Raw genomic sequence first — 60,948 nt, 5'->3', positions numbered from 1 at the left:
GGACCTATCGATAAAATTTGTTCTTTTTTTCGCTTAACTGAATATAGATGTAAATGAAACAAGTGATATTGATCCTTGGAACTCCTCCCCGAATCAGTTGCTGCCCTAAAAGACTTGAAGTAATTTTGGTTTTCTAACTTGTGTGTTCTTTTCTTTGTTAGCAGTTTCTTTCTCAAAATATTTAAGCATGCATTTTACGCAAATTAGGCGTTTATCGAGCTTTGCAAGCAATTTGATTAGTTTTTAAAGGTAGATCCAAGTCACCCTATGGTGTACGAGTCCTATTCCAACATAATCATACGATGGACTGTTGTGATTGTGTGTTAACCAGACACGGGCCCGAAAGCGGTTCAACTGGTTCAACCAGTAAACTAGCCGGTTCAACCAGTCGCATCAGTAAACTGGCCGGTTCAACCGTTCTTACCGAGCAAGTACCGAGTGGTAAAAAAAGTGTTAAAAAAAATATAAAAAAACTAATAAAGTATAGAAAAATATATTTAAAGAATGATTAAACAAAGCACATCCAAGTGAAGGTAAAAATTAATTAAAAAAAATTAGATTTTAAAGAATCGATTTTTACCCAAGGACATTTTTGAAAATTTCAAAAAGATGAAAATGTAAAAAAATGAATATTAACGGCCAAAACAATTTCCAATTTTTGCTATAATGATTGAAAACATTAAAAAGTGCATTACAAACACAATCTCTAATTTTTAAGGACTAAGGGTCATGGAAACTGCTAAGTCAGTTTGAGAAAACTAGTGTGGATCGTGGTCCATAGTTGGCGTTAGAGTGCTCCAGTGTGTTCATAATTTCTAAACCTATACGAATCTGATTCCCATCAAAATTAATTGGTTTTAATTAATTTTATGTTATATGATTTTAGAATGTTTATTTAATTTTTTGTTATTCTCTTAATATTTTAATTTTATCATTTGGATTTATAAAATAAGATAATATCAATTTTCAATTTTTAAATGATCTAAGAGAAATTAATTCTAAAATTAAATTATTATATTTTTTAAAATATGTGGGACCCTCCAATTGATATGGGCCCATTAACTACATAATGGATTTGGGTGGGCCTATAAGGGGTCACCTAAGGTGGCATGCCCCACCCATAGGAGTACTTCTTACTAAAGTTTGTAAGGAAGCTTCATGCTAGATGACTTTCCATTTTGGTTCGAAGCCTCCTTGCATAAGGAATCAATTAATGAAAATTGGGATGTGTTATATATCAACATATTTTGATTGATCTAAGAGTATGAGATTACAGAATGAATATTCATAAAAGGGAAAGCATGAGTACTATTTTCAGTATTTAAATATTTGATGGGAATAAGTTAAAGTAAATGATAATAAAATTCTAGCACTTTCTTTTAAATCTTGATGGTGGATTTAAAGAATGAATGACTCATATTTTTCACCCCACAAATCTCTTTAGATCAATAGTCTAGATTTGATATCACTAAGATAGCAAACCTTAATGCATAGAAAATCTATAAATAGCATAATTCTCTACACCTCTTCTCTTTTCTCTCTCTAAGCTATCTCTTTCTCTTTAAGGGCCATGCCCCCACATAGGGTTCTCTCTCTATTGGTTAATATCTCTCATAAGAAGGTTAGAAAGGGGCACTTAGGAGATTCTCTCTCTCATCTCTCTAAGATCAAGCCAAGGGGGGCTTGAGGAAGACTAAGGCATTGAAGCCTTAATAAGTTGGTTCTAGATCGAGATCCATATGCCTATATTTTGGGTGTATGTGGCCATTAAAGGCCTTATGAGTACTTGTAATTAAACTTTTGATATAATAGACTATGAATTCAGTAGAAGTGTGGTCCTCTATGGATCATACTAAGCAAACGATGTTTGCTTGAGCTTTACAAGCTAAGCCAGTCAATTGGGGAAAATTCAAGTTACCTGGTCATACAAATTAAACTGATAAGGGTTATAAAGATTAAATTGATAAGGGTTATAATGGATCATCTCTTGATGAGGTCGGAGTATGCCCAGATGAGTAAGCGGATGGATTGTGTGGTCCTTGTGTGCGATTGAGGCTTTCAGAGACGAGAGCTAAAGCCTCATTCGCATACCATCACACGACATACACCTATGATAGCTATTTCGGGAAAGTGAACCACATTTCATGGTAAACTTGTGTGTGTGCGAGAGATTACCTATATGCATCATAGAGTTATGGTTGCATCAAGTCTATGTGACTTTGGTATGTCTCTAGAGGAGAACCTGAAATCTACAAGCTAAGATTACGACCCCTTGCCCATTGGCTAAACTTTGGTAACCCACTAATGAGCCCCTGCATAGACTGTGGTTGATAAGCAACACTAGGTTGGTTTGAGAAAGCAAGTATGGACCGTAGTCCACAGTAGAAGGTGGAGTGCCCCAGTGTTTATTTATAGATCATATGGATATTTTTCTTATCAAATATATTTAGTTATATTTTTTTTAATGTTATATAAATTTTAGAATTGTTATTTGAATTTTTCTGAATCTTTGGGTATTTTATTTATGAAATTTTGATTTATAAAACATAGTTATTTATTTAATTATTCAAATTGGATTTTTTTTAATTTCTAAAAATCATAAATTATTTTAGTATTGCATGGGAGGGCCCAAATATATATATGGCCCCACCATGGAAATTTAGTGGGGCCCATGAAGTGCCACCCAAGGTGGCGCACCCCACCTTATGGAACCTTTCCTTTGTTGTATCAAGCTCATGGCTTGAGAGTGAAGACTCTTATGTTTTAGAAACTCTGTATTTGAAGGAAGCTTTGAAATTGAATAAAGAAAGTGCGAGAAGGCTTGTACATAAAAATAAGAAAGCACAATATTATTTTAGATATTTTTTTATTTAAATTAATTAATGAGAAAATAGTTTAAAAAATGGGAATAAAAGTTCTAGCACCTTCCATATGATCATGATGATCTATTGAATGGAGGGCTTATATATCTCACCCCACAAGTCACCCAAGATCAATAGTACATATTCAATCTTACTAGAAGAGGCAAACTATGGAAAACCCTAAGAAACCCTAATTCCCTTCAAGCACTATATAAAGGGGTGCCCTCTCCCATATCTCATACACCAAAATCTCTTTTCTCTCTCCCATAAACAAATAGAAGGGGCACGCCCTAGCCATAACTCTCTCTCTCTCTCTCTCTCTCGCTCTCTCTTGTATTGAAAAAGAGGCACACCCCACCATCTTTGATTATCTCTATCATCTACCATCTTTCACATATCCTAAAGGGTTAAGGGTTTAGTAAATAGATGCTATCTTTCTCAACTAGGTTCTTAAGGGGTTAAACCTTAGTTTGAGATCTAAGCTTTTGAAAGAGTTCTTGTTCCATGAGAGGGATTGGCCTAATTGCTTTTTCAAGATTAAGATTGAAGGTTGACTATTGATCTCGTGCTATTTGAAGGTGGTGACTCGGTGTAGAGCGTAATAGCTTTTAAATAGGTCCGGTTGAGGCAATATCTGAGATTCTCTTTCTTGTTTCTTGCCATACTTACTTTCTATATCTTTTGTTATTCCCAAGCATTGCATTGTGATTTTTTTTGGTTAATAAAAGAATGGTTTTAGTAGCATCAAGTTTTAGATCGTAGATTTGTTTTCTTCATTTCTTTCAAGTTCATTATATTGTAATGGATTACTTGTGATCTAAACCGAAAAAGAAAATGAAAATAAAGAAGAAAGAAAAAAGGAAAAAGAAAAAGTATATATATATATATATATATATATATATATATATATATATATATATATATATATATATATATATATATATATATATATATATATATATATATATATATATAGATATATATGTATATATATATATGAAAATACTATAAAATGCCTATAGACGAAAATGAACAGTAATTTCGCATACCCTCATCACTATCCAAATTTCATCGCACAGTCACAGATCCTGAGTACTATTGGAAAGAGGAGACTCAATGTGGGGTATAATATTCTCCCTTTTTTCTCTCTCTAAATTTCTGAACTATCTCTTCTTCTTCTCCCTCAACCCAACTATCCCCTATTTCTCTCTCTAAATTCCTCTTCCTCCTATCCAATCTCCAAGTGGCAGAGGGAAGCAAAATTGGCTATTGGCCATCACCAGTTTTGCCCTTTTTTTTTATTATGCCTCTTCTCTCTCAGCCCAACTATCCCCTCTTTCTCTCTCTAAATTCCTCTTCCTGCCGTTCAGTCTCCAACTTGGTGTGGCAGAGGGAAGCAAAATTGGCTCCTGGCGATCACTAGCTTTGCCCTATTTTTTACTATGCAATTGTGGCCGTCGAAATGCATGGACTCGGTACATTAGTTAAATTGTCTCTATAGCTACATAGGCATCCGTATGAAAACCGTACCCATAATATATATAACATATAATAGGGGAATGATCCTATGTATTATAAAAACACCATGAAGGGGTGTATGGCAATTTTAAACTGCTCTTTTTGCTAAATAATAAAGATATGAGCCTATTAAGTTGGGAGTTGATCTTAGGTTTTAAAGAAAACCATTTGGATTGTTTTTCCGTTTCTCTCCTCTCCCGTGAATCCTACCCTTTTCTCTCTCTTCCTTATTTCTAGCTATGACCTGTCTCTCCTCCCTCGCAAAACCTCCTCTTTTCTCTCTCTTACCCCACAACAATGAAAACCCCACAAATCCCCTTTTCTCTCTTCCCCCTTTCTAGTCACAAACAGAGCTTACAAAAAAACGACAATAAAACCCTTATTATGGTCTCTTCAACTCACTTTGGGAGAGAGAATATAGAGGAGAGAAAGGGGTGGCAAATCTCCGAATCTCAATCTTCTGAGAAGACCTTTCTCACCAATCACAAAGCTCAGAGGGAACAAAACTTTGTAGGGAGAGTGAAATTTGTCAAAACTTTTTAGCTTGTACCTTCTTTCTACTCTCTGTCATCATTGTTCTCGTCCCCACTAGTCTCTCTCTCTTACCCATATATTTTAGCTTGCTATTTTCTCTGAACCTCTCTCTCTTTACAAATCTATCAATAGATTGGACATGAGAGCTGGGCAAATCTTTCTTGATCTCTCTCTACAGATCAGCCCACCATCTCAGATGAATCAAGAGATGGCTATTGAAGAAGCATGGAACCCATTCCACTAACCGTGCTCTTCTGAGACAGGGCTTTCCAATGTTATTTCTGGAATCTCTTTAGATGCTTATTCATCTTCCCCATATTACATTCACTATTCAGATAGTCCTGTGACTATTCTTGTCTCCAAAGTTCTTACTGGCGGCAACTATTACAACTGGTGTCGTGCTATGCTTATGGCTTTGAATTTCAAAAACAAATTGGGTTTCATAGATGGTTCTCTCCATTGACTTGTTGCGGATTCGTCTACGTTCAACCAATGGGATAGGGCCAATGATATGGTCACGTCTTGGTTAGTTAATGCTGTCTCTAGAGACATTTCTGACAACATCAACAATGGTGGTTCAGCACATGATGTTTACGTTGAACTGCGAGAACGATTCTCCCAAAGCCAAGCACCAAGAATTTTTGAATTGACTCATTGCATTGCCACTCTGCAGCAAGACAAATCTTCAATTCTCACATACTTTAGTAAGCTCAAATCCTATTGAGATGAGCTTTCTTCTATCTCTGCTTTTCCACCATGTTCATGTGGTGCCTCCAAATCTACTACTTCTTTTGAGCACCAACATCAGTTGATGCAATTTTTTATGGGTCTTAATAACTCATACAGCTCGATTCGTAGCAGATCTTTCTCATGGATCCTTTGCCACCAGTAAACAAAGCTTACAATCTACTGTTGCAGGAGAAAAGGCAGTGCAATCTGCATGTTCAACAAAAAACATTAGTAGAGAGCTCTGCCATGGCTGTTGCTTACAAGAGCAGTCCTGTCCCTCAACCTTCTTCATAATAACAACATCAAGGAAGAAGCTGTACTCACTGTGTGCGTGATAATCACTTCGTCTAAAACAATTGGTTACTAAATGGTTTTCCAAAACATAAAGGTAACAACAAGACAACAACGAGGTAGACATCAACTACAACAGAAACGTCCTCCCTTTTAGCCATGACGTCAGACTTTCTCACTAGTTGCAACTGCTCAAACACCTTCCAATGTGGGCCCAATAGTCAACATGCCCACTTTTGATAGTGATGCCTCCTCCACTCAATCCATGCCTTTCACGCCTGAACAATACCACAAACTTCTCTCTCTTATTCCCCCAGGTAGCTCCAATCTTGTAACCAATCTTTCTGAGAAGCATCATTTTTCCTTTAATGTCTCTTCTCCTGATTGGATTAATGATAATGGTGCTACTGATCACATGATTGACGATCCCAACCATTGATATGTGGCATTGCTGTTTAGGGCATATTTCCTCTTCTTGCCTTTATCATCTTGCTTTCAATTTTCCTTATATTTAAGTTTCCAAGAATAAATTGTGTGATGTATATCCCCTTGTAAAACAAACTAGATTACCTTTTCTTTTAAGTACCATTACTTCCAATGCTCCATTTTGTTTGCTGCATGTAGACATTTGGGGATAATATTTTGTTTCTTCTCTTTGTGGTGCTAAATTTTTTCTTATTATAGTTGATGATTACTCACGCGTTACTTGGACATATCTCATGCAACACAAATCTCAAGTTAATTTTTATTTAAAAATGCTTATTGCTCTCGTTAAAAACAATTCCACTCCCAAATTCAAATTGTTCGTTCTGATAATAGGAGTGAATTTTTCTCCAAAGATATGCAATCATTTCTTCAAAATCAAGGAATTATATACCAACACAATGGTGTTGCTACACCACAACAAAATGGTGTAGTGGAACATAAACACCGTCGCTTACTTGAAGTTGCACGGGCTTTACGGTTTCAAGCAAATCTTCCCCTCGAATTTTTGAGAGATTGTGTCTTCATAGCTGCTTATATAATTAGCAGCATTTGTTTCCCTCTATTGCATAACCAGACCCCTTATGAAATTTATTTCCATGCCAAACCCAACCATAACAATCTTTGTGTTTTCGGTTGCTTGTGTTTTGCATATAATATTCATCACCGTGACAAATTTGATTACCGTGCAAAATCAGGTATTTTTATCGATTATCCCTTTCCTCAAAAGGGCTATCGAATCTTTGATATTGCCAACCATCAAACATACACCAGTCGCGATGTCATTTTTCATGAGCATGTTTTCCAATATACAAACATCCAACACCATGAAACAAACTCCAACCATGTCTTACCTTGACCTGTCCTGGATCATGGCCCACCATCACCCATTTCGGACCCAACACAATCTTCTCATTCTCAAAATATTCCCTTGCACTTGCCACTACCATTTTCACTCGCTTCCACTTTACCCCAACGTAAACTACCCACTGCGCCCTCCAATTCTCCTTTACCCATAAATAATATCCAAGACCAACCTCGAAAGTCCATTAGAGCCCATAAACCACCTGCCCATCTTAAGAATATTATTGTTCCTTTTCCCAACCTTCCTTTCATACCCAATCCACACCATTTTTTTCGATGACAAGCAATGTAAGTACAACTTTTCCTCTCTCTAAATTCATGAATTTTCATAGTTCCTCGCCTTCAGCTTTCCTTGCAGGCTTGATGGGAAGGCTGGAATTTTCATAATTTCTCGCAAGCTTTCCTTCCGCACCCAATCCACACTGTTTCCTTGCAATCTTTTCTCCCATCATTAATTTTCATAATTTCTTGCCTTCCCATAATTACTCACTCTTCACCAAGATTTCAGAGTCTCACTCTGTGTTTATTCTTGTATATGTCGATGATATTATAATCACCGATAATAATGTTGATTCCATTGAGACTATTAAGCGATATTTACACAGTAAGTTTCATATCAAAGAACTTGGTCCCCTAAAATATTTCTTGGGGATTGAAGTGGCTTGTTTATCTAAGGGTATTTATCTCATACATATAAAGTACACTTTAGATATACTTGACAACATAGGACTTCTTGCGCCCTAGTGACTTACCAATGAAACAACATTTAAAACTTAATAATTCAGATGGTGAATTGGTTGACGATCATTAGCCATATCATCGACTTGTAGGCAATCTCATTTATCTAACGATAACAAGGCCATATATTATGTATTCAGTTCACATTCTCAGTCAAGTCATGCAACACCCTCGCAAATCTCACATGGATGCTACCCTCAAATTACATAGATATCTCAAAGGCAGTCCTGGCCAAGGTATTCTATTATCTACTTCCATCTCACTTCATGTCACAACTTGTTGTGATTATGACTGGGCCAACTGTCCAATGACTCGCAAGTCGACCATGGGATATTGCACTTTCCTCGGTGCCTCTCCAATTTCTTGGAAAACCAAAAAACAAAGCACATGTTCACGTTCATTTGCGGAGGCTGAGTATAGGTCCATGGCATCATTTTCTTGTGAGCTTCAATGGCTCAAAATTTTACTTCAAGACCTTGGCATTTCTTATAATGAGCCTATGACTCTTTATTGGGACAACCAAGCAAACCTTTATATTGCGGCTAATCCAGTCTATCATGAGCACACAAAGCACATAGAACTGGATTGCTATCTTGTATGAGAAAAGCTTCAACAAGGCTTTATTCAACTATAGTTTGTTGGTTCTTCACACCAGGTGACTGGTATCTTTACCAAGGCGTTGGGTCGAGAAAATTTCAGATTATTACTTGCCAAGTTGGGCGTCAAGAACCTCCACGCTCCAACTTGAGGGGGAGTATTAGATTTATTCAAAAGTCAATTTTATCTCTCTAGATTTAAATTCATAGAGAAAATTGTGTATTTTATCTCTCTAGATTTACCTCCTAAATTCATAGAGAAAATCATGTAACTTCTCTGTATATATTTTTGTTTTTCCCTTCAATTGATACGCATAAAATACATTCGTTCTTCTCAAAATAAATATTTCTTATCAAGGTTCAATGCAGCCTTGAAGATGGAAAGCATATAGTGCCTTGGGTGTTCATCGTAGGAAGTTGAGATAATAGGAAGGGTGGAGAGAGAGCGAGAGGCGCATGGTGGAGAGTGTGAAAGGATAAAAAGGTATTTTTTAAAAAGAAAGGGTAAAAACTCCAATGTAATATGTTATTATGTATCATTCCCCCAAATAATATATATATGTAATTTATTTTTGTATTCAACAATTTTAAACAATTTTATATCATTGTTTTGTACATGGAGCTATTTTTTAATAAGAGTATTTTTGGTCATTAGGAGGGGTGTGATGTCATCAACATGGGGCATGACATCATGACATGGAAGACACCAGCGATGTCACACCCATGTGGATGATGTCACATCCTTCCTAATGACAAAAAAATACCTTTATTAAAAAAATGCTTCATGTGCAAAAAAAAGTATATATGTGTCTAAATTTTGTTGAGTATAATAATAAATTACTCTATAGTTTGAGCAACATAACAAAACATAACATTATATATATATATATATATATATATATATATATATATATATATATATATATATATATATATATATAGGAAAAGACTTATGTGTTTTTTCGAGTTTATTACGATGTTTTTTCTTTTTATATATTTTATGTGGTTTAATTTTATCTATATGAGTTTGATCCATATGATAGCTAAATTGTTGGCAGAAATCTTCTAACTCTTTTTTAGCACTTAAATTTTGTTTATCAAGTTGCTTTTTGAGTTTCAGATCTGTACATAGGGCTAAACCTTCAGCACAAATTCTGAGGATAATTCTCCTAAAGTATATTGAGAGTAATTGATTACACCACTATTTTTATTTTTTAGCCGTTCTTTAACCTTTTCAGCTAATAAATAAGGTAATCCTGTTAGGAATTTTTCTTTCCAGTGGTTAAGATGACTATCTTCGCGTATGAGTAATCGAGAGAAAAAGACGTCTTTATACCATTTGTAGTGTGATAGTGTAGGACATCGTAGATTAGATAAAAGATCAGCAGTTCGTGCTGCAAGTATTGAAGTATTCCCTATAAAATGAAGGGCAATTGTATAGATTAAGGAATTGACAGCATCACTTTCAGAATATACCATATCCTGGTTGTGTTCATTTTTTGCTGTCCATTGTCGAGTATTAGTTAATATTTGTTGTTTTGTTTGTTCATTGAGATAGGAATCCCACCATCCTCTTAACCATCCGGTGAATCCTGAGACTATAGCTTTTGCTATTTCTTGGTCATGGCTACCAGCCATTTTACATGCCGAAGCATACATAGTCATGTGTTTCATTGTATCTAATATTCGGTGATCAGAAATTCCATCAATATTCCAATCTATAATCGTTCGACCCGTATATGTAGAAGTATGACTTGTTAAGTCTTCTTCTAATTGGATATCAACTGGGGTTGGTCTTTTATAATATGGTCGGGCATTTATTGGTTGCCAATTTTTACTGTAATTAATTCGATTTATAGTATCTGGAGTAATTTGAATTTCAGAAAATGCTGTTTGCATATTTTTTATTGTGTTGACAATTGGTGGTTCCATGGTTTCATTGGTTTGGAAAAGTATTTCTTCTTGTAGAATCATATTATCATGTTCAGGGATTTTTGCTTTTACTTTATCATTGTCTGGTAGAACAATAGTTTGTTTGGGATCTTTTATTTCTAATTTGGATAATTTGGAGATTAATTGATCCATAAGTGTTTTATTATCATCGCCTATATGAAATTTTTCTTTATTCAAGTCAGGAGGAGGTTTAAAAAATAATTGTTTTTTCTCCTTATAAATGGGAGGATGTAATAAGTTTTCTATTCTATTAGTTTGTTGTCCAAGTGTATGGAGGCAGAGATTTGTATAATTATTTTGTTCAATTATATGTGGAAGTAATTCTATACGAGCTATATTTGCATTATTGAGTTTATATGGTGTAGCTACTGTTTCATACACAACCATTTGGGTTGAGATGAAGATGAGGATCCTATATTTTGTTCTGGAGTTTTAGTAGCTGATACTATAGTAGCAACTCCTTGTATTTTCAAGCTTTGTTCTGGAGGATGTATGGCTTTAATTGTATTTCCTTCAGTCGTATTGAATACTGTATATTGAGTTTCTAGTGTATTTATTTCGAAAATAGGAATAGGAATACCTTTTTGGTTTAAAATGTCTTTTAGCCAATCGAAAAAGCATGTTCCTTTATTTCCCTTTTTTCTCCATTTATTAAATCTTTTGTGAAATAATTCCACTAATCTAGGTTCAAATTCTACTACATACCATTCTCTGATGTTTTTATTTTCTGGAGATAAAAAATCTTTTATGATGTATTCTTTATCAAATGTTTCTTCAAGTTGTAATACTTGAATGAACTCTGCTTCAGCAGGTTCTTCTTGAGCTTCTTTGTATTGGGGAATAATAATATTATCAGACGTTCGTAGGAGTCCATCAATTTATGGTTTCACTGGTGTTGATGGAATATTTATGATAGGAGGAATTCTATTATAAGTAGTAATAGATTTTCTTGGAGGTTCTGGCTCTCGGAAAGAATGAGTACTTGAAGTACCTGAGATGGATGCATTATCCATAATTCTATTATTTGTGGTGAACTGTATTTCAATATTTCCGTCTGTATATACAATAATTTTGTCTGGAATATTTTGAGTAGATATTTGTGATGGTTGGTTTTCATTATGGATAGACCATGTTTGGGATAGAACAATATCTGACCATGATATTGTTTTTGGTATAATTGTATTTGATTTTTCCATATTGGTTTGAAAAAATATTGTTTGTCCTCTCGTATCTATTTGGAGTACATTTAGACATAATGTAGTCATTACTTTGTAATAAATTCGATAAACAATGGCTATATTTTGAGAACCCGTCATCATATTAAATCCTTGAGTTTTGAGATTTAAAGATAAAACATTTTAAATATTTGGATCTGTAAGAGATACAGAATAATTGGAAAAACAGTTGAAATATATTGGTCCACTACATAAACTAGATTCAACCATTCCTAATAGTGAATCAGAAAATCTATTATGCCTAGTATCGCGTAAACGGACTAGGATAGAATTATTTAGTCCTAAACGAGTCAAGGGTTTTACAGCTATTTGAATTAATCCTATATGTAAATATTTATAGTTTTTTGCTTTATGGACTTGTAATATCTTTTGAGATAGTAATTGAAAGTCTTCTTGATTATTTGTAACAGATAAAGTTTCTTCTACTGTTTTAATAGCATATCCGATTTTTAGATCGAATGTGCCTTTTTTATAGATATCTGATATTGGCACTTTAGGTATGTTCCAATTGTGTATTTGGTTTTCAATATCATTAATAACAACTTCTTCTTTGTTTTTTATCCTTAGAGTTCTATTAGTTGTACTAGTTGTTTTATCCGTCAGATTCTTAACAAATTTTTCCATTATTAGGTTGCGGTTGAGTGTTATCTGGACAGTCCTCTTTGACTACCTCTTACGTCTTCTAGACCTCAGTGGCTTTTCTGGCCTAAACGGTCAACTGACTGCGTGTCCTGAGCGTCTCTAACCTCAATTCTCGGACCAACTTTCTTTAATGGATTAATTTATTAAGTTTCTTAAGATAGAAGAACTAGTAGTAACTGTTAGATCTCTAAAACAGGGTTGGCTTTGATACCATTTTCGGCGCAAGATCTACCCTAAGTAGTTACCACTATTTATCTTAAATATGAAAAGATTACAGAGTTATAAGCAATTAATTGTTGCAGAATAGTAACATAATACAAAAACATAAATATGATAATTAAAACAGCAAACCAGGATATATCAAATATGATCCACGAAGTATGAGTATACTCTCGAATTTTGAATATAAAAAAACAAATTTAAATTGCATAACTTACTGATTACATATACAGAGACTGGCAAACTTTTTCCACTCAGAAGGATAGTAGGAGGGTAAAGAAGATAGATTACAATCACACATTCTAAAATAAAGAAGGCATATGGAAGTTACCGACTTTGATGATATACAGATGACTGAATGTAGATGACTAACCTACTGTCTACAGAAAGAGTGAAGAAGAAGGAAGAACGAGAGAGAAAGAGAAGAGAAAATATGAGAATATGAGAGCTTGAGAATTTCTGCTGCTGCTTTGTTGCATCCTTGATGCAGTCTGCTTTCTTCAACTGATCGAGTGGGTATTTATAGAGGAATGACCCAGGAAAACTTGTGGCTGTGGATGATAACGTAACGACGAAGGAACCTGGGGATAAGGTGAATGGAAGCTTGTGGCTGAGGTTCGTTAGCGTAGCGACGAAGGAACCTGGGGATAAGGTTGTCGTATGAAGAGGGATACGTGGCAGGTGTAGGGAGTAGCCCGACGTTGAGGATGGTGATGGAAGCGATGGCGAATCTTTTGTTGTCGAAATAGTGGCAGTACATGTGAGCAACGAAGAAGGAGAAGAGGCCACGTCGTTAGAAGCGTGACTATGATTTGACCCCAAATTAGTCACATCGATCAAATGGGGTAAAAGAGTATCTTTACTATTTGGAGGTGTCTTGTCATTGGTGAAGAAGAAATCTTTACTATTGAAATGTCTTGTCACTTTATGAAGAAGGGAATCTTTACTATTGAGATGTCTTGTCACTTATGAAGAAGGGAATCTTTCTTGTCGAGGCATCTTGCTTTATGATGGTGAGGTCATATCAGCGAATAGTGGAGCTATCTATCTGGATCATCTCGGGTCGGACTATCGGGCCGTGTTAAGCATCGGGTCTTTGGCTGAAGTCGTCAAATAAGGGATTGCCTGATTGGACAGTTTCTTCTGATGTTGTTGGTGCAATAGTATCGGGAGCAAATATATGAAGAAGATTTTGCTCTATTTCTTCTAAGGTAGCATTAGGATGTGCTTGTTTCATTTTCTTCAGATAGGCCGAAAATGTGGGTAAACTGACTGTATTATATGCTGGTGGATTGAAGATACTGGTTTGAGGAGGTATTCGTTTAAAGGATAAGAAGGCAGGATTAATACTGAAAATATCTCACCATTTGATTTTAAGGGTTTTGCCAAGTTTGGGAATATACTCATAATTATTGGTATTATTTTCAAAAATAAAGTAATCCCATTTTAGGATCCAAGGTATTTGGTAGATAGCCATGAAGTAGAGATGGAAATCATCTTGGTCAGTACAAGTATTATATCGTGCAAATTTTGTCTGTAAGGCTTGGAAAGCATCGGGTAAAATTTGGGTCTGAGATCCCCATAATAAGAACCAATGGCGGAACCAACTTGGGAATCTTTCAAGAATAGGGAGTTTGAATTGCAAATACCAGGAATGAGTATTATTTGGATTTTGGTAGGAGAATACCTCTCGTGCCATGCGTCAATGTACTCAGAATATTTATAATATTTATATTGAATTTCTGGATTCAATAATTTTTTCCCTTGAAGAGGATTGCATCCCCAATCATCATAAGAAAGTAATTTTTTGATTTGAAATTTGGAATAAACATATACTTTAGTTGTATCTTGATAAAAATGAACAATTGAAACCGAACCGGTTTCCACAAGAATAGCTTCATACCATTCACGGGTTTTGACTCCATATGATGGATTCAAATGGTTTACAAGATAAAGGGGAGCTATTTTATTTGGGTCAAGTTGTGCATGAGTATCAGAAATGGGTATATCTGATAAGAAGGCTGTGTCTATATAGACTGATTTGGCAGAGGTCGAGGTTTGTTTATTTGGGTATGTTGCGGGAGAAAACGCCGGACTTGGAGTTTGTATTGAACTTTGCGGAGGAGTCTGTAGCAAGTATTCAGGTACATTTGAGGATCTGAGAGGTGACATAGGTGTCAGACTTAGAGAGGAATGGATGGGCATAAGGGGCCCATACCTGTTGCTTGGTACTAAGTCCATTGGTTGTTTTTCTTTGTCGGTATTTGAAGACTAAGGATTATTCATATTGGTATTCTTATTATTAAGAAAGAGTTGCAAACCGTAGGATGAAAATCCGTAGGATGAAACCGTATCGTCTTGAGGGTGTGATGGGTATGTGCGGTCCCCCCTGCAAAAATTCACGGGTTAAAAAGTCCGAGAATTGAGGTTAGAGACGCTCAGGACGCCCAGTCAGTTGACCGTTAGGCCAGGAGAGCCGCTGAGGTCTAAAAGACGTAAGAGGTAGTCAAAGAGGACTGTCCAGATAACACTCAACTGCAACCTAATAATGGAAAAATTTATTAAGAATCTGACGGATAAAACAACTAGTACAACTAATAAAACTCTAAGGATAAAAAACAAAGAAGAAGTTGTTATTAATGATATTGAAAACCAAATACACAATTGGAACATACCTAAAGTGCCAATATCAGATATCTATAAAAAAGGCACATTCGATCTAAAAATCGGATATGTTATTAAAACAGTAGAAGAAACTTTATCTGTTACAAATAATCAAGAAGACTTTCAATTACTATCTCAAAAGATATTACAAGTCCATAAAGCAAAAAACTATAAATATTTACATATAGGATTAATTCAAATAGCTGTAAAACCCTTGACTCGTTTAGGACTAAATAATTCTATCCTAGTCCGTTTACGCGATACTAGGCATAATAGATTTTCTGATTCACTGCTAGGAATGGTTGAATCTAGTTTATGTAGTGGACCAATATATTTCAACTGTTTTCCCAATTATTCTGTATCTCTTACAGATCCAAATATTTTAAATGTTTTATCTTTAAATCTCAAAACTCAAGGATTTAATATGATGACGGGTTCTCAAAATATAGCCATTGTTTATCGAATTTATTACAAAGTAATGACTACATTATGTCTAAATGTACTCCAAATAGATACGAGAGGACAAACAATATTTTTTCAAACCAATATGGAAAAATCAAATACAATTATACCAAAAACAATATCATGGTCAGATATTGTTCTACCCCAAACATAGTCCATCCATAATGAAAACCAACCAGCACAATTATCTACTCAAAATATTCCAGACAAAATTATTGAATATACAGACGAAAATATTGAAATACAATTCACCACAAATAATAGAATTATGGATAATGCATCCATCTCAGGTACTTCAAGTACTCATTCTTTCCGAGAGCCAGAACTTCTAAGAAAATCTATTACTACTTATAATAGAATTCCTCCTATCATAAATATTCCATCAACATCAGTAAAACCACAAATTGATGGACTTCTACGAACGTCTGATAATATTATTATTCCCCAATACAAAGAAGCTCAAGAAGAACCTGCTGAAGCAGAGTTCATTCAAGTATTACAACTTGAAGAAATATTTGATAACGAATACATCATAAAAGATTTTTTATCTCCAGAAAATAAAAACATCAGAGAATGGTATGTAGCAGAATTTGAACCTAGATTAGTGGAATTATTTTACAAAAGATTTAATAAATGGAGAAAAAAGGGAAATAAAGGAACATGTTTTTTCGATTGACTAAAAGACATTTTAACCCAAAAAGGTATTCCTATTCCTAATTTCGAAATAAATACACTAGAAACTCAATATACAGTATTCAATACGACTGAAGGAGATACAATTAAAGCCATACATCCTCCAGAACAAAGCTTGAAAATACAAGGAGTTGCTACTATGCTATCAGCTACTAAAACTCTAGAACAAAATATAGGATCCTCATCTTCATCGTCAACCCAAATGGTTGTGTATGAAACAGTAGCTACACCATATAAACTCAATAATGCAAATATAGCTCGTATAGAATTTCTTCCACATATAATTGAACAAAATAATTATACAAATCTCTGCCTCCATATACTTGGACAACAAACTAATAGAATAGAAAACTTATTACATCCTCCCATTTATAAGGAGAAAAAACAATTATTTTTTAAACCTCCTCCTGACCTGAATAAAGAAAAATTTCATATAGGCGATGATAATAAAACACTTATGGATCAATTAATCTCCAAATTATCCAAATTAGAAATAAAAGATCCTAAACAAACTATTGTTCTACCAGATAATGATAAAGGAAAAGCAAAAATCCCTGAACATGATAATATGACTCTACAAGAAGAAATACTTTTCCAAACCAATGAAACCATGGAACCACCAATTGTCAACACAATAAAAAATATGCAAACAGCGTTTTCTGAAATTTAAATTACTCCAGATACTATAAATCGAATTAATTACAGTAAAAATTGGCAACCAATAAATGCACGACCATATTATAAAAGACCAACCCCAGTTGATATCCAATTAGAAGAAGACCTAACAAGTCATACTTCTACATATACGGGTCGAACGATTATAGATTGGAATATTGATGGAATTTCTGATCACCGAATATTAGATACAATGAAACACATGACTATGTATGCTTCGACATGTAAAATGGCTGGTAGCCATGACCAAGAAATAGCAAAAGCTATAGTCTCAGGATTCACCGGATGGTTAAGAGGATGGTGGGATTCCTATCTCAATGAACAAACAAAACAACAAATATTAACTAATATTCGACAATGGACAGCAAAAAATGAACACAAACAGGATATGGTATATTCTGAAAGTGATGTTGTCAATTCCTTAATCTATACAATTGCCCTTCATTTTATAGGGAATACTTCAATACTTGCAACACGAACTGCTGATCTTTTATCTAATCTACGATGTCCTACACTATCACACTACAAATGGTATAAAGACGTCTTTTTCTCTCGATTACTCACACGCAAAGATAGTCATCTTGACCACTGGAAAGAAAAATTCGTAGCAGGATTACCTTATCTATTAGCTGAAAAGGTTAAAGAACGTCTAAAAAATAAAAATAGTGGTGTAATCAATTACTCTCAATATACTTTAGAAGAATTATCCTCAGAAATTTGTGCTGAAGGCTTAGCCCTATGTACAGATCTGAAACTCAAAAAGCAACTTGATAAACAAAATTTAAGTGGTAAAGAAGAGTTAGGAGATTTCTGCCAACAATTTGGCTATCATATGGATCAAACTCATATAGATAAAACTAAACCACATAAAATACATAAAATATATAAAAAGAAAAAACATCGTAATAAACCCGAAAAAACACATAAGTCTTTTCCAACCCAACAGAAAAAATATAGAAAATTTACAAAACGTTTTGCTTCCAAATCATCCCAACAGAATAAAAAGAAATTACCCGTTTGTGATAAATGTGGTAAAGTCGGCCATTATAAAAGCCAATGCAAAGTCAAACAAAAACTAGACTCCATTACATTAGATGAGTCTATCAAAAATAAAATCTATGATATTATTCAAATATATGATTCGTCTGATAGTTCCGATACTGACACTACTTCTTCAAGTAGTGATACTTCTTTCATAGGAACAATACATAATGATGATTTTTATTGGTCAGATATTAGTTCTAATACAGAAGACGAAATATGTCAATGTCCTATTACAACTTCTGGTATTCATACATTAACAAAAGAAGACAATCTTATTTTAGATTTAATAGAAAAAAGAGAAATAATTACTCAGTTTATCAATTTAACTAAAACAAAAACAAAACATATACCATTAGTTAAACCTCCTGATACTTATAACTTTTCTGATATCATGAAACGTATCAGTCAGCATGAAGCCACCTAAAAAGAACCTACTATTGCTGAACTCAAAGCTGAAGTTAATATAGTTAAGGTAGAATTATCCCAATTAAAAAATAGAATTCAAATCCTTGAACTCCATGACAATACCTCCGAAATAGATACTGATACAGATGTCATAGAATTTAACCATTTACTCAAATCATATCATCTTAATGATTATCTAACTAAATGCGAATCATCCACCAGACAATCAGTAAATGTTTTAAACCGAGTAATCACACAAAAATGGTTTGTGCTAATAACCATTGTCATAAATGATGAATATGAATTCCAATCTCTAGCCTTGGTAGATTCTGAATTGCCTCAATGAAGGATTAGTCTCCACAAAATATTTTGATAAAACTACCCAAATCCTTAATACAGCAGATGGAAGTAGATTATTTATTAAATACAAATTATCTAATGCAAAAATTTGTAATGAGGGACATTGTTTTTCTACTCCATTTATTATGGTCAAAGGACTCAGTCAAGCTGTAATCCTTAGCGTACCTTTCCTCACACTAGTATACCCAATTACTATTTCCCATACAGGTATTGAAACACATACTCATGGTACCCCTATAAAATTTGAATTTCTTGATAAACCCAAAATTAAAGAAATCAATACTGTCAAACAAAATATCAAACAAAAAGAAAATTTTATAGGATCATTACAACTTGAAATCAAACATAAAGTTATCAGTGAAAAACTCCAAACTAATGATATGATACAAAAGATACAACAACTCAAAAGTTTTATTGAAAGCGAAATATGTAATGATTTACCAAACGCCTTTTGGCATAGAAAACAACATATTGTTGGACTACCATATGAACCAAATTTTAGTGAAACAAAGATATCGACAAAAGCTAGACCTATCCAAATGAATACAGAATTATTACAAACATGTCATCATGAAATAAAAGATTTACTCCAAAAGAAACTTATACGTCCTAGTTCATCCCCCTGGAGCTGCTCTGCTTTCTATGTCAATAAAAATGCTGAGCAAGAACGAAGAGTTTCACGATTAGTCATTAATTATAAACCCCTCAATAAAGTCTTACAATGGATTAGATATCCCATTCCAAATAAAAAAGATTTACTCGATAGACTCTTACATGCTGTAATCTTCTCCAAATTCGATTTAAAATCTGGCTTTTGGCAAATACAGATAAAAGAAGAAGATAAATATAAAACAGTATTTAATGTCCCTTTTGGACAATATGAATGGAATGTTATGCCTTTTGGTCTTAAGAATGCTCCATCTGAATTCCAAAAAATAATGAATGATATCTTTAATCCCTTTTATAAATTCATGATTGTTTATATTGATGACGTCCTCGTATTTTCAGAATCTCTTGAACAACATTTTAAACATCTTCATACTTTCATCCATACAGTTAAAAATGCTGGATTAATAGTTTCTGCTAAAAAGTTGAATCTTTTTCAAACAAAAATTAGATTTTTAGGACATAATATAAATCAAGGGACCATTATCCCAATTGATAGATCTATATTCTCTTTGTTGATAAATTTCTTGATAAAATTTTAGACAAAACTGAATTACAACGATTTTTAGGATGTCTAAACTATATAAGTGATTTTTACCAAAATTTAGCTCTTGATGCTAACCTTTATATGACCGATTAAAAAAGAATCCTCCACCTTGGACTGATGTTCATACTTTGGCTGTACAACGACTTAAACTTAAGGCCAAAGAACTTCCATGTTTAACTTTGTCTGATCCAATAGCTTCTAAAATCATTGAATGCGATGCTTCTGAATTAGGACTTGGTGGTATATTAAAACAATCTATTAATTCTAAAGAACAATTAATACGGTTTACTTCCAAAGCCTGGAATCCAACCCAAAAAAATTATTCTACTGTCAAAAAAGAATTACTTGCCATTATTCACTGTGTTTGTAAATTCCAGACTGATATTTTGAATCAACACTTTCTCATCCGCACCGATTGTAAACCCGCTAAAGACATTTTGCAAAAAGATGTTTAAAACCTTGTATCCAAACAAATATTTGCCAGATGGCAAGCTATTTTATCTGCTTTTGATTTCTCTATTGAGCATCTTCACGGTTTTACTAATTCTATACCTGACTTTTTAACCCGTGAATTTTTGCAGGGGGGACCGCACATACCTATCACACCCTAAAGACGATACGGTTTCATCCTACGGATTGTAACTCTTTCTTAATAATAAGAATACCAATATGAATAATCCTCAGTCTTCAAATACCAACAAAGGAAAACAACCAATGGACTTAATACCAAGCAACAGATATGGGCACCTTATGCCCATCCATTCCTCTCTAAGTCTGACACCTATGTCACCTCTCAGATCCTCAAATGTACCTGAATACTTGCTACAGACTCCTCTGCAAAGTCCAATACAAACCCCAAGTCCGGCGTTTTCCCCGGCAACATACCCAAATAAACAAACCTCGAACTCTGCCAAATCAGTCTATATAGACACAGCCTTCTTATCAGATATACCCATTTCTGATACTCATGCACAACTTGACCCAAATAAAATAGCTCCCCTTTATCTTGTAAACCATTTGAATCCATCATACGGAGTCAAAACCTGTGAATGGTATGAAGCTATTCTTATGGAAACCGGTTCGCTTTCAATTGTTCATTTTTATCAAGGTACAACTAAAGTATATGCTTATTCCAAATTTCAAATAAAAAATTTACTTTCTTATGATGATTGGGGATACAATCCTCTTTAAGGGAAAAAATTATTGAATCCAAAATTCCAATATAAATATTATAAATATTCTGAGTACATTGACGCATGGCACAAGGTATTCTCCTACCAAAATCCAAATAATACTCATTCCTGGTATTTGCAATTCAAACTCCCTATTCTTGAAAGATTCCCAAGTTGGTTCCGCCATTGGTTCTTATTATGGGGATCTCAGACCCAAATTTTACCCGATGCTTTCCAAGCTTTACAGACAAAATTTGCACGATATAATACTTATACTGACCAAGATGATTTTCATCTCTACTTCATGGCTATCTACCAAATACCTTGGATCCTAAAATGGGATTACTCTATTTTTGAAAATAATACCAATAATTATGAGTATATTCCCAAACTTGGTAAAACCTTTAAAATCAAATGGTGGGATATTTTCAGTACTAATCCTGCCTCCTTATCCCTTAAACGAATACCTCTTCAAACCAGTATCTGCAATCCACCAGCATATAATACAGTCAGTTTACCCACATTTTCGGCCTATCTGAAGAAAATGAAACAAGCACATCCTAATGCTACCTTAGAAGAAATAGAGCAAAATCTTCTTCATATATTTGCTCCCGATACTATTGCACCAACAACATCAGAAGAAACTGTCCAATCAGGCAATCCCTTATTTGACGTTTTCAGCCAAAGACCCGATGCTTAACACGACCCGATAGTCCGGCCCGAGATGATCAAGATAGATAGCTCTACTATTCGCTGATATGACCTCACCATCATAAAGCAAGATGCCTCGACAAGAAAGATTCACTTCTTCATAAGTGACAAGACATCTCAATAGTAAAAATTCCCTTCTTCATAAAGTGACAAGACATTTCAATAGTAAAGATTCCTTCTTCATCAATGACAAGACACCTCTAAATAGTAAAGATGCTCTTTTACCCCATTTGATCGATGTGACTAATTTGGGGTCAAATCATAGTAACGCTTCTACCGACGTGGCCTCTTCTCCTTCTTCGTTGCTCACATGTACCGCCACTATTTCGACAACAAAAGATTCGCCATTGCATCCATCACCATCCTCAACGTCTGGCTACTCCCTGCACCTGCCACGTATCCCTCTTCATACGACAACCTTATCCCCAGGTTCCTTCGTCGCTACGTTAACGAACCTCAGCCACAAGCTTCCCTTCACCTTATCCTCAGGTTCCTTCGTCGTTACGTTATCATCCACAGCCACAAGTTTTCCTGGGTCATTTCTCTATAAATACCCACTCGATCAGTTGAAGAAAGCAGACTGCATCAAGGACGCAACAAAGCAGCAGCAGAAATTCTCAAGCTCTCATATTCTCATATTTTCTCTTCTCTTTCTCTCTCCTTCTTCCTTCTTCTTCACTCTTTCTGTAGACAGTAGGTTAATCATCTACATTCAGTCATCTGTATATCATCAAAGTCGGTAACTTCCATATGCCTTCTTTATTTTAAAATGTGTGATTGTAATCTATCTTCTTTACCCTCCTACTATCCTTCAGAGTGGAAAAAGTTTGCCAGTCTCTGTATATGTAATCAGTAAGTTATGCAATTTAAATTTGTTTTTACATTCAAAATCCGAGAGTATACTCATACTTCGTGGATCATATTTGATATATCCTGATTTGCTGTTTTAATTATCATATTTATGTTTTGTATTATGTTACTATTTTGCAACAATTAATTGCTTATAACTCTGTAATCTTTTCATATTTAAGATAAATAGTGGTAACTACTTAGGGTAGATCTTGCGCCGAAAATGGTATATATATATATATATAAAGAGTATTCGCAATACCTAGAGGCGAAAAGCAACACTATAGGCGAAGAGAAACAGAAATCTTCCCACACCCCCATCCACTGTCCGTTCAAATTAATTCAAAATAACGATTGAGATCTGCTCCAAAACCCAGCAGGCGAAAAGGTTGTGATTATGGACTCAAAAGCTTCAAACCTATCAAAATTTCACCTTCTACCCTCCTCTGCTCTGCTAACCTCCCTTCTCTCTCGTTCGCTATCTCTACTGCTCTACGGAGGTCCCCTCTATCCCATCGCCCTCTCATCTCTCTACGTTGCTGCCCTCACTCTCTCTGCACTGCTGCGCTCATGCCAACTCATCGCTCGCCCCCTTCTCTCAAGGCCTTTCTCTCTCTCACCTGCTGCTTTAGAGAGAGAAAAACATTCTTCATGGAAAAAACCCAACAGGTTTTAGTTCTCTCTCTATTACGATTTACATATCATTTTTCCTTCGCCATTGATATATGGAACTCGAGCTCTCCATCTCTCAGCCTGCATTAATTCAGTTTGTATCATTTTTAGGCTTGGTATGGATTTTTTTGTGTGCCATTTTACCAAATTTTTTCTGGTTAGTTCTCTCTCTATTATGATTTTGCATATAATTTTTCTTTTCACCATTGATATATGGAACACGAGCTCTCCATCTCTCAGCCTGCATTAATTCAGTTTGTATCATTTTTAGGCTTGGTATGGATTTTTTATTGTGCCCTTTTATCGAATTTTTTTTCTGAATTCAATCACAAAAATAGAGGAACAATGGTTCAATTGGATTTTATTACTTTCTTTTATTGTTGATTTTGAAAGAAAACTGAATTAGATGGTTATAAATGGGTTTCACTGCATAATTTTTATTGTTTGGATCTATAACTTGAAGAAGTTGCAATGGATATAGCTGAATGCCCTAATAGAAAAGATAATGCCCGACTTTCAATTGAAATTTTAATGCAATTGTTTGGTTTTATGTCATGCTTTTATTCTCTATTTCACAATACAACTTTTTCTTTAATTTTTTAAATAAATTTAGGTTCAGTATTCATTTCCTTGTTCTGTGATTTTTTTTGTTGGGAATTTGAATTTGGTGATGACTAGGTAAAATGCATCCATTGATAATTCCATACCTTTAAAAATATTGGTGATCTCCAAATTTATTTCACTGGGTGCCAAATCTATGCTATGATCATGGTCATCGTAATGGATTTAATTCCGATCATGTATCCTAGCATTTTAAAATTGTCTCAGCGCAAACTGGTTATAATTTACACTACCAAACAATGTAAGGATAAATAAGAGATTACATGAACATCCTAATACCAATGAAGCAAGAGAAAAACTGCATGAAAAAATTAGAAAAAAATTTAAATCCTTTGCATTTGTTGAAGAGTTTATATTCGACATGATCCTACAAAGTTCATTATTCTTCAATAGGTGGGAAGCAAAATAATTACTGAACTTGCGCGACCCAATAGGTGGGAAGCAACGCATTTCTAGGCAGCTATATCATTTATGCAAATTCTCGCATGAACAAACTGTAGATTCATTGACCTAACACTACGTATGATAAAATTCCATTAAAACGAAAGAATGGATAAAAAAGTGCACCTATCGACCTAACTGATCCTTTTGAAGCACCCAACTTTCATCATCTGCTTGGATTGATCTTTCAGATAGTAAATGGGTTTCTGCATTGTTCTCTGCAAATGCATTAGTATAAAGAAACATAAGATTCAGATGCTGTGAAACTTGACACAATCTAGTTAGCATGCTAGCTGATATTGTTAGCAACCTTTGACCTATGTTGTGAGGGATACTTCAACTACTTATCCCAACATTATTGCACACATGAATGTTAACAATGAAGCATCTGTAAAAGAAGAAATGTGTTAAGATGAATATTTTAAAACAACATCTGCTGTCAAAGAATTAAAAGTTTAATGTTATCAAATTACATTGAGGAATCGGCTTGCCGGACAAAGTTCAGCAAAGATGAAGGGCTATAACACACCATAAAGAGAAAATAAACCAATATGATGCAAGTGAACTTATGCAGCCAGTTTTAGGAAACAATTAGTTCCAGTTTATCCATGCTTTGTCTGTTGTCTGGAAAATTGAAGATTCAAGAAATTCCAATTTCAACTCAATAAACCATGTGTTTGGGTTGTTCTGCTGCATCGCCTATTTATTGGAACTTGAGTATCAAATCATGCATTCAAATTCAACTGTTACTAATAAAAAATGAAAAAAAAGGGACATATCAGATGCCTTGAACATGTAACAGCACGAACCAACACTTACTGAAAATTCAAGAATTTATCTTTTTTTTATAGTACTCTGTAGTGGTAATTTCTTTGTGACTTGTGCCGAGTAAAATCTACTTTTTTGAAATTGACAACTCTTGGTATGGCATAAGCCTTAAAAGAAAGAACTATAGGCACCTTTTGTTCTTTCTTTCTTTCCTTCTTAACTCTTCCATTCTCTAGCGATTGAATCATGTGCAAATACTTTGCTATTTCAAATACATAGCTGGTATTTTATAATGAGTGGTGGATTTAGTATCATCATTTTTTATGATTTTCTCTGGTTGAACAATGTATGAGTTCTTTGGTACACTGGTTTTAGGAACTAATGCATATGTAACCATCGGTATTCAAGTCATTTTCTCTTGATTATTCAACATGAATCTTTGTGCAGTCTTCTCAAGCAGCAGGGACTCTGCTCGTACCACCTAGCAGAGGTTTGTAGTTCTGAGCCTTTAATACTTTGATGCTTTAGACCGTAGCTTTCAAGAATTAAAACTCAGATAAATAGTATGTTATGAAAGGAAAACCCGCAAAGTTGTTTCTAATATATAATGACCATGAAGACGAATTATTTTTATGTACCATATTATATGGCCCTTAACCTATCCAAACAAAAAAAGGTACTCCAAGCTGCATCCACGGTGTGTTCCCACTGCAGGATGGTTGTTTATCAACGTCCCTAGTTGAATGTCCCTGTGGGCCCCTTGACTTCGAGTATCATATACAACAGTCCAATAGCAGTAATGTGCTTTCCCTTTTACTATATTTACTAAAATGACTTATTCCTCACCCTCGACGTACATTACTTAAATTGCAACCTACAACCTGGAGTTTTATATAGATGTGCCGGATTTGTCTTATTTGCAATACCACCTTGATCAAGATCCACGCTCTGCCAAGTACAGATTTGGTGCTTCCATGTCAGGCCTTATTTCTCACTTTGCTTGAGCCATAACTACCTCACCAAAGAGCTATGCGAGGTTATTGAAGATTATGGTCTGGTCAATTTTACCACACTGGATATTCAGGTATCTCAGAGAGTGTTCTTGCTGCTTCCAATGATGGCGCAAGCTCGGAGGCCGGTGAGCAGGCAAGAAGGGTAGTCTTGATGTTCTTAGAGCGGCTTTCCTACCCTTCTGGTCTAAAAAAATCAGCAAAGCAGCTACAAAACAATGAGATGGTGGCTCAAATATCTCACATATGGAGAACAAGCTGCCATGGAAGTGCTGATACAACACTTTGAGCCTCATTTGCAAAATTGGGGTGAGTTTGATAGGCTTCAGAAGGAGCACCAAGACAACCCTAAAAATGAGAGCTGGGCTGAGAAAGCAGCTGCTCAGAGTTTGCTGTAGAGAGTTTCTAAGTCACTTAAAACCAGCTTGTCTGGAGAGAGACTCAAGGACATGATTCTAGAGAGAGGGATTACTGAATTAGCTGTCTAGAGGTGTTTGACCTCCTTGTATCTTTTTTCCTATTTCATGAGGTGTTTGACCTCCAATGGTTTGTAAATGATTGTAATTGGTCGTTGTTTAATTAATGGTAATCTAGTGATTTGTAAATGGTTGTAATTGGTCGTTGTTAAATTAATGGTAATCTTTTGTGAACGAAATTCCCTGGTTTATGGTATTATTCAGTTTATGTTTTTTTTTTTTTGAGACACACACACATAGAGAGAGAGAGAGAGAGAGAGAGAGATCTGGTCATCAACTACAATGAAGCACACAATCTTTTGTGAATGAAATTCTCTGGTTTTTTTTTTCTATATGCCCTCTAGTGTGGTAAAAGGTAAGAATGTATCAAACGCTCGACAAAAAAAATAAAATAAAGTGAGAACTATGGGGATATAAATGCATTTTATTTTCCAAGTAAACCTACATTGTACACGTTAATGAAATACATGGAAAAGAAATAAATGTCACATATATGTTACCAAAAGTCACCAAATAGGTTCTTTAGATGCCCCATAAGAGGTCCTTTACATGCCCTTATAGAGGGGTCCTTTACATACCCACAAAATTACATGAATATTGAATATTCACATAATCCCCAAAGTCAACTAAAAAAAGGGGTATTTACAAGTCTCCAAAATTCAAAAAATTAGTCATGTCCTTTACATTCCCCATAAATGAGTCAACTCGGCTCGAGGTCCTCAGTAGCTCTACATCCCACGTACCCTCACGGGACAGTTATGTTTGTCATATCTACTCTTATTGCAAACTTTACACTCTCTTCCAGTGGGTGGCCCTTCCTTCGACTGTTTTTTTGTGTAGAAGCTTTTGGCCCTTCCTCTCATGACAATTTTATCCTTTTAGTCCTTGGTCGTCCAATTGCTCATGCATATGGTGGATCGAGTATAAAGTGGGAGGCATCAACTGATCTAATACTGTCACATACTACATCTTCAGTGGCATTGCAATGCGTGGAGACTGATGATGCATGAGTATTCGACAAAGACTCTCTTGTTGCGTTGACCTCCTCAGCTAACTTGGCAACTTCACTTTTTTAAATAGATCATCATTTTCTAATGCTGGCTCTACAATTGTTCTCACAAGATCATAAAGCTCATGACATCAAATGAAACTCGAAAATTTAGATATAGTCGAACTCCTAGCACCACATTTGTCTTTGACACCCTTCTTTGCATCCATTGTCCAACGGCTAAAAATGTAGTTAGATGGGATCTTCAATACATTCCTCATGTTGAACACTTCGAGTATATGTGAACAAGGGATCCCAACACGCTCAAAGAACTGGCATGTGCATGTACACTTTTTCCCTGATTCAATGAATATAACCGTCCGAGGGATTGGTACACCGCCAATGTCTTCCACCTTATATTTAGCGAATTCATCATTGCCTTCTATTAATTTTCTAAAGCAATTTCAAGATTTTACCACCTCTTCTTGGAACTTTCTAAATACTTTTTGAGTGTATATCTTTGCTGCATGCTCCTCGATAAGGAATGTTGTCTTTAGAATAGGTGTAGATGTAAGATCTTCACTGTCTTTCTCTTTTTCTTTGATGCACTTTTTGTTTTGCAACGTTTCAATAGCATTCATGAATTTTTGTAAATCTGTACTAGAAGTGACATACATCTTTAAATGACGATACCCTTTACTTCGTTGTATGGTTTTCATGCTGGATGTGAACCTATCAGCTATGTATGCATCAACCCATTGAGTGTGACAACCATATAACCACTTGAGACAACTTTCCTCTTGAAGATCATATTTCTGAATCATAGCCAACCAATCAGCCTCAAATAGCTCAACTGTATAGGCTGCAATACAGTTCTTGAATACCTCTAAGAATAATGGATGCGCACGCTCAACATGGCTTAGATGTGTTTTAAATTTACCATAATATGCCACTTGCAATAATGATGATTAGTATTCGGGAAAACTATCTTAACTGTAGCCGTTATCGCTAAAGCATGAACAGTGATAATTGTACATGGTTGGCGACCTCCCATTGCCTCTAGTCAGTTCTCAAATAACCAAATGAAGGTTTCTATAGTCTCATTGAATATGAGAGCACATCCGAGGAAAATTGTATTAGCGTGATGATTAACTCCAAGGATTGGGTTAAAGGGCATACTGTATTCATTGGTTTGGTATGTGGTGTCAAAGGTTACCACATCATTAAAAAATTGGTATGACAATCTACACTTTGAATCAACCCATAAAACACCAAACAACCTCCCCATCTCATCAAGTCGAACTCTATAAGAGAAATTAGGGTCCAATTCATTCTTCGTATGCAACCAATTCATAACAACATTATCCTCTTTCCCTTTCAGTTGTTTTTTGTTTTTTTAGTTATGTGATTCTCAAGGTCTTTCTCAATAAAAGTGACATTTTCTGCCCCACCAGCCTCTTCAATAAGGTAATTCATCATAACCCTAGACTTAGCCATAGAAGACTCCAATGTATCAATCACCTTTTCACTGTGTTTAGTATCTTTCGATGAGAGCGAATGAATCTAGTCTTGTTGGGGGTCGTGAGAATATGATTATGTTCTTTTACAACCTTCGCAATAACGCATCTATTCTTCTCATTCTTCTTAATGCGGATATTTACCTGACATCCACATTTTGTGTGGAGGCGAGCATTTTCACTCCCATCATACATCTCACTACGAAAACCTGCCTACAACATTCTAAAATCCGACTAATTCTTCCACCATGTTTCCATATGGTTCTTCCCTTTCTTATAACAAACCCAATTTTGCGTACTGATTATAATAATCATAAGCTTCATCTTCGTCAGTAAATGCCATTCCTATTGCCGGTTCGATACTTGTCCTATTGCCGGTTCGATACTTGCACCTCTTGCTAGGGCTACCCAACATCCGTAAGTACCTGATCTCCTTCTCCATTTATTGCAACGATGTCCTCATCAGATGGAAAAGCTTCATCCACTATAGCCTGAGCACCACACTCATTCCCATTTTTTGAATTAGTAATGTTGAGGGGAGAGGAGGGAGATGCTGATGTTGGGGTATCCATGATACAAGTATAGTATGCCCGTTCAGCCTCATCCATTAGCGTTGGCGTAGTAATGGATTATGTCGGGATCTGATCCTTCTATCGGGAGCTACTCTCTCCAATGTCTCCAAGTACATCATCATTCACATTATTCTCCTGGGGCTCCTCTAATGGGATTGGACAATACTTTCATAGGTAGCCGAATGCCTCAAGAGCTTTGTGCTACGGTGGATGTCCTCCCACTACATTATAACACCGAATGTTAATTGGCAAAAATAACACAATAATGGATACTAAAGCAATTCAGAGAAAACAAAGGCTACTGTTTATCTATCCCATTAATTATAACAGAGAAAACAAAGACTACTTCTTATCTATCCCATACCAGATATTTTTGTCCCTTTCTTTCTTCTCCAAGGATATGCAAACCAGAAATGCAGGATCATATGAAATGGCGCTTGTTTTCACTACTCTCAAGTAGAAGACTGTCCAAGAGATACATTCAATAACCGATTGCAATCACTTATCAATTTTGTTTTCTGTACTACAAGACCCCGGATGACAAGAAGAGCCTCCAATACTTGAGACAAAAGCTCATCTCACATGAACCTATTTGCACCATTAACAGAAAGTACGTAACATAAAACCCCAAGATTTCATTTCAAACTTCAACTCTGGAACCCAGAGCTGAAGCTGAAATTAGATTTCAGTCTATTAAGAATTAAAGTTAAACGAAAAATCAAAGGGCAACTACAAAATCTCTTCAGATTCTTGACTGAACTTCACCCAAATTCACCCAAAACCTCTTCAGATTCAATTGCAGGAAAATTCACCATTGTCATAAAAAAGATGAGAAAACCAAGTTCGTATCTTGGTTCAATCATGGCTATTACGGCCAAAACTGGTGATAAAGTGGCTGACAATCAGATGCCTTCCATCAGCTGCATTCACATTTCAGCATCTTGAAAAACAATTTAGAACTCTATCAGCTGAAATCACCCAAGAAACCCTCCCCGCATTTTGATGAATAATGCCCAAATCACTTCTATCAGTCTCACTAGCCAATTGGACGTGAACCCACTTCCCCAAAAGAGAACAAATAAAATACGTGGAGGCGACTGAAGAAATTAAATAAATATGACCTAAATTTCCATTTCTCAAATTCAAATTCCCAACAAAAAGAAATCACAGAACAGGGAAATGAATACTGAACCCAAATTTATTTAAAAAATAAAAGAAAAAGTTGCATTGTAAAATAGAGAATAAAAGCATGACATAAAACCAAATAATTGTATTAAAATTTCAATTGAAAGTCAGGCATTATTTTTTCAATTAGGGCACTCAGCTGTATTCATTGCAACTTTTTCAAGTTATAGATCCAAACAATAAAAATTGTGTAGTGAAACCCATTTATAACCATCTAATTCAGTTTTCTTTCAGAATCAATGATAAAAGAAAGTAATAAAATCCAACTGAAAAATTGTTCCTCTACTTTTGTGATTGATGTCAGAAAAAAAATTGGGCAAAAGGGCACAACAAAAAATCCATACCAAGCCTAAAAATGATACAAATTGAATTAATGCAGGTTGAGAGATGGAGAGCTCGTGTTCCATATATCAATGGTGAAGGTAAAAATGATATGCAAAATCGTAATAGAGAGAGAACTAACCAGAGAAAAAGTGCGTAAAAGGGCACACAAAAAAATCCATACCAAGCCCAAAAATGATACAAACTGAATTAATGCAGGCAGAGAGATAGAGAGCTCGCGTTCCATAAATCAATGGCGAAAGGACAAATGATATGTAAAATCGTAATAGAGAGAGAACTAAAACCTGTTGGGTTTCTTCCATGAAGAAGGTTTCTTCTCTCTCTAAAGCAACTGGTGAGAGAGAAAGGCCTTGAGAGAAGGGGGCGAGTGATGAGACGGCATGAGGGCAGCAACGCAGAGAGAGTGAGGGCAGCAGCGTAGAGAGATGAGAGGGCCATGGGAGATAGGGGACCTTCACATGGGAGAGAGGGGACCTCCGCAAAGCAGTACAGATGGCGAACGAGAGAGAAGGGAGGCTAGCATAGCAGAGGACGGTAAAAGGTGAAATTTTGATAGGTTTGAAGATTTTTGAGTCCATCGTAGCCTTTCGCGTACTCGGTTTTGGAGCAGATCTCTAACAGTTATTTTGAATTAATTTGAACGGACGGTGGATGGTGGTGTGGCGAGATTACTGTTAGCTTTTTGTTGGGAAGACTTTGGCTCGATATATATATATATATATATATATATATATATATATATATATATATATATATATATATATATATAAAAGAAAAGATCCTGTTAGCCCATTGGTTGAAGTTCTACTCATAGTCAACGGCCTAGATTGAATTTGGGACCAATTCAATGGTCACAATCTCATTTCGTATTTAAATTTTTATTTTTTATATAAATCCAAATCATTTGAAAGTTTGAATATCTATTCTTAAAAAATATTATAGTCTAATAAAAATATTAAAAAATAATAAAAACATGGAACTTGATCAAAATACCCCTAAAACTTTTAAGGATATTTTGGTTAATTTGTATTTTTCGAATTATTATTTTTATATTTTTATTAGGTATACTTTGATGATTAGAATGTACACCTAATTTTTTAAGTAATTATTTTTTATAGAAAAAAAATGAAAATTCAAACACAAAATAATGTTGTAACCGTCAAATCGGCTTAGATTCAATATGGGTCATTGGCTGACACTGTAGCAGTTAGCCCATGGGCTGACAGCATCTATTCCATATATATATATATATATATATATATATATATATATATATATATATATATGTGTGTGTGTGTGTGTGTGTGTATGTGTGTGGGCAAAGATGTTGTGCGCCCAGGTGCATACTACTACAGTAAACGCTCACGACCCAGATTGAATCTAGGCCGATCTGATAATCACGGATGTCCGATAGTGTTTGAATTAATTTTTTTCTACAAATCCAAATCACTTGAAATTTTAGGCGTGTGTTCTTCAAAAAAGGCGAATCTATGAAAAATATATAAAAAAACCTTTACAAGAAATAAATTGACCAAAATACCCCCAAAAAATTCAAGAGGTATTTTGGTCAATAATTTTTCATGAATTATTTTTTTATATTTTTATTAGGTGCGTCTTGATGAGAAGAAGACACGCTTAAAATTTCGAATGATTTGGATTTTTGGATAAATAATTAAAATTTAAACACTATCGGACATCCGTGAGTGTCAGATCGGCCACATATAGCCCAGATTCAATCTGAACCATTCACCTATAGCCGTATGGGCGTACATCAGTGAGTGTTAGATAGGCCACATATGGCCCAGATTCAATCTGGACCGTTCAGCTATAGCCGTATGGGCGTACATCAGTGACTATATATATATATATATATATATATATATATTTATGAAATATTATATATTACATAATAAAAATATTAAAATATATTATATAATAAATATATTATATAAAACCAGATATACATCTTCCTAGTTAAGAAGGTAGATTGACTATCATATAAAGATTGCAAGGTTATCCCAGGAGGGAGTTTAAGTACCCAATATAGGCTTGTGGTTATGGACGGCCACATAAAAACATGGAAGAGAAGGGGTGAATGTAATAGGTGTTCAAGAACTGGGTGGTGGAATTAAAAAAATGAGAAAGTAGATTTATTTAGGGATAAAGTAGTGGTACAGGAAAATGGAACTCTGAACAAGAAGTCAACGTAATACGGAGTGAGATGGTTGATTGTATCCATAAAGTGGTAAAAGAAGTTTAAGGAGAATCTAGAGGGAAAAAAAATTCCGATAAAGAAACTTGGTGGGTGGAGTGGTGAGGTTTAGAAGGCCATTAGCGAAAAATAGTCATTTTATAAAACTTGACAGTGTAATAGAAATAATCAAAACTTAAAAGAATATAAAAATACTAAACAAATAGTAAATAAAGCTAAACTTAATGCATATGATAATCTATACAATAAACTGAGAACGAGAAGGTGTAAAAAATGCATTCAAATGAGCAAAAATAAGATAGAAAAATAGTAGGGATCTAAATTATATTAAATGAATTAAGAGTAAGGATTAAAGGGTCTTCGTGAAAGACGACAAGGTTAATGAAAGGTAGAAATTTTATTTTCAAAAATTATTAAATGACAAACACAATGTGAACATAGCAGTTGAAGGAGCTTGTGATGCAAGTGAGGGTAGAGGTCATAGATACATTCGTCGTATTAAAGAAACTTTGAAAATGATGAAGGTAGGAAATGCTTTAGAACCAGATGATATACCGATAGAGTTTTGAAAGTGCATGAGGGAGATTGGCATTCAGTGGCTGAAGAAGTTGTTCAACAAGGTGTTGAAAATAAAGAAAATGACAGATGAATGGAGAAAAAGTATTGTGGTATCCATTTACAAGAACAAAATAGACATACAAAATTGTGCAAACTATTGAGAGATCAAGCTTATGACCCATACTATGAAGATTTGTCAGAGAGTGATTGAGAAACAACTATGGCATGAAATAAGTGTATTTGAAAACCAATTTGATTTTATGCCAGGAAGGTTAACACCTGAAACTATTTTCCTACTTAGGTAACTGATCAAGAAGTTTAGGACCAAGAGAAAAGACATCCACATAGTCTTTATTGATTTAAACAAAGCTTATAATAGAGTACCTGGAGATTTGATTTGGTGGGTATTGGAAAAGAAAGGAGTTTCTAGACACTACATCAATTTGGTGAGAGATATGTACGATGGAGCGCTAACTAATGCATGAACAACAGGTGAAGAGACAAGTGAGTTTTTTTTTTGATAATTTAGTGGGGAAGATAGGCCCCTACCCATTTTTTCAAGTAGGTTTATATCAAAGATAAGCATGAAAAGACTGTTGTACGGAATTTTGACTGACTTAGACACTGACACAAAAAATAAAGGAGCCAGTTGCAACCTGGTCCCACCGGTACCAAAAATGTTGGCAGACTACGGAAGCACTGATCAAATAAAGTCGTTTCTGGAAAAGTGGCAGACTGACCCCAAAACTTGTAGGATGGTGGCTTGGGTGCTTTAAGGATCTTCACCATGTTTCGTCACAATCCAACCAATTTAAGACTGATCAGGATCAAATCTAGTTCAAAAATTCAACTTCTAATGCCTTAAAAAAGACCTCATAACTAAAGGCCTAATTTTTGTACGTCAGATGAACACCAGACTACCACCATTGGATTCAAAAGGTCTGAAAACCCCTGTATACCAAATTTCAGCCCATTCGGATACTTCTAGACCCCCTTTGCCAACTCACCCAAAATGGGTAAGTGTTACATTATTATGGAGGCCGCAGGGAACCAGTTTGCATTTATGGAAACTGCTACATTTGTGCTAAGGATTGAATTTTGAATGGCCATATCTCCTTTATCCAAGACCCGATCGACCCCAAATTTCAAGGCAAGGCTCGTCTCGGCGACGCACACATTTTGATATAAAATTTATCCCGAGATAATGAGCGGATAGGGAGAATTCAAAGAGAGAAATTTGGCTAAAAAATAAAGGGTTTGAAAAAGGAAAATGGCTTTTTATCAAGTGGGCATATTTTAAGACGAACAATATGAAGTAATATTTGAGCAAGATTAAGGGGCAGATTGTGCGTAATTAAACGATGGAAATGAAAAGTTTTTCGATAAGTGGAATCCTACTTTTCGATGACTTTCCAAATTGAGAACAAGTTCAAATGACCATCAAATTTGATGATTTTTGTCACAAAATGAACGAGATGCTATCCTAACGGAGTTGTGATAAAGAAATTTGACAGAATCATGTCAGATTAGCCTACACGAAGAATTGAATGTTTCCATGTTTTTAAAGATGACCAAAATTTTGATTACCTTAAAAAGTGAGATTTGGGTGTTGAAATGGATATCGAAACGATCGTCATAGATTGAATATCATTTCTACGACAGCGGATCGTTCGAACCGCCACCGGCAAGCCCCCGAATGGTGTCCATGGCTTAAGCCTCTTTCAAAGGGGACCAATTGGTCATTTCCCACATTGTAGGGAGGGGCATTTTAGTCATTTTTCACAAGCATAAAATTACATTTTTCATTCAAAAAATGTATTTTTTTGGTAAATTTAGCCTACTTTTGAGTATCCACCTATGTTTTGGTGGATGCTTATGAAAATTTCAAAAAAATATATTTTTTGGTAAATTTAGCCTACTTTTGTGCATCCACCCATGTTTTGGTGGATGCCTATGAATTCATGTAAGCTCATTGTGTAGTAACTCTTGGAAAAATGGAGAAATTTTGAATGAAACTTCAACTTTTTTGGCTCCATTCTTGAAGAGCGAATACTTTTGTTACAGAGAGAAATTCCTTTAGAGTTCCAAGCCTCTCACCTCACTTAGCTCACCAAAAAGTCAACACTGAGCCTAGCCAAGGATTCGATCCCACCTAGGTGCACAATTCAGTCTCTCTCTTCCTTACTTTCTCTTCCTTTTTCTCTATTCCTTTCTTCCTCTTCTCTCTCCTCTCTCTCTTTTTATTTCCTCTTTCTTTCTCTCTCTTCCCCCTCTCGGGCCACGGTCAAGATCGGAGGCCCAATTATTTTTTTCTCTTTCTCTTTACTCTCTCTCTCCCCTCGATCTTTCTCTCTCTTCTCCCTCTCAGTCTCCCACTCTCTCTGTCCTCGAACGTTCTCTCTCTTCGCTCCCTCCTCTCTCTCTCGATCTACCCCCTTCTCTCTCTCCCCCTCTCGATTCTCTCTTTCCTCACTCTCTCTCAGTGTTCCTCTCTTTCTCGCTTTCTCTCTCTCTCTCGATCTTCCTCTCTTTTCTCCTTTCTCTCTCTCTTCTCATCTCTATCTCTCTATTTCCCTGATCTCTATCTCTCTATTTCCCTGATCTCTCTCCTTATCTCGTTTTTATCTCTCCTCTCCCTTATCTCCATCTCTCACTCCCCTCTCGTTTCCATCTCTCTATCTCCCCCAATCTCTCACCCTCTCTTATTCCTCGACGACCTGCAACCCACCCTTTCTTCCCTCTCTTCTTTATTCTCTCACCCTCTCGCTCTCACCATCTCTTAATCATCACGGGACTGCAGCCCACCCTTTCTTCCCCCTCTTCTTTACACTCTCTCCCTCTCTCACCCCTTTAGGCTGCAGGCCAACCTTTTTTTCCTCTTCTTTACTCTTTATCCCTCTCTTATCCCTCTCGGGCCAGTTTTTTTTCCCTTCTTTTTTACTCTCTCTCTTCCTCTCTAAGAATATCTCGGGCCCGCAGTCTAGGCTGCAGGCCCAGCCCATTCTCCTCCTCTTCTTTACTCTCTCTCTCCCTCTCTAAGAATCTCTCGGGCCCACAGTTGAGGCTGAGGGCCCAGCCTTTTCCCCCCCTCTCTTACCCCTCATGGGCCTGCAGTTGCGGTCCACCCACTTTCTCCCTTCTCCTCATTCTCTCTCTCTTTCTCTTCACCTTCACAAGCCCGCAGCCTAGACTGCTGGCCTAGCCCATTTTCTTTCTCTTCACTCTCTCTCTCTCCATAAATTCACGAGTAGCAGCTGCCCCCAATCTCCTTTTTCTATGCATCGCCCATCCCTTTTCCCTCTCGTGTCCTTTTCTCTTTCACGTAAACCTTATCCTCTCTTCTCTCTCTCTCTCTCTCTCTCTTCCCCAGGATCTCTCCTTCTCTCTTATGCTCTCCCTCTCCTTCTGTCAAACTTTTTAATGGGCAGCAGCCCCTCCCTTCTCTTGCTCCCCTATCTTTTTCTCTCTCTCACTGTAAAGTCTCTCTCTTTCTCACTAGCAGTTGCTGCTCCTTTCTTCTCTTCCTCTCGATCTTCTTCTATCTCATTGTGAATCCCCTCTCTATCTCTCATATACGCTCTCTCTCTGTCTTTCGCTCTCTCGCTCCTCACCTTTCTTTTCTCCCCCTCACGCAACTTATCTCTCTTTCTCTCCCAAATCTTCTCTCTCACAAAATCTCTAAACTCTCTTTCACACATATCTCTCTCTTTTTCCAAATCTCTCTCTCTCCTTCTCCAAATCTCTCTCTCATAAAACTCGATCTCGCTCTTTTCTAAACTTTCTCTCTCTCTATTTCATGTCTCTATCTGTCTCTCTCACGAAATCTCTATTTGCCTCTCACAAAATCTTTACACAATTTCTCTCAAAATCTCTATTCTTCTCTCTCATACCTCATTCTCTCTCTTCTCTTCTGTCGTCTCTATCTTTCTTTCCCTAAACCCTCTCAATCTCTCTTTTCTAAAACTCTTTCTCTCACTGCCTCTCTCTCTTCTCCCTATCAGGCCGAGCTCTCATTCTCTCTATTCTCTTACTTTCTCTTTCTCTCATATATATATATATATATATATATATATATATATATATATTCTTTTAAATTCTCTTCTCTCTTTTCTAAAACTCTCTCTCTCTTTTCTTAAGTCTCTCTTCTCCCTATCGGGCCCAACTCTCATTCTTTTTGTTTTCTTATTCTCTCATTCTCTCATCTCTTCATCTCTCTCCCTGGTTGATCTTTCTTACATATATCTCTTTCACTCTTATTTCTCATTCTATCATCTTTTAACTTTCTCTCTTTTTATTTTCTTATTCTTCTTTCTCTTACTTGTTTCTTCACCCATTCTTATGCTTTATTTAAGATACTTAATTCTTCTTCATCTCTTTTAAGATAGTTCTTTACTATAGAAATTTCCCTTTTCTCATGTTCTACTTAAAATTCTTGCATATTCCTCTATCACATGATTGCATTCATTTTACTTTGATTTCTCACATCTTTAAAGATCGTGCTTACCTTCAAAGAATGCACATTACTCATTACCATCTTTGTATATGCCCGTTCTTAGATCTCATAATTCATTATCATTATCATGCATATCGCATAAGGGGGCTCTTTGGCAATGATTCGCGATAGGTTTTAGCCCACGAACTCCATTCACCTGAATCCTCCGGGGTACTTCGATCACAAGTCGAGTACCTTTCTCTATTCACTGGTAATGCCTCTTGGGAGAGGTGACGCCAAAAGGCTGTCCGTTTTCTATCAGCCCTATATTTTGCATTTCATAATTCATTATCATCATCATGCATTATGCATAAGGGGGCTCTTCCGAAATGACTCGTGATGAGTTTAACCCACGGACTCCGTTCTCCTGAATCCTCCGCGGTACCTCGATCACAGGTCGAGTACTTTTTCTCTGTCATCCGATAGTACCTCTTGGGAGAGGTGATGCCGGAGGGCTGCCCATTTTTCATCAACCTGTTTTTAATATTTTTCCATCTTTTTAGTTATTTGCTTCCCTTTGTTTTCCGCCATATTTCTCTTCTATCTCTCTTTGAACCTCTTCATCCATAAACATAATCCCCATCTCTCAAATCTCTCATACCCAATTGGAGACAAGCCAAGGGACGCCTCTTAAAAGTCATAGATAAATGTGATTCTAGTATTGTGCAACGAAGCGAGGGAGTTAGACGCAAAATGCATTACAAGGATAGTCAAAGGGCTTTCTTTAGTGTTCTAAGAGGGTAACCTACCCAGACACATCCCATGAACCTGATGACGAGGTAGGTTCTTAACATCCTAACTGTCATACTAAAATTCTTTTATCATTGGTACCTATCCCGAAGCTTTGTGTGTGGTTGTTTGAGAGGGTTTATGCTAAACTCGGATCCCATACTTGGACCTCTTCGGGCCTACAGAAAATTTAGATCCACCAGAGACGAGTGAGTTTTCAGTGACAATAGGTTTACATCAAGGGTTAGCATTGAGCCTGTACCTCTTTATTTTAGTTATCAACGACTTAACTAGGCACATATAGGATGGGGTACCATGGTACATGTTATTCCCAGATGATATAGTTTTGGTTGATGAGATCCGAATCGGCTTCAACACAAAGTTAGAACTTTAGAGGGATGCTCTAGAATCTAAATATTTTAAAACTAACGAGACTAAGATAGAGTATATTGAATGTAAGTTTAGTAATAATAGGAGTAGAGACGTGGAAGTGGTTAAGATTGACATTCAGGAAGTATAAAAAGACCTTATTTTCGATATCTTGGTCAATAATTTAGAAACAAGGAGAGATTGAAGAAGATGTCGCACATAGAATTGGAGCTGGGTGGGCGAAGTGGAGATGTACAACTGAAATTTTATGTGATCGTCGCATACCAATGAAGTTGAAGGGCAAGTTCTATAGGACAACTGTGAGACTAGCTTTGCTCTATGGGGTTGAATGTTGGGGGTCAAAAAACAATATACCCAATGAATGAGTGTAACAAAGATGAGGATGTTGAGATAGATGAGTGGCAAGATAAGAAGTGATCGAATTTGAAATGAATATATTTGAGAGAATATAGGTATAGCACCAATAGGTAATAAGAGGAAAGAGAGCAGACTTAGGTAGGCTGGCTATGTGTGGTGCCGACCAAGTATAACACCTATTAGTAGGTGCAAGTTAGTTCAAGTGGAAGGACTTAAAAATGCAAGGGGTATACCCAAAAGGATGCGGTTGGAAGTAGTTCAGAAAGATATGGGGACTTATGGCCTCATTAAAAATAAAGCAGAATGGCCTACCAAGATTCGTGTAGACAACCCCAGTTAAGTGGAAAAAGGTTATGATGATGATATAATAAAGATATTAAATTCAAATATATATTTATTAAATATTAATATATATATATATATATATATATATATATATATATATATATATATATATATATATATATATATCATTGATAAAATAAATATTAGGGTCTTTGGCTAAAATATATTCCCAAATTTAAGTTCCTGCCTTAGGCATGGAACAAAAAAGTTATACTTTTCAAGTGAAAAATGGAAAAGTTGAGGAATAAAAATGTTCTAAAAAGTTTAGGACATTGTAACACTTCATGTGCGTTAAACACAAGATCGTTATAGTATTAGGAACTTATTTGTTATGGATAAATAAGTTCCCCCAAACAAAGTAGTTCATTAGTAAGTTTCCAATGTTTGACAAATGCAACACTAAAGATATGCTTGGTTCATGCATAAATATTTGCACAGGTAAAATATTTACATATGCAATTACCATGTTTGGTAGCACATTTAAAAAGCACTATGTAATTAGTTTTATAGGTTTGGTAGCGCTTGTTACATATGTAAACTTATCACCATTAGTAGCACATTTAAAAAACACTGTGTAATCAGTTTCACAGGTTTGATAGTGCTTCATTGGTTTGAAAATATTTATACAAAACCATGAATATATATATATATATATATATATATATATATATATATATATATATATATATATATATATATATATATATAAATATTATATATAATATATAATATATATTATATACCTTAACTTAAAGTATATAATATATTATATAGTATATTACTTATTATATATTATTTTATAAATAATATTATATATTTTATATAATACAATTATATTAATAAAATGAATATAAAATATAGAATTGTATACAATAAGACCATTTACCTTTGATACACAAACACATACAACCTTCTGATGTGAAATTTGATAGCTCAAGTATGTCACAAAGTTCGAAAAAATATCTTATGAAGTTTGAGCTTGGTCAATGGAATAAATGCAGCCACTCAATTTCAAATCCATTGGTCAAGATTAATTGTGACCATCTTGTACCGAAGGTAAATGGTCAGATTCTATATTTTTCCTATAAATATATAATATATAATATATGTTGGCACGTGTGACAATGAGGCCTCATGTTGCCTTGCTTATATTTGTAGGCTTTTTCTATTCTTATGAGAGGTATTCCATGTATTTATGTTTATCCATTTGTAAATGAATTTGTTAAATGTAATATATAAATAATTAATTAATCTCTAAAAGCTTTGCAATGTTTATGTGATGTGGATAAGTATATATGAGATTTGGAATTAGTTTCTTCCTGTAAGTATGTGAAGTCAAAGAGAGAAAGAAAGCTAAACAAAAAACAAAAACAAACAAAAATTACACATCTTCTAGAAAGCTTCTCTCTCTAAAACGGTTCCTGATTAAAATCAAGAGGCGAACCAAGTGTTCCTTTCTTTTAGTCGGTCACGAGCAAAACTAGGTTTCATCTTTTTTTATATTATTGTACACATTCTTCTTCTTCTTCTTCTTCTTATTTTTGTTTTTTTTTTTTTTTTTGAAGTTATTGAATCCACGACAAGCTTGTTTCACGTACGACATCTTGTGCTTTTGCTGTATGTAGGTTAGATATTTTTTTCTTAACCCTATCCTTAATGGGTTAAAAGTGCCCCTTGATCTCTTCCCCGAAAGCTTGAAATACGTGGAGAGGATGCTCCTCTTTATTTTTTTCTTCCCCCGAGCTTGGAAACCAAAAACGGTATTTACTGTAAGGGTATGATATCTATAAGGTTGCATCTTTAAACAATCCAATTAAGGTGCACCTTCAAATTTTATCATACGATGTAATTTTGGTGTAAAATGTTTTTAGGATTATCTTAAAATCTATTTTCATATCTAATTATAAAAACTTAAACTCAAAAAATGGTTAAAATCAAGTAGACTTAAAAACATATGAAAATCTTGAAAATAAAAAATCTAGATAATGTGTTGCAAGATGCATTATTTATGAAACTCAAATTTTTTTTTTTCCATATTCATATATCTAGTTGTCGAGAGGATCAATTAGAGGGTTATTCAACTTTAAAACAACATTTTCTGATTGATTTTTGAGGTGCATATGTAGTTCTACATTTTAAAGTTGCAACCTAATATAATTTTTTTCCTTCATGTAAAAGCTTGTCTTTTTCCGCCTGTCTTTCCTCTCTCTAAACTTTTGCAAGAAAACCCACTTCCAACCTACACGCATGTATTCACCTTTGATCTCTCAATCTTCTTTGCTCTCTCTCTATAATTCATGGGCCAAAAAAAACTCAAGTACCCAAAGGCTCTTGTTTCCATCGATTTTTTTTTTCTCATTTGATTAAAAGCTGTTTTTTTTTCTGTTAATATTTTGGTTTATTTGGTAGAATTTTTTGTTACATAGATGCAGTCACGCTGAATATACATCGCTTATGTGGATACAATATATATATATAAAAATATATATATATATATATAAAAGTTTAGCCGGCTCGCTCACGGGTGTGAGGTGCGGGGAACGGTCAAGATTGAAGATGCTTATTTGGGCGGCCAGGATGCGCCGAACTGCCAAGATTGAAGATGCTTATTTGGGCGGCCAGGATGCCTTGTCGGGCGAAAGGTTCGAAAATAAAAAATATTATTTTTCTGACGGGTTATACTGACACCCGCAGAGGTCTTCTCTACTCTCGCAATCCCCTTGCGCGAAGCCTCACCTCTGTATTTTTCCTGTGCTCCATCTTTCTGCGCTCCATCTCTTCTCTCTCCTCCAAGCACTCCCCCTACGTGAAAGCTCACCTCTGTAATTTTTCTGCGCTCCATCTCTCTGCGCACTATCTCCTTTCGCCCTCTCTGCGCTCCATCTCCTCTCGCCCTCACTGTGCTCGATCTCTCTGGAGCGGCAAGCTCTTGCTCTCTCGTTTTTCCAAGGTATACTAACTCTCTCTCTCTCTCTCTCTCTCTCTCTCTCTCTCTCGTTTTTCCATTTCTCAATCCATAAAAACCAAAACCCCCAACCCTGGTTTTCGCCTTTGATAGAAACCAAAACGCCATGGTTTTGCGTCCGATACAGAGAAACTCGAATTTTGGGAGTTTCTATTTCCATTTTTTCCTAGTTTTTTTTGGGGGTTCCAATAAAAAAACCTTAATTTTGGGGTTTTCGTTTGACCATAAAAAAAGCCCTTATTTTTTTTGGGGATTTTCGTTTGACCATAAAAAAAGCCCTAATTTCGTTCACCATGAAACAGAGTGCAGGTCTCGAGAGCGCAAAGTGACAATACCCTGCTTCGAATCGCCTGTCACTCCTTTGGCATCTCGCATTCCCCTTGTGGCTGAATGCCCTGATTATCCCATTCTCAAGTAACATCTCTCTCTCCCATTCAACAAATTTTTTTTTTGCTCTCTCTCTAGCAATCAGCCATTGCCCCCTGGATTGAAATGTTGGAATAACATGATTATCCCACCATATCCAGTATGATCATCTTCTATGATTAAATTGATAAAAGAGCGCATTCATTGATTCAATCAAGGTCTCTCAACATCTACAATACGATCGTAATGTTTGATCTAATATTTTTCACAATTTAGAGATATATAATGTTTGATCTGCTGTTACAATTTTTTTTTTAGAATAAATATTAATATTCAATATTTTTCTTTTTTTTCATTTGATTTTATTCGAACTACCAGTCTGTAATGTTTGATTTTCTGTTACTTTTTTTTCTTTTTGTAATGTTTGATTTTTTGTTACTGAGGAATAAGATTGTTTGTAGGACTCTTTTGAGTAGTAGAAACTGATTTGTAGCTGCAACTTACCTTTTAAGGTTCTTGAAGGTGAGTAGTGTTGATTTGCTTAATAAAGCTTTTTGCAAATATAATTTGTTTAGGTATTTCAGTATAATTGAAATAAATTCTGTTGCAATTTTTGGCATTGAGTATCCCTTATATAAACAACTGCAGCTGTTCTATATAATCAAGTGCCACTCATTTTAGTCCTACTGAACTTCTTTATTTCATGAAATCTAGGAATAGACTGCCTCTTGCTTTCACTTTATTTGGATTGGATTCTTCAATACCAAAGTTGGTTAGAACCTTCATACCATTAGTGTCCTTGTTAACCTTCATATTGATATTCTTAATAGATTTTTTGACAAATATAATTTGTTTAGGTGGCTGAGGTCTTCTGTTCTTCAATGAGTTGCTTGTTACCTGAATAAGAAAAGAAAAACAAGAAAGTTGAATTAATGTCAAGCCTTTCTTGGTTCTGTTTTTCCTTTGCTATCTGATAAAATAATTTGCATATGTTCACTTCAATGGCTGAGTCAATCCATGATCCGCTGTTAATTTTTTTTTTTTAGAATAAATGTTAATATTTGATTTTTTTCTTTTTGTTTCATTTGATTTTATTCGAAGTACCAGTTTGTAATGTTTGATTTTCTGTTACCTTTTTTTTTCTTCTTTTTGTAATGTTTGATTTGTTGTTACTGAGGAATAAGATTGTTTGTAGGACTCTTTTGAGTCGTATGAACTCTGATATTTTCCACAATATCAGAAAATATGATTGGTATTCTTATGATGAATGTTTAAATACATGTATTTGTGTACTTTGCAGTTTCACGTTGAGTAAGTAAAAAAACTGAGATGGATCCTACAAATTCAGCTTGTGTGGCATGTAGCACATACCCAAATGTAAGCAGCATTGATGAAATCCTTGATGGTGGTAGTGGCTAACCACACAATAGTCAAGAAATAGAGGAACTATGTGTAGAAATGAAGTTTGGATCAGAGGATGATCCATATGAGTTTTTTAAGTCTTTTGCATTCACCAAAGGTTTTGGTATTCGCAAAGGCAGTACTCATACCAACAAAGGTAAACGGATCGATAGGGTTTTTGTTTGCTCCAAAGAAGGGTTTACACAAAAAAAGCCTAATAAAAGTGGAAAGGTTTACCATGAGTTAAGATGTGAGTGCAAGGTTAGGATGTACATAAGTAGAACGAGTGGAAAGTGACTAGCGTCGATCTAGATCATAATCATGATCTAGTTAGTCCAAGAAAAGCTCGTCTAATTCGCACACACCAATCATTGTCGAGTGGTACAAAGTCATTGATACATTCAATGAGCTCGACAATGGTTAAGCCTAGACATATTCATAGAGCAGGCTGGAGGGATAGACAATGTCCCATGTACACAAAAAGAGATTCAAAATGAAATAGCAAACACTAGAAGAAAACTTAGAGGAGAAGATGACAATTTAATTTTGCAATGGCTCTATACAGAGAAGCAATTGAACCCATCATTTTTCTATAGATTGAGATTAGATGATGATGATCACATTCGCAATATTTTATGGGTAGATTCTACATCTAGAGTTTCCTACCAGTGCTTTTTTGATGTGGTTACCTTTGATACCACATACAAGACAAATGCGTTTGATATGCCCTTTGCACCTATACTTGGTGTAAATTACCATTTCAGTGCAATGTTTTTTGGATTTTCTCTCATATTTGACGAGAAGATAGAATCATTTATATGGGTATTTGAAAACTGGTTGGAAGCCATGGCTGGATGAGAACCAGGCGTAATTCTCATTGATCAAGATCTTGCAATTTCATATGCAGTGAGGCAAGTTCTTTACCAAAGTAAGCATCATTATTGTAAGTGGCACATATTTGTGAAGATAAAAAAAAAATAATGTCATGTGTTGCGTATGCATCCTTCTTATTCAGATACCTTTCGGAGGTATGTGGCTAGCCCAACTATTGAAAAATTTCAATTGGCTTGGAAATCGATGATTGATAATTATAACCTGGAAGACAATTAATGACTCAGTAGGCTTTATGGTTGTCGCATGCAATGGGTTGACGTATACTTGGCTGGCACGTTCATTGCTGGTATGACTTCTACTCAAAGGAGTGAAGGGATGAATTCTCACTTCAAGACGTACTTGACACCCACAACAAGCATGCGTTCATTATTAGAAGTTGTTGCAAAAGTCAATGATAAGAATGTGGGAAAAGAGAGGGAAAATGACTTGAAAGATATTCAATCTATTCCAGTCTTGCGAACAACCACTTTTATTGAGGCACATGTATAAAAAATATATAATCAAAAGATTTTAAAGATATTTGGGGAAGAAGTGGCTAATTGCTTTAATTTTACGAGGGAGACAGTTGAAGACAATGGACAATTTGCAACTTTTAAGGTGGCAGTCCTGGGGACCATAATTAAATCCTACGTAGTGAAATTCAATTGCCATGACAATTTCGTTTCTTGCTCTTGTCACTTCTTTGAGAGGATGGACCTTCTTTGTAGGGCATGTACTGAAGATTTTTATGGTGAAAGATGTGTTTGAAATCCCTCCGCAATATATAATGAAGCGTTGGACCAAGGATGTAAAGAAGGGAGTTTTCATTGAAGACATTGGGGAACAAATTAAAGTAACATCTGAACTACCACGCTCCATTAGATATAATGAGGTTATGCAAGCAAGTCGATCATTTGCCGAGCGTGTTTCACAAAGTGTAGAGGTCTATGAGTTTGTAATGCCATAATAAAAAATGGAATTCGCCAATTTGATGAAAAGTTCGTGTCCAAGAGAGATCCACAGGATAATGCCATGATCCATGTCAATGAAGATGCCAATTCTGCTAGTTGTAGTAGCACACCAAGTGGAAGTAACCATTGTCGTAATGTCCTTGAACCTCCACGAGTATGGACAAAGGGACGACCGGCCACTAAAAGAATGAAACCTCGATCTTAGGGATGGAAGCCAAAAAAATGGAAATGTGCAGTCTGCAATGGCAATGGGCATGACAAAAGGAACTACTCGTCGTTCGTTTGTGATAGCTACAACTATTTACCTTTACATTAATTTGATAGGAAATTGTATTAAATTCATTACTATTGATGTATTTGATTTACAATTGTATTAGCCTCAATTTAAATGCTAACATATGAATTTATCTTCCTCTTACAGTGCTAAGGAAAAAATACGTCGTACGCTAAGGAATGAGAAGGCAGCAGAAGTGAGTTGATGGTAAGAGTGACTCGCATCACCTTAAGTTTTTGCTCCTTGATACCAAAGTGTAGTAGTTAAATTCTTGTGAATTGAATTACTAGTTCAATGATAACCCATTGTTGGAAACATGAGGCAATTGTAGCATCTTTTTGTGACGCATGTATTAGTTTCTGTTATACCATGTTTGGAGTTTAGTTCACAAACTTCATTTGGGACCTTGTTGAAAAAGTTAGTCTTATGATTCAATACTATATTCATCAGAGTTATCCTTGTACGAGCCATTGACAAGTGAGCATTAGTTTCCGCTCCCAAAAGATTCTATAAGGTTGTAGAAATAGTTTTGTAATACTAGCATTCTGACTTTATTTTGTTCTTATGCATTTTGTCCTTATGCATTATTATTTGTATTTCATGTGTTATCTTCACCGAAATTCACTGGTATTTTTGGTTGCGCATTTGCTCAACATATCTAAAAAGTTTGGAATATGTTCTCATTTCAATTCTATTTGACAGGGTGGGTGTCGGACTGGAATGGCTAAAGTGACAAATGCATGTGACCTTCCTGCAAGGTAGCTATTTGTATCTTGACATTTTATTTTAAAAGGTTGAGTTACTTTCCTAATATTATTGTACTTAAATTCTTATTTCTCATGCAACTCTTTGCTTTGAAAAAAATATTCTGAATATTTTGAGGCATTGTTATGTGGATGTATTAGGAAATGAATTGCTTATATGCTCTATGATATGGCAGGAGGGTTAGTCACACAGTTGGTCCTAAGTTTGCTATCAAATAACATACGGCTGCCGAAAATGCTCTCAGCCATTGTTATCGTTCTTGTCTCCGGCTTCTTATTGAGAATGGACTTCAGAGGTGGTCTTGTTAGCTTTTGTAGTGGTTGGAGTGATGTATAATATTCTTCACTTATGTTTTGTAGTGGTTGGGCTAGCCTGAGAGTTTGGTCGGGGTATTACTTTGTTTTGTCAATACCCAAGCTGGTATGTGTAAATGGTTAAAAGTATGTGGTTCAACGTTAGCCTGGAGGCTCTTGTATGTGGTTCAACGTTAGCCAGACAAAATTTTCTATCTCAATGAATTATGGTGGTATGTTGGTTAGTTTGGTATGGCTCCCAGTATTTAGCCATGTTGAGGGAACATGGCTTGTTGATTTTGAATTAGGAAAGTGAGAGAGGGGGGGAGAGAGCGGTTGGTACATGGAAAGGGTAAAAAGGACACCGGAGATTGGGGTTTGTGTGGCTTGGACTTTTACAGCAAATTGGGCAAGTGGTCCGCCCATCCAGCAATGAAGTGAAAACAACTGTGGAGAGGGGCCTTTTTTTTTCCGACGAGGCTGGTGGGTGGTGGTGCAAACCACGTGCTAAAGCTCAAGGGAAGGGAAGGCATGGAGTAAAGCAACCCTCATCACATGCTGATGGGTACACGGATGAGGACCAACTTGGCTTTAACTGTGGGGAACATATGTCTATAGTTTGGAATATGATCTCATTTCAATTCTATTTGGAATATGTTCTCATTTCATGTGTTATCTTCACCCAAATTATTCGTTTGTATTGCATGTGTTATTCCACATGCTGATGGGGTACACGGATGAGGACCAACTTGGCTTTAGCTGTGGGGAACAACCCCAATTTCTCAAGCTACTCCAAACGCGACCCACGCCCATTCCACCCTCTCTCTCTCTCTCTCTCTCTCTCTCTCTCTCTCTTTCGTTACAAGTAGATGCACAAGGGGATAACTATGTGTTATCTGTGTCACGTACAAGAGGACCTCCAAGCTCTTGTGGCTTCAAATTACAAGAAAAGAAACAGCTCAACGACAACAAAATATAATACTACAAATCTTAGGAGATTAGATGAGATATTAAGAGAGAGAGAGACAGGGAGAGTGAACAAAGAAACAAAAAGAAGAATAAGAACTCTTTTTGTGAGTAGCTATGTATGATGTTTTGGGTCCTCTCTCCTCCCGTCGTGATCAAGGATCTCTCAATTGTGGTTTTAGTTAATCAGGAGAAAGAGAGAAACATTATTTAAAAAAAATTGAGCAAGAAACCAAAGTTTGGAAAATGAGGGGATTATCATGATGGTATACCCTAGATGTAGGGTCTTATATGATGGTGCAGAGAGAAAGAGAGAGATGAGTATGCAAAATAGAGTACAAAATAGAGAGTGCTATGTATGATGTTCTGGGCCTTTCTCCTCTCTCGCTCTTTCTACAAGGAACTTTTTCGATAATAAAGGACTTGAGCTTATACTATTACAATAGAAATAACGACTGCTCTTCAAAAACATAACCATGACTACAAACTCTAGTAAACTCAGTTGAAGATAAACAAGCTTTAAACAATACAGAAAGTTGAAGCATCGATACAATACTTAGTATGAGAATCTTGCTCCAACACCTACTATAAAAGTCAAAGGTATACCAAATCAATCACTATGTAGTATAAGCAAGTAAAGTGTTCACCGTTTAAACCACAAAACTACCAAAAAATTAATGTACAAATATACTAAATTGAAAATTGTTATTCCATAGAAGATAGAGATCAATAAGTGCATACAATTATAAGTATATAGATACCATAAAACATATATCCATTCATTTCACAAAAAAAAAGAGGACAAACATCAAAGTCATAAATAAAATTACACATATGAGACAAATTTTTTGAATGCCTACTTTCTCAGTGACCACAACATTAGATTTGCGCTTGTCTTTCTCAGACAGAGATGCATCTACTCCATTAGCTACACAAGCATTTGGCCTTTGAGACATGAACCTTTTAACCATAGGCTTCCTATTTTTATCTAGAATTTCATCACACCACTCTAGATCGCCGCATCCAGTCTCATTCTAGTGGTTAACACGATAAGATAAGCGTGTTAGATATATGCTTACAATGGAAAACCAATGTGCTTCTACCAATGTTAGCAAAATCAAACCGGAACGGTTAACCGGTTTTGGGCTGGGAGTGGTTTGAACCGAAACCGGACTAACAGGGACAGTTAACCGTTTTTAATCTGTCAAGTAGTTCTTTTTTTTTTAAAAAAAAGGTATAAAACATCCAAAAAAATTGAAACAAAAATAGAAAAACTTAGATTAAGTGTATACTATTTTATTACATACATTTATCTTGCAAAAAAATTGAAACAACTATTTTTATAAATTAATATTTGAATACTCTGAAGATATGCAAGACAATTTAGAATTTGACCTTAGTTCAATTAATGAAGTTACAAAGTCCAACTAACAATGCTAGTAGTAATGAGAGTGGAGAGGGGGATCATGATGTTATTGTGTTTCACTATCAGGATTTACGGGGCGAAAAATCTGAGTAAGGCTTGGTGGAGTCTGTAATGCAGCAGTTGTGCCCCCTCGCCAGTCAGGAATATTTCTTGTGGTACGCCCTTGGCCAAAGTCTCCTAGACTGATCCAGCCTTTATGCTCTCCCCCACCCTGTTCTGTGTTACCCCCACCATATTCTATGTTACCCGCACCCTGTTCTGTGTTATGGCCCTCAACATCTTCAATATTCTCATCATCATGAATAACCAGGTTACGGTGACGGCTACGGCTTCGTCTCTCCCTTGTTGAGTAACTCCTATGCCTCAGTGCCTGGACTTCCTTCCGAGCCAATCTTATTAAATCTTCCTATTCATCAAGCACCACATCATGTTGCGCCCCTTCACATTCTTGAATGACCGGTTCTTGTCAATTGTTTTTCATTGTCCCATCTGTTTCATCATCCTGTGCTTCATCTTCATCCTGTGTATAATCGTTATCCATTGTCATGTCTCCTTCATTGGATGCTGCAACATTCACATTATATCGGCAACTGCCCCACTAAGAAAATCTTGGTCTAGTATTGAGGTCCTTAGTGACACTCACTCATCGGCGAGGTCCCTCCAAAAGATGTAATCAAGGTTGATCGGAGTGTAGTCTGTGGGGGTCCTCCTTATATGTTTCTCTCTCAATTTCAAATTATAATGAACGTACATCAAGTTGTGCAACGTCTGTGTCTTTAACCTATTCCGCCTTGGGGTGCAAATCCACTGAAATGTACTCCAGTTTCTGTCACAGCTCGAGGGAGCATAGGTTTGACTCAAAATTCTAATGGCAATCTTTTGCAATTGCTTTGTTCAAATTCTGTGTATCGTCCACCATTGTGTTGACACAGACAAACATAGAAATACTTAACAATAGAAAATAAATTGATTTAAAATAAACCACAAATAGTATTGTACTAAACTATTACAAGTTTTAACTTAAAACTAACCTGGGTGCAATTTTGCAGCTGCTTTTTGGCATTGTTGTATGCAAATTCCCCATTTTTTTCTATGTAGATGATAAGCTAGAAATAACAAGATGCATATACAAGAAATTAGTACTACATAGAAATGCAATTCATTATTGTAAATTGAAATTTTATTACATACACGTTTTGATTAAGGTTTACCTGTTGCATACACTCCATCTGAGTTTCAAGATCAGGTTCAAGCGTATAGATGCAGTTTCTAACCCCCTCCATGATATCTGCATCATCTAAAGTAGCATTGGAGTACAAATTTTGTGGATTAAGAAAGAACCATGCACATGGTTTGTTATATTATTAATTACGGTAACTTTTGTTGAAGTTGAGAAAGAGTCATGAATTGCGTCAATGAATCATAAATTGCATGTTGAATGGATATCCTGGTGCAGTTGGTCTCTCCACCTACGATCAACAATCTCCAATATCTCTTCATTTCATATGTTATTCTTAAATATAGCTTCCCTTGCACGTCTCATTGCATCGAACAGAAACCCCATTGTAGGTTTATACTCAGAGTCACTTAACCTCAACACCCATACTAAAGGTTCAGTTATAGAAACAACATGGTTACATCGAGCCCAGAACCTCCAATCGAGAAGGGTGGTTTCAACTTGCCTTTCAAGTTGACTCATTGCTGCCATATCAGTCTGTCATTCATTAGAGCGTATCATTGACCTCAATTCTGCCTTGTTTACCAATATCGATTGGGTAGAAGTCTAAGCTTGCAGAATTAAATGGCAGTGCATTAGCATACCAGAACATGCTAATCATCTTTCTCGCTTTTTCTATTAATACGTCTGCTGACAGAAATTTTAATTTTTTTTTATGGTATTGTGACTTGTGGGGATCAAGTCCAGAGGGTTCGCGGGTCATTGATGACACTTCTATGGGTTCATGTCGTTGAGTAGTTGATGGCCGACTATAAGAGGATAGGCGACTAGAGAAACTACGTCTCAATTTACAAGATGTGGATCTAAGCAATGAAGGCCCACATCCTTCCCTACCTGGTACTACATGTTCTTGAGGTTGACGGCTACTGGATGCACCATCCCTTCTCCCACACATCTCTTGAATTTCAATTTGTCTGTAATTAAGCTCTTGAATACTGGCAATCCTAGCTCGTTCCATTTACGCCTCAAATTTTGCCTCTCAGTCATCTTCCTCATCTATTGAACTTTCGTACTCCCTCCCTATCTCCTTTGCATCCCTTTCTCTCTGCACTTTTTTTTATTTTCCTTCTGTAATTATTTTTATCATTTGTTGTTTTACTTCTGGCGGCACTTCTTTACAACCGGTAACATTACCCTTTACCAAAGCAAGATGTTCTTTTAGGCGATAAATACCACCACCCATTTCCTTGTTATAAAAATTACATCGAATTCTTCCTTTGTCATTCACTTTAGTACCATACTGCCATGTCACATCTCCCCTTCTCATCTTATTATTTTCTTGTAAATTTTCCTGAACATAAAAGTTCATTAAAAAAATATTTATTTGGGAAAATCACTTTACCAAGGGGACCTTGTAAGCAAGGATATTTAAGCCCTACTTTCTCATGAAAATGATCAAGTTACAATAACATCCAATAGAAAAAAAAAATATAATTAAGATGACCATGAATCACCATGCCATTCAATTAATATTTCTCAATAAAAAACATGCATGCGTGCCTCTAGACCATGAAAGCTGAAAAAGCCATGCATGAGGGGAATGCATTAAGAAATGTGGTGAAATATGCTTTCTAGAGGGCTAAGGTCAAGTAAATCCTTCAATGGGGAATATGAACAAAAATAAGTGCCTAATCCTTTCCCAAAGTACATGGTACACCATGAAATTGAATAAGAGCAGCAACCTATTAAACATTAAGTAATCCATATAAAGATACCTCAATTCCTGATGTGCAGTTTGCATTCATGTGATAGTCCCTTGCAAAATGGATGCATCCATTCATGTGATAGTCCCTTTCCAAAAGTGGAATTTAGTACACTCCTTGCTATAAGTTTAAACTATAAAGCATGTATTGCTCCTAGGAGTTCTATAAGCTAGTACAATAGATCAATTTTGTATGTTGATCAAAACTGAAGATCTGATAAGATATGCTGCCAAAACTGAAACCTCTATAAAAATGGGCTTCAAACACAATTAAAGTTGAACAACTAAATATATACATTTTTCATAACATTGCTGCATACATAAAGATATAAAATCTTAATTGCTGCATACATAAAGATATTAAATCTTAAGGCTTTATGACACATTTGCATAATGAAGTATAGCCAACAGTTAGTCCGATACTTAAAGAATACTTGGCATACTTAGTGTTTTTGAATCAAAATGACTCCACAAAATCAAATCATTCATAAAAAATGTCTTCCTAAAATTTAAAGAATATTGGGAATACAAATTTTTTTTATTGAATATATATATATATATATATATATATATATATATATATATATATATATACCATTACACTTCACTTTGTAGGCAGTACATCACTGCTAGCAGCAAGAGCAGAGGATTTGCTCTCTAACTTACGCTGTCCTACATTATCCCATTACAAGTGGTATAAAGATGTATTTTTCTAAAGATTATTAATAAGAGAAGATTGTCAATTAGATCATTGGAAAGAGAAATTCATATCAAGATTACCATATCTCTTCGCAGAAAAAGTCAAAGAAAGACTGCGAAAGAAAAATAATGGAATCATCATATATTCATCTTATACACTAGGAGAACTCTCCGCAGAAATATGTGCTGAAGGCTTAGCCTTATGCACTGATATGAAGCTCAAAAGACAATTAGATAAATAAAAGATCACTAAAAGGAAAGAACTTGGTGACTTTTGTGAGCAATTTGGATATTACCTTGATAGAAAAAATATGCCAGAAAAATTGTATAAGAAAAAGAAAAAATACAAAAAATACAAAAAATACAAAAAATACAAAAAATACAAAAAAGACAAATATAAATCTAAAAATAAAGATTCATATAAAAAGTCCAAAAGAAAATTAATCAATAAATTTTCCCCCAATACTAAGAAGAAAAGAAAATTACCTGTATGCTATAAGTGTGACAAAGTAGGACATTATAAACACCAATGTAAATTAAAAAAAGAAATAGAATCATTACACCTAGAAGAAGCAATAAAAGTAAAATTATATAATATAATCAATTATGATTCTTCATCTTCTACTTCTACTGATTCTCATATAGATCAAATCCAAGATGATGATCTGATATGGACAGAGTCATCTGACTTTTCCACTACCTCTGACACAGACTCTTCTATGTCAGTACAAGATAATGATTGTAGCTGTCCTATACCTACACATAGTGTTCATACACTCACACAGGAAGATAATTTTATATTAGACATTATTGACAAGATTTTTGATCCAAATGAAAAGCGATCTGTCATCACTCAATTTATTTCATTAACGAAATGAGGGTATTCACTGCATCACTTTTAGTGTATATTATTTCTTGATTTTGTTCATTTCTGGCGGTCCATTGCCTTGTATTGGTTAGGATTCTATTTTTGGTTTCATCATCGACATAAAATCCCACCAGCCTCTTAACCAGTCAGTAAAACCATTAACTATTGCTTTGGCAACTTCTTGATCTGGGTTGCCTGTCATTTTATTTGCAGATGTAAACATTGTCATGTGTCTCATGACATCTAATATTTTTAAATCTGATAAACCATCTATTGACCAATTTACTATTGATCTTCCTGAATAGGATATAACTTGTTGTATTGGATCCTCTTCTAATTGAATATCCACAGGAGTTGGTCTCTTGTAATATGGTAAAGCTGTTATCGGTTTCCAATTTTTTCCATAAGCTATTCTATTCAAATCAATAGGTGTAGTATCCATGAAAGCATTTTCTTGGTTTTCTATTGTATCTTCAATTTTTGGTTCTATTTTTTGGAGCATCATAGTATCATGCTCTGGGATTTTAGCCTTTCCTTTATCTGAAGATTCCGGTAGGGGATAGATATAACAGGTGTAATTGGTTTAGGAATACTAATTTGAGGAGAAGGTATTCCTTATATGTCAAGTTGTGATAATTTTGCTATTAATTGATCTATCAGGGATTTATTATTATCTCCTATATGAAATTTGTTTTTATTTAATTCTGGAGGTGGTTTAAACAAAACTGCTTTAGAAATAGTAGTAGGAATAGTCGGGGTTTTTTCTGCAGAAACTAACTATTCTATGCTTTCTGCCTGTTGTCCTAAAGATTGCATATACAGATTTGTATAATTATTTTGTTCTACTATATGATGTATTAATTCCTGTTTCTTACCAAGTTCTTTAGATAAGATTTTATATGGAGTAGCAATTATATCGTACATTGATTGAGGTTGTGGTGGTTCATCCTTTGATGGGATGACTGCCTTGAGTATTATACTTTTTGCAGGTGGATGTGTACTAGCAGTTGTAGTACCATCTGTACTTAGATAGGTTTTTTCCTCCAATGTTTGGAGTTTATCAAATGAAGGGATATGGAGTTTATGTTGATAATTGTTTATTAACTATTGAAAATATCCTTCTGTTTCCTTTTCTTTTTTAAGGAATTTATTATATTTAGCCTGTAATATTTCTCTTAATTGTAATGGTACTTTTGTATGATACCATTGTCTTATTTGTTTATTTTCTTCTGACATAAAATCTTGCTTGATATAATTATGATCAATCTTCTTCTTTTTCCTTTCTAGTTTAGCTGCTAAGTAAGCTGCTATATATTCATCCGAATATTGATCATCTGTATTTTGATCATCTATATTTTCTTCTATTTGTAGGGTTAATATCTTAAATTCCTCTAAGTTGGGTTCAAGAGCAGATACTGGAATATATGTGGATTCAGTATATGTGGGAAGCACAATATTGTCAGGTGTTCTTCTTGTTCCTGAGAATTGAAATTCTGACTGAGGATTTGTATGGGAAATAGATTGAGAAGAATGTGGAAGTATAATAACATTAGAAGATGTTGAACAAGATTTTCTGTTGGGTATTATTTTATTTTTATTCCTTTTTTTATGAACCTCTATATCATCCTGTGATTGATTTGGAAATTTTATTTCTATATTTCCATCAGGGTGTTCAATGATTTGATTTGGAATATTATGTTTTGGTACTTCATGGGGCTGATTTGTATGTTGTAATGCCCAAGATTGTGGTAATATAATATCTGACCATTTAATTGTTCTAGGAACAATTGTATGGGATTTTTCCATATTTGTTTGGAATAATATGGTTTGATCTTTTGGATCCATTCGTATAATATTTGGACATAAGGTATTCATTACTTTATAATATATTCTATATACTATGGCCAAATTTTGGAAACCATGTATCATATGGAATCCATGTGTTTTCAAATTAATTGATAGTATGTCTAATATATGTGGATCTGTAAAAGAAACTGAAAAATTTGGAAAACAATTGAAATATATCGGTCCACTACAAAGGCTGAATTCAACCATGCCAAGTAGTGAATCTGTGAAATTATAGTGTCTTGTATCTCTTAGGCATACAAGCATAGAGGTGTTTAACCCAAGTCGGGTTAAGGGTTTCACTGCTATTTGGATTAATCCGATGTGTAAATATTTGTATTTATTTTCTATATGTTTTTCAATAACTTTTTTCGATAGTAGTTGAAAGTTTTCTTGATTCTGAGTTACAGATAAACTTTCTTCTACTGTTTTGATGGCATAACCCATCTTTAATTTGAATGATCCTTTATTATAAATGTCAGTAATTGGTACCTTGGGAATATTCCAGTTTTGAATATGATCTTCAATATCATTGATTATAATTTGTTCCTTATTTTTCACTCTAAGTGTTTGAGATGACGTTGTACTGTTACTTTTAAGATTTCTAATTAAATTTGCCATCCGTAGGTTGCGGATAATGACAACTCAGGACAATCAAGGATCCAGCGTTTTCCCTAAGCGGCTCTTCCTGGCCTTGGCGGTACTTTGCAATAGACTCCTTGTGTCTCGTGTCTTAACTCTCGGACCAACTTTCTTGGTGGTAAATTTAAGTAGATTTCCTTAGTAATAGTATAACTTATACTCTCACGGCTTAGTGAACTATTCAAGACGTGTAACTATTTTTACTGTTCATGGCTGTATAAATAGTTTCCTGTTTGCACAGTTGTTACTGTATGGCTCTTATACCACAAACGCTCAGGATCTACAATTCAATCCTATTTATCTTATTAAGGTAATAATTGATCAAGCAATCCTATTCAAAGATATTTAAAACAAACTATTATATTTAATTAATTCATGTAGAATCCTATAATAATTTAGGATGAACAGTAATATGCAGATAAGCGGAATAATAGAGACATCTATAACAAACCATTGAGCATAATTTAAATTGCCAATTTTTATACTGAATAGTATCTTAAATTGCATAATTCATATCAAACTTTATTCATAAAGCACATTAACTATTACAAACAACTCACTGTTTATACAAACTATTGAACAATAAGCAAAAACAGGAAAACAAAGAAGCAGAAATCAAACAAACTTACTGAGTGCATATATAGTAACTGGAAAATAACTTCCAGTGGTGCGGACAATATGAAGGTAAAGAATTAATATTGCAATCACACATATTGAGAGAGAAAAGGTATTGAAGCTATGAGGTCAAGATAGCTTGAAGCAATGAAGAGAGAGAGAGAGGTATAACAAAACCTGTTATTGGGAAAGAAGATAACAAATACAAAGATGGGAGAAGGTGCTACCTGAGACGTATGATTACTGCGGAAAAGAAGAGAGAGACAGTAGAGAGAAGAGAGAACTCAGACTGACCTTGGAGTGACCTTGGAAGCGACCTTAGAGCATGGACTAGCAGTCTTCAGAGAAGAGAAAGGAGCAGAGAAGAGGAAGGAGCTGAAGGAAGAGAGGGAAGAAACGACCTGGGGAGCGAGCTTAGGAGTAAGCGACCTACCTGAATGAGAAAGAGGAGGTCTTCTTATATAGAGAGGCTTTCTTCTTCTCGAAGCAAAGGAAGAGAGGAGACGTAAAGGTGAAGCAAAAGGAGACTAGACGTAAAGGTGAGTGACTCGACATAAAGGAATAAAACAAAATAAAAACGACAAAAAGAGATGCTTTTTAAAAGCATCTGCTACAATGATTTTTTTGTTTTTTGTGCTAATGGCTACAGTGAAAGCATCTTGCACAGTGCTTTTCTTGTCTTGTTGTGTCGATGCCACAGTGCTCTTCTTGTCTTCTTGTGTCGGTGCAGAATTTCTGTACAGTGTTTTGTCGGTGGGATGTTGGTGATGAGATTGGAAGAGAATCTCTTTTTGTTGGTATTCATTGGTGGTATTATTGGCAGTACTGGTGTTGATTTTGACAGCATCAGTGGTGATTTGACAGCATCAGTGATTGGGTATTGTAGGAATATTCTTTTGAGTAGTGTAGGAATATTCTTTATGGTCTCTGACTGAATTCATCCGGATCATCTTCTTCGGGATCAGTTTCTTCTTCCGGATCTTCCATAGGGAGATTGAGGTATTGATTGGTATGTAAGGGAGATGATTGTGCTGTTTCTTCAGAGGAGACTGGCTTTCTCCTTGCTTCGGCAAATATTTCTTTCATCTGTTTTTCTAATGTCTCTTTGGAGGCATTAGGGTTTGATTGAAGCATGTTTCTGAGGTATGTGGGAAAATCAAAAGAAGTATTGACTGTATTCTGACTTTGTGGTTTTTATAGGGTTTTCTGAGGTATTCTTTTTGGAGTTAGTGATGTTGGGTCCATATTGAATATGTCCCACCATTTAACAGAAATGGTCTTTCCAAGTCTAGGGATATATAAGTAATCAGAGGTGGTGTCAGGGGAGATGGAATACTCCCATTTCATTATCCAGGGTATTTGGTATAGGGCCATGAAATAGAGGTGAATGTCTATGGTATTATCAATCTGGTTATATTCTTAGAATTTTTCCTGCACTGTTTGGAAAGCAGGAGGTAAAATTTAAGAAGTTGAACCCCACACAAAAAACCAGTTTTTAAACCAAGTGGGGAATCTTTCGAAAACAGGTAGTCTAAATTGGATGTACCAGCTATGAGTATAATTGGGATTTTGATAATAGAAAAATTTATGCCATGCCTCAATGTATTCGGCATACTTGAAATATTTGTATGAAAAATCTGGGTTATGAAGTTTTTTCCCATGCGCGGGATTGCAACCCCACTCTTCATAGGAAAGTATATTTTTAATTTGGACCTTCGAATATGCAATGGTCCTTGTATTCTGTTGGTAGTAATGGACAACAGATATGGATCCTGTTTCCATCAATATTGCTTCAAAATATTCTCTTGTTTTAACCCCATTGTAAGGGTTACGATGATTGAGTAGATAAAGAAGAGCAAGTTTTATGGGCTCAGTATTTATATGTTTCTCATCGATAGTAATATCCATGAGATAGGCTCTTTCAATATAAAGAGATCTGGGTATATTGGTTTGAGAAGCAGATTTGCTTTGTGCTGGAGAATATATGGGTTTTGAAGCTGTAGCTTCAGGATAGGTAATTTGGTGGACAGGAGAATGGGAAGGTGAACGGATTGCCAAAGGCGGTTGTTCCCTTTCATATTGTATTATTTTACTGGTCATGGGTTGTTTATTTCTACGAGAAGTGTCTTTAGAACCCATATTAGTAGGTAAAGGTAAAGGTAAAATATTATTATTCTTATTCTCTTCAAACAATTGCAATGCAAGAGATAAGGGCTGTTCGTCGTTACAGTCAGTGTTGCCCCCCTTGCAAAAATTCACGGGTTAAAAAGTCAGGCAAAGAATTTGAAGACCCGGGAAGATGTTCGATTGTAAAATCAAAGGCAGAAAGTATTGCCTGCCAACGAGCAAATATTTGTTTAGAAACCAAATTTTAGACATCTTTTTGCAGAATATCTTTGGCTGCCTTGCAGTCCGTTCGTATAAGAAATTGTTGGTTAAGAATATCACTTTGAA

The 60,948-nt window shown here is 35.3% G+C and overlaps 3 long non-coding RNA genes across 3 annotated transcripts; 1 reads left to right on the top strand and 2 right to left on the bottom strand.

The window, feature by feature from the left end:
• Positions 1 to 19,322: 19,322 nt before the first annotated feature.
• Positions 19,323 to 32,111, bottom strand: LOC148779754 (uncharacterized). Its single transcript, XR_016044217.1, has 3 exons — positions 31,788 to 32,111; positions 24,772 to 24,863; positions 19,323 to 19,623 (listed from the first exon to the last, which is right to left on the bottom strand). It is a non-coding gene; the product is annotated as an uncharacterized LOC148779754 (long non-coding RNA).
• On the bottom strand, positions 27,370 to 31,781 carry LOC148779755 (uncharacterized). The gene is made up of 2 exons (XR_016044218.1): positions 30,341 to 31,781; positions 27,370 to 30,197 (listed from the first exon to the last, which is right to left on the bottom strand). It is a non-coding gene; the product is annotated as an uncharacterized LOC148779755 (long non-coding RNA).
• Positions 32,112 to 43,102: 10,991 nt separating the features above from the next.
• LOC105420095 (uncharacterized) lies at positions 43,103 to 49,160 on the top strand. The gene is made up of 5 exons (XR_966436.3): positions 43,103 to 43,536; positions 43,854 to 43,965; positions 47,584 to 47,643; positions 48,139 to 48,194; positions 48,377 to 49,160. It is a non-coding gene; the product is annotated as an uncharacterized LOC105420095 (long non-coding RNA).
• The last annotated feature ends 11,788 nt before the right edge of the window (positions 49,161 to 60,948 follow it).

Source organism: Amborella trichopoda, chromosome 11, assembly GCF_054954075.1.
Source record: "Amborella trichopoda isolate Santa Cruz 75 chromosome 11, AtrichopodaSantaCruz75HAP2 v2.0, whole genome shotgun sequence".
NCBI classification, from domain to species: domain Eukaryota; kingdom Viridiplantae; phylum Streptophyta; class Magnoliopsida; order Amborellales; family Amborellaceae; genus Amborella; species Amborella trichopoda.
Note: the sequence above shows the minus strand (reverse complement) of the source record. Positions and strands in the feature narration are given on the sequence as shown.